The 72,089-nt window shown below is 35.3% G+C and overlaps 5 protein-coding genes, 1 long non-coding RNA gene and 1 pseudogene across 6 annotated transcripts; 4 read left to right on the forward strand and 3 right to left on the reverse strand.

Annotated features, from left to right (window-relative positions):
* Positions 1–6,471: 6,471 nt before the first annotated feature.
* Positions 6,472–9,595, forward strand: LOC111891223 (uncharacterized). Its single transcript, XM_023887288.1, has 4 exons — positions 6,472–6,708; positions 6,803–7,039; positions 7,187–7,544; positions 7,650–9,595. The coding sequence occupies exons 1-4, from the start codon at positions 6,472–6,474 to the stop codon at positions 9,593–9,595; spliced, it is 2,778 nt and encodes a 925-aa protein (XP_023743056.1).
* Positions 9,596–9,651: 56 nt separating this feature from the next.
* On the forward strand, positions 9,652–10,476 carry LOC111891224 (uncharacterized). Its single transcript, XM_023887289.1, has one exon. The coding sequence runs from the start codon at positions 9,652–9,654 to the stop codon at positions 10,474–10,476; it is 825 nt and encodes a 274-aa protein (XP_023743057.1).
* Positions 10,477–14,819: 4,343 nt separating this feature from the next.
* LOC111891253 (uncharacterized) lies at positions 14,820–15,525 on the reverse strand. The gene is made up of 2 exons (XR_002850123.3): positions 15,387–15,525; positions 14,820–15,101 (listed from the first exon to the last, which is right to left on the reverse strand). It is a non-coding gene; the product is annotated as an uncharacterized LOC111891253 (long non-coding RNA).
* A 32-nt stretch (positions 15,526–15,557) lies between these two features.
* Positions 15,558–20,411, forward strand: LOC111891251 (sodium/hydrogen exchanger 8-like; annotated as a pseudogene).
* Positions 20,412–20,563: 152 nt separating this feature from the next.
* LOC111891252 (protein farnesyltransferase/geranylgeranyltransferase type-1 subunit alpha) lies at positions 20,564–23,908 on the forward strand. Its single transcript, XM_023887322.2, has 5 exons — positions 20,564–21,423; positions 21,854–21,963; positions 22,075–22,195; positions 22,287–22,382; positions 23,288–23,908. The coding sequence occupies exons 1-5, from the start codon at positions 21,193–21,195 to the stop codon at positions 23,744–23,746; spliced, it is 1,017 nt and encodes a 338-aa protein (XP_023743090.1). The 5' UTR covers positions 20,564–21,192; the 3' UTR covers positions 23,747–23,908.
* A 3,389-nt stretch (positions 23,909–27,297) lies between these two features.
* Positions 27,298–28,475, reverse strand: LOC111891232 (uncharacterized). The gene is made up of 2 exons (XM_023887301.3): positions 27,918–28,475; positions 27,298–27,728 (listed from the first exon to the last, which is right to left on the reverse strand). Exons 1-2 carry the CDS (start codon positions 28,393–28,395, stop codon positions 27,649–27,651), a joined length of 558 nt encoding a protein of 185 aa, XP_023743069.1. The 5' UTR covers positions 28,396–28,475; the 3' UTR covers positions 27,298–27,648.
* A 22,688-nt stretch (positions 28,476–51,163) lies between these two features.
* LOC111891233 (inositol transporter 1) lies at positions 51,164–56,096 on the reverse strand. The gene is made up of 5 exons (XM_023887302.3): positions 55,508–56,096; positions 55,105–55,175; positions 54,703–55,038; positions 52,287–52,394; positions 51,164–52,219 (listed from the first exon to the last, which is right to left on the reverse strand). The coding sequence occupies exons 1-5, from the start codon at positions 55,647–55,649 to the stop codon at positions 51,377–51,379; spliced, it is 1,500 nt and encodes a 499-aa protein (XP_023743070.1). The 5' UTR covers positions 55,650–56,096; the 3' UTR covers positions 51,164–51,376.
* Between the last annotated feature and the right edge of the window lie 15,993 nt (positions 56,097–72,089).

A 72,089-nucleotide genomic window follows, 5' to 3' on the forward strand; every position in this document is an offset into this window, starting at 1 on the left:
TTTACCCAGCAGGGACGGAAGTCCCCTGAGACACATGGACCGGAGGATGTGTGATGGACCGGAAGGTCGGCGTGGGTAAGGCCGGAAGGTTTACCCAGCAGGGACGGAAGTCCCCTGAGACACATGGACCGGAAGGTCGGGCCTGGAAAGGCGTATGTGCGTAAGTTGTATATTGGGGAACTCACTAAGCATTTATGCTTACAGTTGTTATGTATGTATGTGTTTCAGGTACTAGCGAGGACCGTGGGAAGGCGCCGGCATGATCGATACACACTGAAGAATGTTTCATGATCTTGGGAGTTTGAATAATTGTATTGACCGAATGATTAAACTGTTTATGTCTTGTTTTAATGGAAAATAATTATGTTTTTAAAATGAAAAAAAATTTGGTTGAAAATTTGAGTTGTTACACATTCCCTGGGCAATCTTCGGATTGATTTACCAATACACAATTCAGTTTTCTTTCATTTCTATATTCCATTCATTCTACTACTTGTTTACTGTTTCATTCTATATTAATTTGTATCACCTTCAAATGATTTTAGCAAACCCTAACTCCTTGCTTGAGCATTCTTGACCCTTGTGTGTGTTTTTGGTGCTCTTAAAGGAGAAAGAAGGAAGTAGATACACCTTGGAAACTTGAAGGAGCTTTGGATTTGGGATTTTCACCTATCTAGCAACCTCCAAGAGGTATAAAGCTTTAAACTTGGCTTGTAATTCCTTAGATCTTGCTAAGTTCTTGATTCATGAGAATTTTGGTCCCAAGTCTTGACATTTTTTAGTATGGCATGTCCCAGCCCATTTAATATGTCCTTTCAGACGTTTTGAGAAGTTTAAAAGCATAAAAAATAAGGTCTTGGCTCTTAATTCTTCCTGATGCATGTGCTTGGTGGTCTTAATGGGTTAAGAGATCGGGGTTTCTAGCATTTAGCACTTTTTGGCCATGCAAGACCATAAAGTTGGAAACTTTATGGTCAAGAACGATATTTGGGACATGGATCTACAATTTGGATGTACAAGATGAAGTATTAAGCACTTATTGTGTTAACAAGAGGTTCAACCGCGTACGATGAGCATACCAATGAAAAATCTTGTATGCCCAAAAGTCATTATAAAATGATATTGCTAGATAATATATGATCCTAAAGGGTCACACTAACAACAAATTGATACATTTATATTATTTATAAGAATTTGATTCTTGATAAATAAGTATATAACTCTTGTAATTAATTATAAATTATTTATTTAACAAAAATAAGAATTTTCAATAACAAGTATCAAAATAAAATTATAAGGAATGATTTGTATATTTATGTATAATCTTATTTATATATGAAAGGGTTTTATTATATAAATCAAATGTATAAAGCTTATATATAAAAATAATGTATTTTATAAAGCTTATGAATAAAGGAACGAAGAAAAAGCACTTTATCCTTTTCTTGATAAATATAAAACGTAAACTAGAATTGTGCTAGTTTTACTTTTATACTTTAAACTTATTATAATGGAATGAACATGCTTTGGAAGCATCTTGTCTTCATAACAATCAAGCATGGTCAAGATGGGATAATGCATGGGAAATATAGATGACATGGAAATGTTTTAAAGTATCTTATTCTCTTGCATTTGGAAAGGTTTTAAAGTATCTTACTTTTGTACTTTAAACTTATTATAATGGAAAGAACATGTGATCACCACCCCGCATTAGGAAACGATTTGAAACGGGACGTTACAAATCTCCCCCACTTAAATTAGATTTCGTCCTCGAAATCACTCCTTACCACCCCCTTGAAAACCAACGCTCCGAACAAAACCTTCTAGTGCAGAACAAAACATTGATCCCGTAACTGTTGATCCAACATATTACTGCTATAATTTTGAAGTCCCATAACTTGCCTGGCCTCCACATAGGTGGAACCAATTTAAAATACAATCACAAGAGTTTCCTCCTACCATCAAAACTGAAATCATCCTTTTGACATTGAACATTCCAATTGATGCCCTTAGCATGTAGATTTCCTTAATCCACAACTTGCTGAAACCATGATCTTGCACATATACACTAACAATTCCCAACAAACGAGCCATACCCATGGGTCCCACCCCCATCAAGAGCTACACAAGCCCAACATCACCTCGCCTTAGACCCCAATGGTCCTCTTCTCACGACACATAGAGGCTCTCCTGACCCCATTACAACACTTGTATACTATCTACCAATTTGGTGAGTGCTACGGCCACCCCCAATCTTACAACACGTCTAACCCGCCATGGTTACCACCCATGGTCTTACCACGCTTATACCATCTCAACCCCAATCATCCTAAGTCGAACTCGCACCCGAATGAATTTCAATAAGGTATTTGGGTCATGCCTCGAACCCCAAAGCCTTCATCATACAAGAATAGACAATGAGGCTAACACATCCCTCAACCTAGATCCATCCACATGCCTGCTATCCAACACAAAGAATACGCCAATAAAGTTTCCTAAACTCCTAACTTAAGTAGCTTCAATCCAAATGACCACTTGGGTCGTCTTCCCTCCCAACTAGGATGTGAAACCCACCCTAGTTCCACACAAGATTCAGTTCCTATAAATTTGAATGATTCTCCCCCACTTGGATTCACCACAACTTTCTCGTACCACAAAAATTATGGATTCCCAACCCATATTACCTTCATATAACATAAACCGACGATGACTTGTGCTCACCAATACTAGCGTTCCATTACTAGCCAATATCGATGATCGCCTAACTCTTGAAATCTAGAAGAATACTCCCCAAAATCTTAGCAAGTCCGATAACCCCAATCACTTCACATGATACCGAAAAAAATACTTTAGTCCTTTCTACTGGTGACAAAGACCATAACCCTTGCTCTAAACTGACGAATCTTCACCCCAACTACCCATCCTCCGCAGAATTTCTGGATTCTAACCATATTCAACCCTTATGATTATAAAATTCCCCTAGCACTTCCAATGACCAAACGAACTCATGCGGCTGCCATCTACATCTACTTGCTACCGTTCCTTCCCTAGCAACGGTAGTGATTGGTTCCAAGGTCCTGCCGAAGACGACTGTCAATCCTACCTCAACAATACTATCACGCCCGCACTCCGACTTCATTGAATAACTAATCCTGTTGACTCGACTAAAGATCTCTCAATCAAAACCCTTAAACTGAACCCAACAAAGAACCAGAACAATCTCCCAAACAATTGAATCCCGCTCAGCAAAATATGACCCACTAATGACCCTTGGCATGCAAAATGGCATGAAAATTTTCTTGATGATATAACCCAGGAAAAAACAGAAACCTAATCCGGAGATATTACTTACCCATACTCAAAAAAATATCAAAGCAATATAAATACAGATAATAATCAAGAGAAGAGCAAAAGATAATATACCCGCAATATCATCTGAATAAATACTGACCCCTTATTCCCGCCGAAGTACCTACGATGGAACCTGAGCTGCCCCAACCACTAAGCGGGGGCAATTCGCCTTGATATGACCGGGCTGATGACAAAGATGACACAATTCTACCTCCAGGGTGCACTCTTGGTGGAGATGGTCCTTCCATCCGCACCTACCACACTTAGACTTGTTGTGTACATGCATATGTGCCCCTTCATCCTTTGTGCGAACATCGCCGCCCCTTGGGCCTCTAACACCAGACATGGCGACGTCCAACTGCTCAGATCATTGAGTCAGACCATGAGTCCGCTTCCTATTCCCTATTTGCCTATCCAAACCAATCTCCTGCTCATGGGTTACCCCGACCATCCCATCAACCGTCTGAACAGCCAAGGTCTGACCCTCGAACCTAACGGCCAATCTATCAGTGACATGCCCAATGATGATGGGTATCTCCTTGCTTAAAGCTCGCGAAACCTCAAAGGTAATCCAATCATGGGATTGATCCCCCGATAACATGGTGCATAACCCACCTCCGATCCCATATGACAATAACTAGCAATATGATCCTCCTTCCTGAAGGATTCTAGGGTTCCACCACCTTTGTGCTCTAGATAAGCCCCCAACTGCCCCACTACAAACTTGGTCTGAAAATCCCTGAGACGACCATCCAAGAGCTCCAAAATCTCCTCCTTGACTAAACCAAAGATTACAGGAGTCCATTACAAAATACCGTGGGTAATCTCCAATGAGATGAACTCCCGCAAGCGCTCATCGATCGACCCAACACCTGCACCTAAGCCTGAATCCAAACCTGAACCTCATTCCCGAGTGCTCATCACCATTCTGAAAAACAACCATACAAATGATCAGAAAATATATAAGAATCCTCATACCACATGCTTCCTAGATTCTCCAAGACTCTCCTCGATTCGAGTATGGATCCTGTGTTTTCAGCAGTACAGGCCCAATGCTACCTTCCACACCTATCCATACTTTCCTCAAGAATCATCCCAAATCCTCTAAGTCACCTTCTCAAACTGCTACCACAAATGCTCGCTAAACAACCCAACTTAACCAATTGAAGCACTTCATAGGCTTTCCTAGATTTCCGACTTCACCCTGCCATTAGCTACTGAAGAAATCCCCATAATATCAGTTAACCACCTCATGAATACAATCACATGCAACAAAGTTCAGATAATACTTCGAGTAAAAAGACACATCCCTACAACGGTTAGACTAAAATGAGAGTTGCGCAATAGGGACAAATCCATCACTCTGAGATTATTCAACCTTCATCACATACGAATTAGTTAGTGGTAATTAATGTTTTTCTTAATCTGTGTGTTTTTTGTCGGTGGACAATAATATTGGGATGGATGGAGTATTAAATCCCGTGGCCACCGATGAACAGGAAACTTTTTTACTTTTTCGATTGTGTCATATTTTTCCAGTTTTCTTCTAAATTGTCACTGTAGTTTTTTTTCTTGGGCCACAACCAGGGATGAGCTTTGGAACCGGACCGGTTCAGAACCGGAACCGGTTTTCCTATATTATAAGAATCGGGAACCGGACCGCCGGTTCTAGCGCCGGTTCCGGTTCTGGTCCCGGTTTTTCGGTTATTTTTCAAAATAGAACCGGTTGAAATACTATATAGTATATGCTATCTTCTAGAACTTGTAAATGATTCAATATTTAACCAAATTATGACTTTTTACATTCTAAATTGAAGTACAAACACTAAATTACATGATGAAAAAAGAATCAAGTAATTCCGACTTCATATGAGTGAGTTATGCGCATTTTAAAAGCGGAGACAGATTCCAAAAAAATAAAAAAATGCCGAAATAGAAAAAACGCAACATTGATATGTTGTCTTCTGGGGTCTATAACTGATTCAATATCTAACCAAAATATGTGTTTTTATAGTCTAAAATGAACTACAAACACCAAATTACGTGCTGGAAAAAAAATTAAATAATTCCGACGTCATATGAATGAGTTATACACATTTAAAAAATGGGACATATTAGAAAAAAACAAAAAAATAATGCTGAAATAAAAAAAAAAATGCAACATCGATATGCTTTCTTTCGGGGCATGTGTCTGATTCCATATCTAACAAAAACATATGTTTGTACCGTCAAAAATGAATTACAAACTCCAAATTACATGTTGGAAAAAAATCAAATAATTTCGACTTCATATGAGCGAGTTATACGCATTTTAAAAAAATGAAAAAAAAAGTCAAACCGGTTTCGGTTTTTAGAACCAGGACCGGTTTTCATAAAAATGGAGAACCGGTAACCGGACCTATTACCAATTCCGGTTCCAGTTCCGGTTCCGATTCGGTTCTGGTCCGGTTCCGGTTCCGGCGGTTCTAATGCTCATCCCTAGCCACAACCATTCCAACCTTTTATTAATGCCACTAATTTTCTTTTTTCATATTTATCTTTTTTTGGGATATGTATCCTTTTTTCTTACGCAGCTTTTAACTTTCCACGTGCTGATTTGTAGACTTCCTTCTTAAAAAATTTCCGATCTAGTTTTCACACTTGCTTTCTTCCCATCGGAATCCGGCTAAACGGAGGTAATTTCCCTTCTTCTTTCTCATGTGTCTTTGATTAACGATGTTTCTTTCCAAATTGTGAACATCTACGTCTTCCTGTATGAGTTCTTCACGTAAAAAACGTTCTGCTTCTGAACTGTTTCTTGCCTGCTCTGCTTCTTCGTCGTCCACCGTTCCGAGGCGGAGTAGACTTCGTGCTTTTTCTTCTTCTGATTTGGTACGCCCCCTTCCAACCTATGATGACTCTGGTGACTGTTCACTTATCTGTCAATTTTGTGGTGCTCTTTTTTGGCATGGTGAAAGAGTTCTTCGTAGTTCCACTGTTACTTGACCATGTTATACCCATTGTTGTAAGTCGGGTACTGTTGTTTTGCCTTCCCCTTTGACACCTCCTCATGTCTTAAGAAGCTTGTATGACGTTCCTGCTTTTAGGCAAAACATTAGGGCTTATAATAGTATGTTTGCAATGACGTCTTTTGGAGGTGAGGTTGATGATGATATTAGTAAGGGTCAGGTCTCACATAGGCTTGGTTCTTTTTGTCCTGAAGGGCATAAACGTCCAAGGTTTTTACAGTTGTACATTGTAGACACAGAAAATGAGGTTTCCAACAAGCTGTATGCTTTTAATAAGCCATCAAGACCACCGTTAGATGAGAAAGTTGTTGTATTGTTGATGAACATGTTGAATGTTCATAACGAGTATGTTCGTACATTCAAGACTGCTCGTGACCTTGCTGCTGAGAGAGAGAGAGTTGGACTCATATGATGTCTATCTTTTTAATGATGTTCCCGATCAGCGATATGGCCCGCCCGCACCTGGTACTCTCGGTTGCGTTGTTTTTGGTGATGATTCTGTAACAAACAAGTATGATGTTATTGTATATGCAAACTCTGGAAATCCACAACGAATTAGCAAGCTTCATCCCAGTTACATGGCATTGCAATATCCTTTGCTTTTCCCTTATGGAGAGGGAGGGTGGTCTCCACGCCTGAAATTGGTGGCTGAACCAAGTAATGATGTGAAGAACTTAACGGTAAATATGTACTATAGTTATCAAATCCATGCTCGTGATGGTGTTTACTCCTTTATACTTAATGCATCTAGATTATTTCAGCAATACTTGGTTGATGCATATACTTGTATTGAGTAAGGGCAACTAGACTATATTCAAAACAACCAGCAACAATTGAGATTAGAGTATGTGACTGGAGTCTATGATGTTATTTCTAGGGGAGATGTCGACAGTCGGTCTATTGGGAAGCGTGTATTGTTACCTCCCTCTTTCGTAGGTGGTCCACGTTATATGTACAACCACTATCAAGATGCTTTATCCATTTGTAGAGAGTACGAGACCCCGCAGTACTTTATCACTTTTACGTGTAATGTTAACTGGCCTGAGATCAAACGGTATATGATACGTCATAGCCAAACGGATGCACATAGTAGAGCTGACATCATTTCTCGTGTCTTCCGTATAAAGGTCAGAGCACTTATCAACTTTTTGAAAGAGGATAAGACATTTGGCGTAGTGACAGCCCGTGCGTGACATTTTCTCCCCTCTCCATTTATCATTATATTGCTTTTTTTTTGTTGTATTACGTGTAACAATATTATATGTATACTGATATGTTAATTCTTTTCAGATTTGTACACAGTTGAGTTTCAAAAGAGGGGTCTACCACACTATCACACTCTTTTATGGGTGTGTAACTCAGACAAAATACGAGAAGCTGCTGACATTGACAGATTCATCAATGCTGAAATACCAGACCCAGTCAATGAGCCGCTGTTATACCACACTATTACAACCTCTATGATTCATGGACCATGTGGTTTGTTAAATATAAAATCTCCATGTATGAAAGATGGCAAATGCAGTAAACGGTATCCAAAACCATTTTCTGATTCCACTGTCATTGACAAACAAGGTTATGCGCATTATAGAAGGAACACTTTAGCACGTCATACGTTACAAAATGGTATTGAGATAGATAATGGATATGTTGCCCCATATAATAAATGTCTATGTAATCGTTTTAATGCGCATATCAATGTTGAATATTGTGGTTGGAACATGATGATAAAGTACTTATTCAAGTATGTTTCAAAAGGTATGGAACGGGCAAAGTTTGTTATTAAGAAGGATGTCTATGATAGAACTACTACTTCTTCACAAGAGATTGTGGTTGATGAAATACGAAGTTTTATTGACGGTCGATATATCTGTCCACATGAGGCTGCTTGGGGTATATTGAATTTTTCAATACACGAACGTGATCCGCCAGTGGTGATACTACCAGTTCACTTACCGAACATGCAAACAGTTTATTTTAAAGAAGACAGTCGAATTTCAGATGTTGTACACAATGCGTCTTTTGGAAGTAGTTTGCTTCTTGGATGGTTTGAGAATAACAAATGGGACAAAGGTGGGTTGGATCTAACGTATGGAGCTTACCCTTCAAAGTATGTGTGGAATAAGCGTGCAAAAAGGTGGAAATTAAGAGAGCGGATAACATTACATGCAATAGGTCGAATTGCATTTGTACACCCATCCGATGGAGAGTTGTTTTACCTTCGGATGTTACTTTTCCATCAGAAAGGTTGCAAATCCTATGAAGATGTTCGCACTGTTCATAACAAACTCCATCCTAATTTTCGCAGCGCGTGCGATGCTTTGGGTCTGATTGGAGATGACAAGGAGTGGCTGCTTGCCTTTACACAAGCATCAAACTGGGCAACCTCCGCACAACTACGGTCTCTATTTTGTCACTTGCTCATTCTTTGCGAAGTTAGTGATCCCATCTCCTTATGGGAAACTGGGTGGCGTGCCATGAGTGACGACATACTATATAATTTGAAGAAACACAATCCTAACACAAAATTATGTGTAAGTGATGTCCATATGCAACAGTTGGTCTTATTAGAGGTAGAAAAAGTTCTTCGCTCATGCACACCATCAAAGTCAGTAGCTGATTTCAATCTACCATTGCCATCAGATCACGTTGAAACGTTTTTCCAAAATCGTTTGCTTTTGGAAGAAACAAGTTATGATAGAGAAGAGTTGTCCAGCCAACACAAAATAATGGTGTCTCGCCTAAACAGTGAACAACTTAACATTTACAACTTAGTTGTATCCACACACAATAATGGCAATCAGGTCTTATTCTTTATATACGGGCATGGTGGAACTGGGAAAACATTCCTTTGGACAACGTTGTTATCTTATTTTCGCTCGATTGGAAAAATTGCACTGGCTGTTGCTGTTTCAGGTATTGCATCCTTGCTTTTGCCTTCAGGAAGAACGGCTCATTCCAGGTTTAACATACCAATTGACTTGTCAAATAAATCAGCATGCGACATTAAAAAGAAAACTTTCTTAGCAGCCCTGTTAAAAGAAACATCAATCATCATATGGGATGAGGCCCCTATGAGCGAAAAACGGTGTTTTGAATGTTTAGACCATTCTTTAAGAGATATCCTCGACTGTGACAGTAAGGTTTTTGGTGGGATGTCGGTGCTATGGGTGGTGATTTCCGTCAAACATTACCTGTATCTCCAAAAAGCAGTAGATGGCAGATCGTTGCTTTAACTTTACCAAAGTCGTATTTGTGGTCATGCTTCACGATGTACAAACTAAAGTATAACATGAGGCTGCTCAACGATGAAATTCCCTCTACTTCAGACTTCTCTGTATCCACGTTTGCATCCTGGTTATTGAAAGTTGGAGATGGAGATTTAGGATATCCAGACGTAAGTGACACAATGGATGCAAGATGGATTGACATACCATCTTCACTTATGATTCCTCCTGGACAAGCAACTCTACAAAATCTTATACATTTTGTATATGGGGATGGCATCCTTGCAACACCATCTGCTACTGGCTTATCAGCAAGGGCAATTGTATGTCCAAAAAACAAGACAACTCACCACATAAATGACCTGATTCTCAACATCACCCCCGAAAATATGACAACTTACAAAAGTGTCGAATTGATTGAATCAAATGGCACTCTAACATTAGAATTTGAAAGCTTCTACCCAACTGAGTATCTAAATCATCTTAACTTTCCAAGTATACCTTCACACATCCTGTCACTAAAAGTTAACACTCCAGTTATGCTAACTAGAAACCTAAACCAACGAGAAGGGTTATGCAATGGAACGCATCTAATGGTGTCAAAGTTACTACCATTGCTAATTGAAGCAACTATCATCACTGGAATATCAATTGGTAGACGAGTCTACTTACCGCGTATAAAATTCATTCATAAAAGCATTGATCTGCCATTCACTTTCATTAGAAAACAATATCCGATTAAGATTTGCTACGCCATGACTATTAACAAAAGCCAAGGTCAATCTCTAAACAAAATTGGTATATACTTACCTGAGCCTGTTTTCAGCCATGGCCAACTTTATGTTGCACTATCCGTGCAACATCCCCAGACTCAATCAGAATTGCAATAGACTCAACATCTAACAAAGCGCATAACACAACAAAGAATGTTGTATTTAAAGATTTTTTACACAACATAGATAGCAACGAGGTTGAACTCATTATCAACCTAACTATCTTTGGAAAATGTTATAATGCTCATTTCTTATCTCACGCTTTTATATTGAGTTAGTACATCAAAATTATTTTCATTACTAACAAAAGGTTGTTATGTTCGCTATCCATTCCAAAACATTGGCTATAACAACAAAGAGATGACTGAAGAGTTCACAACAATTGCTGAGCTAGGATACGGAGCACCTGGAACAAAACTTGAGCTTCGTATTGTACGTACATGGACGCCACAAGTCCGTACATATGAAACCTGGTTTCTAGCGGTCGACAAACATGTAAGTATGTCATTCATATTCGTAATGTATATATATTTCACTCTGTAACTCGAATTGTGTTTTGGTAATTTAGGGAGATGCAATACAAATTTTGGGACAAAATAAAGATCAGGGATACATACAATCCGTTTTGAATCTTTCTAAATGTTACACGATTTCCAAATATGCATGTGGAGAACCAGACGCCTTTCAAAAATGGATAGACAACGATGTATACGTCGTTGTTGGGATGGCTTCTTCCATTAGTGCTCTCTCAGACACGAGCACGATTCCTAGAAATTGGTTTCACTTTGTTACGAAAAAACAAATACCGAACTTTATTAATCGCTCCCCAGGTACAAATCCACACCAACAGGCACTACATAACAGCCAAACAACTCGTCTTTTTAAGTACCCGAAAATAAACACTCTCTCATATTTAACTTCTCATCACTTATGCAGACTTCTTAGCAATGTTCGTTAAGTTCAGAGACTGTTTCAAGAAAAACAGTGAACCCTTTACTCTCATCATTCTGAGAAATAATTTGTGAGTAATTTATCTTTTTCAATCTATTACCAACGTTACTAACATCGAAAACTCACATGATTTGTAGTGGTGAGGAAATTGCCATTAGCTTATGGAGAGAATGCACCGATGTAAGTGACAAGTTTGACCGCATTGCCATTCAGAATGAAGCAGGCCCTACGGTGATTGCTGTAACAAACGTTAAAGTTTCCTCTGTTGCTGGTACAAAACCAAAATCCAAAAGAAGGAAAATTTTAAAAATAAAAATAAAAATAATATATGATATTCTAATACATACAAATTACGATATCCAATTATCCAAAAGAAAATAAGCAAAATACTAACACACTTTTAAGTAGCAGGGTCATTAATGCTAGGAAGTACAAGTGCAACTCATGTTTATGTTAACCCACGGATTGCAGAAACAATCCCATTACTTGACAGGTGTAAAAACCATATATTGTGCATACTCATTTCATATACATTTACAGTAACTATCCTAAGAAAATGTCAGCTATGCAATCAATCCAACTTCTTCGATGACAATATCCGTCCCGTTAACATCGTTGTTCGACATAAACAAGAAAAGTCGTGCCGAGCTTCTGGTAAACCACTAATGCGTTACCATGTAAAATTTTTTACAACATCCAATTTTACTTATAACTCCATCTCGGCTCCAACTTATGTTTGTAGGAAAAGACATTTACAGTAAAGGCGTCCATTGCTGATCTGACATTCATAGACACTTGGTACCATGTGCTTTGTCCTAAATGCAAAAAAACAACATGGAAACAAGGAAATAGTTGGTTCTGTACATCCGATGGAGTGACGAACAACCCAATATACGTGTATGTAAGCGTAATTTTATATAAATAAGCACACACAAGTCACATTAACCAAAAAAATGTCACCCACATATATAGGTACAAACTTTCGGCCACCATCACCGATCCAACTGATTCAATGAATGTCATTGTGTCTGATAATGTCATGCAAAAATTAACAAACACAACAACAGACAAGCTCATAGACGACACTGAAACCAACAACATAAGGCGGTTACCATCTGTCATCAATGATAAGAAAGATTTGTCAAAAAAAAGTGGCCATCGAAATGATGAGGACATCAAATACAAACAACATTCGATTCATATTAACCGACATTGAAGCAGTCACTACTCACCAATCAGTTGCACCAGCAACACCAGCTCCACCGACTCCGCTTACCTCGAAGACAAGTGACGTCGACCTTGCAACGTCATCCACCTCGCCTAACTCAAAAGTCAAAAGAAGTCTGAACTATGAGGAAACAGGTAACACATAACACACATTCCAAACATCACACAAAAACTCTTAACATGTTCGTACTAAATGACAGGAAATGAAGAAACACCATCCCCGTCAAAACACGCATGTTATCCCGATTGAGAACGTAATCACAACTGTTATAACAATCATTCCCATCTTTTTGCACGGATGTTTTACATAGACGGATACTTACATGTGTTTAAATAATATAGACAGTTGTAGTGGTATGTAACTTCTGTAACACATCGTCTTTTGATCGTCCTCATGTAAATTTTGTAAGCTCTACATATATAAAATAGTTATTACAATAGCTTAATTACAACATGTTATGATTTCCTTACTCTACATTCTTTCATCTAAAATAAACCTAAATGACTTAGACAACAAAACCACGCATCTTTAAGATTATCATATACTCTTTTTTCCTTTTTACTTACGTTTCCACAAGATGAATTACATTTCAACTGTATTCTCCATGGAAAACTAAAAATCAATATTACAAATGATAATTAAAACCATCATCCTTATCCATACACCACTGACACAATCAATACCTGTAAAAAGCATAACTTATGAATGATGTGAGGTGACTACACGTATCAGCAAAAAATCCCAGTATATAACAACCAGCATCAATAAAAAATATCACACACCCAAATAAACAAACAAAATGGATGCCAGAATCACAGCTTACACCTAAAAAGAACAAGCTAGAAAAAAATGCAGTTTATCATAACAACGATGCTACACCAAGAACAAAGAAGACTCCATAGCCTTAAAACAACTTATATTAATGTTGCTACTGACTTACGCAATAGAATACAAGCGATCAACAACCTGCAAAACGACGTTGACTCAACTTTCAGATCCTTCGTTTTAAGAACTTTGCTCTCTTGCACGTCCTCCGACAACCTCGTGAACAACAACCTACAACAGTACATAACGGATACAGAGAAAACCATAACCATGTTAGAAGAAATGATTTCAATTCTAGAAGGCTAAAACATAGAACCAAAAAGAAGATAAAATGAAGTATTTTGTTACCTGTTGTTCTTGTAAAATCCTTACTTTATTATCTTATTATCATTAAATGTATGCCTGATCAAGTTTCTAATCTTTTGTCTATGTTGTTGCTTCTGACCTTTTTACATATTTTGAATGTAATACAATTAACATCTAAAGCCCATTCGCCCCATGCGGAGCATGGGCTTCTCCTAGTATGTTATTAAAATGTTTAGTCTTTTGTAAAACAATCCGATGATAACGACTATTTTATTTTGTTATCTATTAATTGTTAGTTACAGGGCCGGTCCATATGTTTTTAATGCCCTAGGCGGAAAAACATACGAATGCCCCAATATTTGAATTAAATCCATGGGCAACATAAATTTTGCAAAACAAAAATACAAGCCAAGTTTTTTTGACCAAGTACATATTCATGACTTAAAACATCACCAAAACATTGTCTTCACACATATTTTGAATCAAAAATATAAATTTTTATAACATAGTTAACATTAGCTGTTTCAACAAATTCATTAGAGCTACCAACAACATCAATGGCAAAATCATTCCTTTGTCTTACAAAGTATTTATACCAAGATTCCTATAAGTAATCCTCAATATTTTCTATCTTGAGTGTGGCCAAGGGATCTGGTTTAATGTCTTCGACAATCTACTATAATAAATGAAAGTTTTTTGCCACATGTCCTCTTCTCCTTCATTTGGACACATGACATTTTCTATAATTTTTAAAATTTCTATTTTCCACTTGTCATTTTATTAAATTAAAATTTCACATTTAATATGTAAGGTAATATACATATAAGGTATTTATTAGAAAATGTTTATATATGTAATGTATTCAATACATTAAAGCCTCATTAATTTTAATAATTCAAAAAATTTCTCATTTTTCTTATAAATCCAAAATTTTCAAATTGTTAAAATTTTATATTTAATTTTTTTTAAATACCCCCATGTAATACATGGGTCTCACACCTAGTTAACAAATATGTCATATAATAATACCATGTAAAGAAGAATAAAAACCACAAATATGTTTCTGGTTCAATTTGTTTGGCATGAATATATGCAATTTTCGGAGTACAATGATTTGAAAATGGATAACCATAAAACATCTTAAGTTGCATTGGTAATTAATTTGCAGAAAAATATTATGCCCAACAAAACTGTGACAATTTGTTTTCAAATATCTAGATGTGCACTTTGTTGCCTAGTGTGTAGCTGATATGACATTATGACCTCTGAATGAGGAAAATAAAAAATCAGAATCAAATTGAAAAAAATACATTTACATCTGCTAACAAACACACACTATCTCTAATTTCAATATAACATCAAAATTAGAACACTCAAAATTGAAAAAGTACCCTTGCGAATCCACTGTCACAATTGGGAACAATTCATCCACCTGAAATCAAAAGTAAGTTATAAGTACACCTAGAAGTAGGGCTACTAAATTGGGGCTATAGTCGACCCATCAAAACAGAACTACTACTAATTACTAAACTTACAAAACAACAATAAAGCAACTTATTCACAAAAATCACAAGTCACAAGTGATGTTTATGAGTTTTAGATAGGAGAAAAGACAGATATCACCTTATTCACAGGAAATAAGGATAGTAGAGAGTATCTGGAAGTATTTTCTTGTGTTCTTGACAGAAAACGAAAGATAAAAGTTTAGAGAACTTACGGTTCTTCGAGTGTTTCTTGACAAAAATCGGGAGACGCTATATTATTACGTATCTAAAAAAGAGCGTCCTCCTGAGTCCTAACCAATCGACGATTGGGAAATATAAACTCCTCGTCTTCTACTTCTTTTACATCTTGACTTTTGTTCTTCCTAGGCGACGCAAGATTGGGAATTGAAGAGTCGAAGCGATCGACATAGCCGATTGGAGATGTTGAAATCGTTTTTTGGGCCAAAAATACCTACATGTTTGGGCTAAACTGATGCCCCCTCCACTTTGCTGCCCTATGGATTCCCCAACTCGCCGAGGTATTGGGCCGGCTCTGGTTAGTTACATCACATTAAAAAAAAACATACATATAGGTTTTTATTTACAATTTTTTTGCCCCCCCCCCCCCCCCCCCCCCCCCCCCCCTACACACACACACACACTGGCCAATAGATATCGAACTGAGAAGTGAGAATAGATTGCTTTCCTGAACTTCATTTCACTCAATTTTGTTTTCTTCGATCGCAGTAAGTAAGTTGAAGTGTAACTCTAAAGCACTCTGCTTTCTCACCTTCAATTTCTGGCCTGATCCATAGGTTTTTTCATCCTCACTTAGTCACTTTGCTGCTGTATCTGCCTATCTGTGTATGCGTATGTATAATCTTGTTTTCTTTTCGGTGGTGGTGTAGGAAGGTCTCAATTGGTGTTGGCAATGGTATCCGTGGTTGAAAGCCCTTGGTCAAACGTCATAATTGTGGCGGAGGAGGGTGATTCCGAGTGGTCTTCGAATCCGATAGACGCGGTGTTATTCGCGGGTATTTCATTGGTGTTCGGAATCGCATTGAGGCATCTACTTAAAGGAACTAGAGTTCCTTATACAGCTGCTCTGCTCGTTCTTGGCATCGCCATGGGATCACTAGGTTTGTGCAATTTGTAAGTTACGTGATCCTGTTTTCCATGGTTGTTTGCTTGATTACATAATATGGAAGAAATTAATTGGTGCTTGGTAGTACTCATATGTGATTGGTTTCTCCTTAGCATGATTTGATTTTGTTACCTTTCGATTGATTTAATTTCCTTTTAGTAGTCTAGCATTGTGTTCTTTCCTAAGTCAGAAAATTTATATTTTGCAGAATATGGAACAAACCATGGGTTAGGAAAGGTTGGTGATGGAATCAGGATATGTAAGTTAAATCAACTCCTTTTGAAATATTACACAGACTTGATTCTTACTCTCCTATTCTTGCTTTATAAGTCATATATATGGTTCACATGCAGGGGTAAATATTGATCCTGATCTTTTGCTAGCTGTTTTTCTCCCTGCTCTTCTTTTTGAAAGTTCATTTTTAATGGATGTGCACCTAATAAAGGTTGATTTTAATCTTTTATACTTCATTTCATACTATATAACATAATTTTTATGTCATAAAAAAAAGCTGCTATTTTCATATCCTTGCAGAAATGCATGGCACAAATGGTAATTCTTGCTGGGCCTGGGGTTCTAATGTCAACATTCTTGATTGGGTTAGCTTTGAAGGTTTTCTTATATACATATTTCTTAGGTTTTCTGATGTCATTATCTATTTTCTAAATATTAACCAAAATACATAACATAACTACAGCTGCTATTCCCATATAACTGGAGCTGGAAAATATCATTCCTGCTTGGAGGACTTTTAAGTGCTACTGATCCTGTTGCTGTGCTTGCTTCCTTAAAAGAACTTGGTGCAACCAAAAAACTGAGTACTATTATTGAAGGGGAATCAATAATGAATGATGGGTATCGATTTTCTGTTTATCAATCAAACTTACTACAAATTTTGTCCCACAAAACTTGCTATATTTTCATTTTTTTCCAAAAGGTCTTCAAGATAATCAGTTAGACCATATAAATAATGTTCAGAATGGGAATGGTTGTGTATACACTTTTTTTCCAAATGGTAACTGGATCAAGCTTCAGCTGGGGGAGTGTGATCATGTTCTTAGCAACTGCATCTCTTGGAGCGTAAGTATTATTCTTTAAAGTTTTGATAATGTGGTTATAAGTTATAACTTATAACTATAGTTGATTTTTAAAAAAGTATTTGTTTACTTTGATTCAGTGTAGGAATGGGTATTGCATTTGGTTTGGTGTCTTATTTGTGGCTTGGATTTGTTTTCAAAGATCCAGTGATAGAAATTACAATGACTTTTTCTGTCAGCTATCTTGCTTACTTCATGGTATGTAATATGTTACCTCATAAACTCACAAACCTACATTTACTAATACTTATACTTTTGAATTTTGATGCTGATATTTGTATGTATGTTTTGATAGTCTCAAGAAATTGCTGATATTTCTGGAGTGTTAACAGTGATGGCATTGGGAATGTGAGTTGACTTTCTTCCAACAGTCAAATACCCTTTAAAAAAAATACTAATTTGAATAGGAAGAATATTTGAACAGGTTCTTTGCTGCTGTAGCTAGAACTGCTTTCGATAGTGAAACACATGAAATCTTGCGTAATTTCTGGTATTTTGTTACCTTTTTAAATACTTGCTATAAATATAATACATAGAAATGTAAAAAAGAATTACTTAAAACACTTTTAGCCCTTCCTGATGTTGAACTGTAGGGAAATGGTGGCATATATTGCAAATACACTTATCTTCATCTTGTGGTATGCATTACTATAATAAATAAAACTTCCCATTTTTCATTATTACTTGATTTATTAGTTTTGTTTTTAATTCTTTTATTCTGAAGTGGAGCAATCATAGCTGAAGCTACACTCACAGGTGACAACATCCTCAAACATGAAGGTAATATGATCAAGATCAAATAGAATAAGTATATCTTCATTTCCTCTAGCTATCATACATATATTTACATTTTATTTCCAATTGGCATGATCATGTTTTTATTAATTTTGACACAGAACATTATTGGGGGTATCTCATCCTCCTCTATGTAGTAGTACAGCTGTCACGTGGTATAGTGGTTGGATCATTTTATCCCTTTCTGAGTTATTTAGGTTATGGTTTAGATTGGAAAGAAGCTTTTGTCCTTATGTGGTCTGGTTTAAGAGGCCCTGTAGCATTGTCTCTAGCTTTATCAGTTAAGGCAAGTTATCCTTTACACTTTGATAACAAATCTTGAAAATTATATTTTTATCCTTTACACTTTGATGTTCTTTTCAGCAATCTAGTGACACATCAGCATACATTAATCAAGAAACAGGAACACTGGTACTTTTCTTTGTATATTTTATCTTGACATTGTAAATTATGTAGAATCTAAATTAAAAATTTTACTCTGTTTTGCAGTTTGTGGTGTTCACTGGTGGAATTGTGTTTCTAACACTTATTGTAAACGGATCAACTACTCAGTTTGTTTTACAGATGCTAAAAATGGATAAGATTTCAGCTACTAAGGTATAGATATAAATATTATATATGTATATATTTCTATTGTTAAGTGATTTTTAATGAATGATTGTGGTAGAAACGTATACTGGATTACACCAAACATGAAATGATGAGGAAATCACTGGAGGCATTCAGTGATCTAATGGATGATGAGGAATTAGGATTTGTAGATTGGCATAGTGTCAAGAATTACATCACATGTTTGAATGATGAAAAAGAAGGGGAGCATGACATGTATCTATCTGAATCTGATATACAGATACGTATACGCTTCTTAAATGGTAATTAACAATTTTGATTTTTTTCCTCACCTTAATTCAATTTCTAAATACTAATACTATTTCAATTACATGTTAGGTGTGCAAGATGCGTATTGTGTGATGCTGAAGGAAGGTAGGATTACACAGTTTACATCAAAGATTTTGATGCAATCTGTGTATGAAGCACTTGATGTGGTGTCATCTGATTCTAAACCACTGTGTGATTGGATTGGATTGAAGGATTATGTTCATTTCCCTAATTATTGTAAGTTTCCATGGAAGCTTGTGACATATTTCACAGGTGAAAAGTTGGAATCTGCATGTTACATATCTGCTGCCTTTCTTCGTGCTCATAAGATTGCTAGACAGCAATTACATGACTTTATCGGTAATTAATAATAGCTGAAAAAAATTACAATGGCTTTTTTAGTAATTTACCAAGATTGTAAGTCTTATTGTATTTGTAGGTGATAGTGAAAATGGTTTGGCTTTGAAAGTAATTAATGAGAGTGAGACAGAAGGAGAGGAAGCAAAAAAGTTCCTGGAAGATGTTCGCATCACTTTCCCACAGGTTACTTTATTTTCCAAACTTTTTTTTATATGTATATATTTATCACTTGAGTTGTAAGCAGCAAGTAGTGGAGGGGCGAAATTGGTATTTTACTTTTAGTTTCTGTTACGTATGTACCCTATTAGTAGTGGGATGGATAGAGCAATTTTGTGTCTCATTTTGGGGTTGAAATCAGATTCTGGTATTGTTTTCTCTTGTGTTTTTGTGTTAGAATTTTAATTCATAGAACATAATCATATACATCATAATGATGTTTTTTTTAAAAGGTTTTAGGTGTTTTAAAAACAAGGCAAATGACATATTCAGTGCTAAATCATCTAAATGAATACGTTGAAGATCTTGACAAGTGTGGATTGTTAGAGAAGGAGGATTTGGTTCATCTCCATGATTCCATTCAGGTATTCTTATTCCTCAGAGATATGTAAGTTAATTAGCCTTCTGTGGCTTAAATGAATAAGTCATTTTATTATTCTGGATTTAATGCAGAGTGACTTGAAGAAACTTGCGCGAAATCCTTGTTTATTTAAGATCCCCAAAGCACATGAACATGAATATGATCCGACTAATGCAAATCCTTCTTTTGGGAGCCCTTCCATCCATGTTGTGTGAGCAAATTGTGGGGTCCATGTCTACCAAAGAGATAATGGAACTACATAATCGTGGTGTGTGTAGTTAATTTTGCAATATCGGTTGAGAATATCACCGAGATTTGCAATTATCCATAATTTTGACATTTATGATTCAGCTTCAAGTTTGACATTTATGATTCAGTTTAACTAAACCTTAGAATTCGCATCAAATTATCCCACATAACACTAGCAAACTCAATTTCAACGCAATAATATCAAAACAAAAATTATCCCATACCTTTAGCCTAATAATTTTCAGAAGCGTATAAGTTGATAATTAGGCAAATGAAGCAGCATAAGTTTCAAATATAGACAAGAAATTTGAGAAACAAACACAGAAAATTTTACATCGGTTTCAAATATAGAGAAGAATGGACAACAAAAAAACCTTCAAACATAGATAGCTATGAGGAAATGGAAAATAAAAACCAACGGATTAAGAAAATATTAATTACCATTAACTTTGTTATTATTATTTTTTAAACGACAATTCTAACCTATTCCTAAACTAGACATTAAATTCATCTATGTCCATAGCAGGACTTAACCTTCAATCTCAAGAAAAAAGGAAAACACCAGATACCATTAGGCTATAAGCCATTTTGTTGCATTTAATTTTATTCTTTTGTTGCATTTAATTCCATGATAGATTAATTCCATTCTTTTGTTGCATTTAACTAATAATGAGAAGTATTTTAGTAAAATATGTATTTATTTTTAAAAATTGACTATTATATTGAAAAACAAAAGGACTATTATTACGTGACATTCTATTTTACCCGAGGTACAGCAACGATCTATACAGCATACAGTTTTAACACTGTAAATTGACGGCTGACCAAGGGAGGGGTAAAAAGGGTAGTAGTGAGAAGCTCAAGAGAATAAAGCAAACTTCCAACTTCTGGTAGAGATAGGGGGATCGCCGGATCGGAGCATCATCGTCGTCGACGGAATGGATTCAGATGAAGATGAGAGGATACCACTTAGTCAAAGACCGGAATGGTCCGACATCACTCCCGTACCGCAGGACGATGGTCCTAACCCCGTTGTTCCAATTGCGTACTCTGAAGAGTTCGCCGAGACTATGGATTACTTTCGAGCTGTATATCTCGCCGATGAGCGATCACATCGCGCTCTTCAGCTTACCTCCGAAGCAATTCACTTCAATGCTGGAAATTACACCGTAAGAATTAACAAACTCTCTATCTCTATGCGTGCAAATAATCTTATATTGACCTCAAACTAATTTTGACTATAAATTGTAGTTTTATTACTACTTCGTTTGTGAGTGATCGAATCTGTTTGGATCTCAATCTCTGTATGGCTTTCTATGAATCTGTAATATACGTTTGATTGTATTAAACTAGATAACTTGCACAGAAACAACAATTGAAACCACTTTTTATCTTTCAATATGGTAATTAACCAGTAATTTGGGGGTTTTCAGTAGTTTGGTACATGGTTTTAACAAAACAGAAAGAAACTTTTGATAGCATGATTAGAAGTTAGCAATACATGAAGGAAATTGATGGGAACATAGTTGAAGCAAGAAACGCCAATTCTATCTACTATGAAATCCAACGTGTAACATGTTTTTGTCTTTCACATCACAGGTGTGGCAATTCAGAAGAGTAATACTTGAGGCTCTCAATGCTGATTTGCATGATGAATTAGAATTCGTTGAGCATCTTGCTAGCAAGAACTCAAAAAACTACCAACTATGGTGAGACAATATACTATTTCTTAGATCAAATCACTTAGCATTTTGATTCTACCAAAATAGCTTGTAAGTTGTAACTGATATGATTTGTAATATTCTTAAATCTTAATACAGGCACCATAGGAGGTGGGTTGCTGAGAAATTGGGGAGTGAAGCTGCAGGTAGAGAACTTGAGTTCACCAAGAACATATTCTTAAATGATGCTAAGAATTATCATGCTTGGTCTCATAGACAGGTATCCAATTTAATTATCATGTTGCTTCCAATCTTTATTACAATAGTGTATAAAGGCTTCAGATTTGATTTATTTATTTTTTCATATTCAGTGGGTCCTTCAAAATCTTGGAGGCTGGGAAGATGAACTTGCTTACTGTGATAAACTACTTGAAGATGATATTTTCAACAATTCTGCTTGGAATCAGGTATATAGATTAAGTTTCTTAACATGAGATCTTTATTCTACTACATGCTTTCTGCTGAAATTACTAAGATAGATCATAATGTAATCAGTGGGGCCAAAATGCTCTTTCAGTTCTTGGGGTCTAGAAACTGTTTTCCATGAATATATATCAAGGATTTTGTTTAAATCTACCACCCTAAATTCCTAATTTAACATCTTATTTTGTATTAATTACTTTTTTCTTCATACATAATCTCATTCATCATGCTTAGACCCTGTATCTTTTCCCATTAAGTGCTGAAATGATGTATGCCTGGAGTAAATGTTGTATACACAAATTCTGTTTTTTAACAGAATGAACCGTCTGAATGTGAGTAAATGACTGTTTTACCCTTCTGTTTAAAAGTGTGTTGAATAACGATTGATTGTTAATTCAAGAGTTGTTATGAACTAAAATTGTATAACCGTTTTTTGGGCTGAATAAATTACTATTTTACCCTTTAGTTTAAAAACTGTTACTGATCCTTACCCTATTCCTATGGTATTCTGGATTTTTTTTAGCTGTTTAAAAGTGATTGTGAATGACAAATGAACGTTTATTTACAACTGTTATATATTAAAGTTGTACACAAATGTTTTTGGGCTGAATGTGAGTAAATGACCATTTTACCCATTTGTTCAAAACTAATGTTGAATAACAAATGACTGTTGATTCATTAAATACGGTCATAAATTAAAACCGTAAATAGCCGTTTTTCATACATGATGAGCTGTCTTAATGTGAATAAATGACCATTTTGCCCTTCTATTTAAGAGTGATTCTGAATAAGAATAACCAAACAAATGTTTATTTGAGAGATGTTATACATTAAAGTTGTAAATAACTGTTTATTAGATATATAAATCCATAACTGGATTCTTTTTCAGAGATACTTTGTTATAACAAGACACCCAGGATTAGGAGGCATAGAGGGAATAAGAGATTCCGAGGTTAATTACACCATAAAAGCCATTTTGACAAAACCAGAGAACGAAAGCCCATGGAGATACCTTCGTGGCCTCTACAAAAACAACATGAAGGCATTTGTAACAGATTCCAAGGTCTCAACGCTTTGTCTGAAAGTGTTGACTTCCAAAGTCAACTGTGTGTTTGCTCTTAGCCTTTTGTTGGATCTCCTTGTCCATGGTTTTGAACCTACCCAAGACCTCAAAAATGCTCTGGAATCTCTGATTCCGGAGTCGAACAATTTGGATTCCGATGTGGCGGCTAGGGTTTGTTTGGTTTTGGAAATTATGGATCCGATGAGGGTGAATTATTGGAGGTGGAGAAAGAGTAGTCTTTCTTCTCATGTTGAAGATGGAGTTAAAAACCTCAGTGTTCATTAAGCCAGACTTGTTATTTAGGACAAGACACTGTATTTGACATGCATTGGACTGACACTACTGATGAGACTAATGTCAATTTGATGAAATTTTCAGTTTTTTGTCTTGATATCTTGTTTGTTTGTTTGTAAGCTTTTATTTGAATAATTAACTTATTTTTCACCATTTGAATGGTTTTAAGTTTATGGGGGTAGGTAAACATTTTGTTGTTGGGTAATGTAAAGTATTTTAGTATTTAGAGTGTCCTAAATGATACATCCTTATCTTATAGAAACCAATTAAAGCATGATTTTGAACCGAAGAACATGTTTAGTCCAAGTCAATTTAAGGAAAATTATAACTTCTTGGCGTAAACGACAACTACTAACTTTGTGATGCCTCACGTGTTTTGAGTTTTTAGGATTGATTATGCTTTCTACACTTATCATGGTAGCGTCATTGGGGTATGTTTGGATTTAGATGATTATTTATTTATGTATTTATTTTTATTTTATATGTGAACCTTAAAACGTAAATATAAGAATTATGAATAATGAACTAACAATTGTTTTACGATAGATGTCCCTTTCTACGCAATTCGCCTTATGTTATGCTTATATTAATAAGATCTGTGATTTGACGATAGATATCCATTTCAAACTTTAATATTTTTCTATACTTTTTTTTAAAACTGAATTAATATCATAATAGCTAATCATACCAAAAAAATTTCAAAATATCTAAAATTTTAAAATTGTCAAAAATAGTCGTGATTTTGTAGGTGGCCACCTACGAAATATCATATTTTAGTGGTGACATGCGAAAATCATGATTTTTGCTAACGTCGAATATTCATAACTTTTTCATACGAACTTTGTTTGAGCTGAATTTCTTTTATTGTGATCTTTGTAACAAAGAGTATCTATTGATATATTAATATATTATACTCCAAATTTAGATGTCAGAAAATCATTCTTTTTTTAGCTCCAAAGTAAGTTATTCGGTGAAAAATATGAAAATGATCAAACTTTGATTCTTCGTAGCTTTCACTTATAAACTCTGTTTGATTTTTTTTTCTTTGTAACAAAGTTATTACAAACACTCTCAATTTGGATTTCAGAAAACCATAATTTTTTAATTCAAAAGTAGACTATTTTGTACACTTCATAATTTTCAAATATGAACTTCATAACAATCATAAAATAATATGAGTTTTTCTAATCACAAGGGGTATCTTGTAAGAATCTCAAATAAATAAATAAATAAATTACAGAGCACCTAGACTTTTGCAGATGGCGACCTATTAAAAAAAAATCGCAAGCCTGATTTTCGTAGATGGTGACTTGTGAAAATCTCAAAAAAATAAAAATAAAAAATAAAAACAAAGCAAGACCTACTAGTTCTTAACAGACGGTGACGTGCGAAAATTATGGCTAGTTGAATTTTTTTTTTTTTTCTAATTTTTGGTTAAGGTCATTTTCTTTTGAACTATTTCAAACATTTTATTCTAATTTTCTTTTATAATTTATATTATGTAATATTTGGTATAATCCTGAATATATCATTAATGAATAACTTTTTAAAACTGTCTTTAAATTAATATATATATATATATATATATATATATATATATATATATATATATATATATATATATATATATATATATATATTTGTCTCAATCAAATATATAAGATATTATATATTTTTGGTCTCAAAATCATGTTTTTTATAAAATACGTTTCTTTTTTACTTATTTTATTATATAATATGTTTTTCATACATTATACAAAACATTTTACGGATTTTTGAATCCATGAGAATTTAATATATTATGTCATTTTTATTGAAGATGATACTTCAAATATCATCCGAGCTTGAAACAAATTAAACAGTTGGATTCGTTGTAAATGACCGAGTTCAACTAAAATACATAATACTACAAATTCCTTTTTTTTTTATCCATATAAAATACTAATGATTTTACATAAACTAATAAATTAATGAAAACTCGTAATTTTGTCACTGATCATTATTTTGATAAAATTCCATAATATCTATCAGAAAATATATTGTTATTTTTTTTTATTATTTTTTTAAATACCTAGTTCAAGATGTTTATTCTGATTTTATTCATCATAACTTCATAATGTTTTATTGTGATGCACGATATAAATCCATAAAAATCTAATTTTATATATATTGTTATAAAACACGTTTATTCTTTATATTTTTTAAAAATATATTTTTCGTACGCCATACTCCTGAAATATGAAGTTTTACAATCGTTCAAATCCACAAGAATATAATAAACCATAGTCATTCGACACTGAACCTGATATTATATATATCGTCTAATTTCAAAACTAATTACATGCTCTAGTTGTCATAAATCAATGAATAGAAGATAAGTTCTTAATTTATCTAATAGAGTTCTTAATCAATGAATAGAAGATAAGTTCTTAATTTATTTAATACAAAATACTACCAAATTATAAAATTTGATCAATTTTTTTATTTATTCATATAAAATAGTAAAGCTTTATATAAACTAATAAAATAATCTCATATCCAAAATTCTCGATCTAATCAATACTTTAATCAAATTTCATGAGATCGATCTAAAAATACATTTTTATTTTTTTCATATAATCCATTTATAGGTTTACAATAAATCAAGTAAGGGTACAACCCATTTTTATACTATTATATAATAAAATACTTTCATAAACACTTATGCTTATGGTCTCCCTACAATGAGAGATTGGTGATTGAGATGTGAAATTCAATACAGGAGGTTTATGGTTCAAACCTTGACACGTTAAAAACATCGCTAGCGTTCCGTGATTGATCTCCCGCTTAGAGATTGGAACAGAGTCAGTGTGCAGATTGGAACAGAGTCAGTGTGTTGTCCAGATGGTACGGTTTATTATTTTTATGATCCCTTTGCTTGTATTATACGTTTGTAGGGGATTATCACATCAATATATTACTATACGCAATGGAAAGTTAATCATAAATCATCAAACTCAAACTGAATCACAGGACCGAAATTGGTTAAACACAAATCAAATCAACTCATATGATATTTGAAAGTTATATATCAACAACGGCCGACCAATCACCCATCTAGTTGAAATTTCCATTATTGCATGGACCACATTGTAGTGATCGTGACTATTTTAAATCGTAGCCATTACGATGTTTTTTTGGGCACATGGTTCTTATATCATTTGCATTTCTATGTTATATCGTTACACTTTTATTTCTTTCTGTTGTGACATTATATTTTTACTTTTAAACTTCTAAAAAGAATATACCAACTTATAGCATTATATTTTGAAAATCTATACAATAAACCATGAACATTGTTTCATTTTTATGACATTGTTAGCTATATAAAAAATCACCAAAAATATATTGTTATTTCTTGGGTTGATACTACTAAATTATGAGAATCCAGCAACCCGTAAACTGCTAACATGGGTTATATTTTAAATGTCAAGAACATTCGGTTATTTCACAAAAAAAAAAAAAAAAAAAAAAAAAAAAAAAAAGTAATTAAACCCAACAAAGAGAAGAACACGAGAACTCTTATTTCATGAATTTATTCCTCGAACTACAAATTAAATCATATCATACAACTATCAATTTTGTCCAATCAAAACTCATTACAATCAAAACACCATCACAAAATTAGAGTTCTCCTTCTCCACTTCATCAAAACCTGTCATTGATGGAAATCAAGCCAATTATCCATCTCCAGATCAAGAATTCGAAACCAACAACCTTACAATCTTCTTCTTCTCCTCCTCCTACCACCACCACCACCACCTCCCGCAGGCGGCAACCACCGTCGTGTCTCCATGACTGATGATCAAGATCCAAAATTTTGCTTCAAATCGGTGCATAAATCAACACATTTACTAGTTGCATAATCTAACTGTACACGCCACTGCTTGTGCCCAATACTTGAGCCTTGCTTTCACATCCTCGGGATGATCGCCTACAAAAGTTTTTAATCCAATTAGACTTCGACCCACATTATAATCGGCGTAATTTATAGAACAAAGATCTGATATCAATTTAGGGGTTTTGATGTGGGTTTTCAAAGTAATTATTATGATGATTGCGGTTTCAGATCGCATTGAAATTATAAGATCGGAAGAATAAATTCAGAAAAAAAAACACTCACCAGGACTTGAGATCTTCCAATTAGCAATCGGAGCAGGAGGCGGTGAAACGGTTTCAGGCTCCGCCGCGAGAGGCGGCGACACCTCCGGTGACTTTTGTTGCTCGTCTAGAAACTTCTGACTCATGGAATAACATAATTCGAGAGCTGGCAAAGTGTTGCAGAGCTCCGGAATTTCATCGTAACTAAACCCAAACCCTAAATCGAAACACCCTTTCAGTTCATCGAGATCTTCATCGGTTAAACTCTTGGCCCTAACAAGATCATCTTCATCGGATGTTTCAACATACCCTTCAAGGAACACTTGGTTTTTCTTCTTCCTGATGCTGTTTTTAGACCATAAATCCTCTTTCTTGAAAAACCCAGATCGGTTTTCGTGTTCAATCGATGTTTCGTTGGAAAATTCAAGCTCTGGGTATTGTTCTTCACGGAAGATCCTTTCGGAGATCGATGACATCGATTCATATGAACAGCTCCCCATTGTTTTTTTTTTGTTTTCTAACCCTTTTTCTTTCTTTCTAAGATTCTATTGTTTTGGGGTTTGTGAAAGTGGTTATGTGAGTGGAAAGAGTCGGCTTTTTAAAGAGTTTTGAGAGCGTGTCATCTTATGTATGTGTCATTCATTGCCATGTAACATGTATACATGTGTCATGTATGTGTGATGTGTCTTTACTCTCAAAACATTTATAAAACACACCCTATACTTTTAGAACTCGCTAGAAAATTTAGTTTGCAATAAATTTTATCATCATTTCTCCAAATTTAGACATGGACTTAATATCATTTACAAATAAGTTTCTATTTGGCAAACTAACTTTTTAGATGAAAAACTAGCTAGTAATTAATAACCTAATTGATAGATGATAAATTAGTTGATGAATTAATATAAGAGATCTTTTAATATAATGTTTGATAAAAAACTAATTTATTTATAGATTACAATGTAAAATGACAAGAAGATATTTTATAAGCTAGTTTATTTATAACGCCAAGATTTATAGATGTTTTTAAAAAATTAGTTTTTTCATCTAAAAATGGGTTACAGTAGTTGTACGTTTACCCGTTACGTCTGTGTAAAACTTTCTTTTTTTATTTAATATATTGTCATTAATATTAAAAAAAATTAATCAGATGATTAAATTTATATAGTATTGGTTAATTTACTATTTATTTTACTTACAATAACATTCTATATGCTTCTTTAAATCCCATTATTTTACCCCAACTAATTAGAAAACCACACGTATAATCAAATTTTGAAAAACAATTGAAATTGATGATAGCTTATTTTATTCGTGATTAGCATGATTAAAACATGAATGGTGTTAGAAAAATAACCAAAATGTGAACATAACTTGAGCTTGTACAAAATTTTAATAAGTTAATAAATTCTTTGACGTTTTTAGAAATGTGAACGTAATTAATGAATAGGCACGATTAAAAGATGGGCGTTGATCAAGTAAAATGTCAATGACAGCGAAGCAATTTTGATCAAAGGTCCATACCTACTCATCTAATTTGGTACACCAAATTATTATAATTGTTATGATATTCATATTTATTATTTGATTAACTAACTTCGTTTTTTTAATCTTTTTGGTTATTTACTTATTTACGTTTATATTAACCAAAAAAAAAAAAAAAAAAAAAAAAAAAACAAACAAAAAACAAAAAATAGCAAGGTATAATGCCCCAAGTTTGAAACAGTCCACCACTCCAATAATATTAACAAACTAATAATTTATAATAGGCAACTATTCATATGAACTTTCTTGAACTTACCAAGGGCATACTAATAAGTTCAATAACCTGGTGTCCACGTAAATCCGTTCTAAAGCTTGTGCAGAGAGTTAACTAACAATATTTTGAATGTGTCATATTTTGAACATTATGTTTCGGTATAAAATTTTACTTATCAACCACTAGATTCTATTTATAAGTCATTATGTTATAAAGCATTGTTGGTGATTTTATATCACTAATATTATTTGAGTGTAATGAGGTTAATTTGCTAATCAATTTCATTTTGACAATTATTGGACAAATTAGTATGATACGGAGTGCATATTTATTTAATTTTGTTTTTGATGAAAGTATACTTCTATTTAGGGGGGTCCGGGGGCAGTGCCCATGGGAGCGGGGTCCAAGGGGTGGTAGTCAATGGTTGGGTCTAAGGGGTAGAGCCTCTGGCTGGGGTCGAGTGTACCCTCAAAATCCGTATTTTCTGTAAATACATACGGTTTTGTGATCCATATTTTAGACCCGGTTTTAAATTAGTTTATGACCGTTTTGGATAAGTTTTGGGACATAAAACTGTCATTTGGCAGTTTTAAGACAGGAGGTTGTTTCCTGTTATATGATCAATTTTCGAAATCATTTTGGGTACAGATCTTCATAACATCTTCTTCATCCTCCATTCTAGAAAACAGTGAGTTTTATCCAATTAGAGATTTTTGAGTTTACCTTCGAAATGCTTTAATCTGAAAGTGTTTGACAATTCTCATTGATCCAAACAATTCTATACCCCAAGCAATTATATACCCTGATTTTCTAACAACCAATAACTTATACAATTCTATATGTTTCAATATATAGTTTTTTAGTGTAACAAGTTTAGGTTCCTTTATGTATTGTTATCAGAACGATCGCTCGTTAATAAGATCATTAACTCTAATTTCTTTGTTAAATAAGTGGAAATATGTAACTGTAAAACAAAACTCTTTTTTTAGTATATGAAATCTCCAATATAAAATATACATATAAAATATGATTGGTTTATTAATTTATTCTATCTTCTATATACATTATGATGGTGGAATCTTTTGATCCAAAATCCAAGGGAAATAATATTGCATTGCAAGCATCTGTGGTTTAAGTAATATCAAAATCAATTTACAAATTATAATAGCTCCCTTTGGTTTTAAGTTTTAACATATTATGCGCTTAAGTATAAAATACATAATACATAATAATGGATTCAAAAGATCTAAGGCCAATTGCCATGCCATGCCAACCATACTCCTGCTGTCTTTCCTCCTCCACTTGCTCAAATTTTCATCAATAAAATCATAAATTTTGATTTATTTTTATTAAAGTAATTTCAATTTGATTTCCACACATTATTCTCTCTATATAAAACGTTTCTTGTTGAAATTCTAAATAATAATTAATATCCTATAAATTAATCAAATCCAAGGGTGTTTCATATCTTAATAACCTTTTAACTATTAATCAAGTCTCTATTTCTTTAATAAATCATTAAAAGCTGTTAAAAAGTAAAAAAGTTGATCTATGTTAATTAAACATAAGAAAGACAAAAAAAAACTTAATCTATATTATTATAAATGAAACTTTTTGCATCAGTTCAAGTTTATGTTGATAAATATATAATTTTGATGATTATACGAGATATTAAACAAATTTGATGCCTTTTTTTAAATTCATTTTAAATTTTAATAAAGAAAACTTATCATATGATATGACACTCTTCAGCAGCAGAAACAGATATTAAGTTCAACTAAAAAAATATGGACAACAATGTTTGGATTATTAAGCCACAAAGTGAACAATACACCATGGCATAAAAAGAATATTCTTTTTGATTTTTCTTAATAAAAAAACACATCAACCCGCAAATATCGGGCTTTTCATACCTGAAAGTTGATTCAATAAAGATAAATTATAATATAATTTACTATTAATAGTATTATAGGTTGTATGGTAGATTATTTAGAGAAAACTACATAATGATCCTTGTGGTTTGTCCCAGCGTGCAAGTATAGTCCAAGTTTTAGAAAACCGATGTCAAAAATCCACATGGTTTCAAAATCAGATACATTTTGTCTCTGTCTCAGTTAACGTCACATGAGCTCCGTTAGAAAGCCCTCACATGCGCTACACATAAGGCAAATATGTCTTTCCACATATCCTTTTGCAAGCTAATTCTTGACGCCAAATGTCTCAATAAATATGCATATGACATTCATATTACGTTTGTAACATGTCGTTACCATTTTCCCCCAAGAGAACACTTTCCTAGTCTACATTCTTAGCATCGACCTCAAATCATACCACAATGGTTGAAATAAAGTAACTTGTTAGAAAATGGCACCATTTTTAAACCAATAACCCGGACCATCCAAGTAAGCATGTTCGTTTGGATGGATTGGTTTGATCCGATCCAATCAAGGGAATCCGAATATATTTCGATTTTCAAAACATCGATCCGAATAGTCCAAACTAAATTTAAATCTGATCCGATTCAAACAAATTACAATTCGGTTGGATCGGTTTTTAGAATTCGGTTTTCAAAAGGCAAGGCATTTTGAAAAATATATAACTTGAATATTAGCAAAATCTACAAAGAAACTATTTTTTTTTTGTAAATTATAATTTATGAACAAATACTAAGAAAATATATTATAGGTAATATTTCATTACAAAAAACTTTTGATAGTAATTTAAGGTAGTATATTCGATGAAAATTTCTAATAACTAAAAATAATAATTTAGTAAATTTATAAATAGTTAAAGATACATATGAAAAATAGATAATAAGTTGTTATTCGGTTTTTTTGGACTATTCGGTCCTTAGTTTATAAACCAAAATCAATCTGAAATCCAAAATAATAATTCGGTTTTGCTGAAAACCAATTCAAAAATCCAAATATCCGAACCAAATAGTCCGATCCAAATTGTCCAATTGGACAATTCGGTTTTATCCAGATAATGAACAACCCTACATCCAAGAACCAACCAGTGAACTTGATTTGAAGTAGTACAATAAGTTGTACTTGGTTATTACATTTGCTGTTGAAACCCATTTCATATCAGAAAGTTTAACGATTATGTTTGTGTTTTTACGGGGATGTTACAAAATATAGGGAACCAACCACTGAACTTGATTCAAAGGAGTACAATAAGTTGTACTCCGTTATTCATTTGTTGTCGAAACCCATTTCATATCAGAAAGCTTAACAATTTTGTTTGTGTGTTTTACAAGGATGTTACGAAATATAGTTACAATGCAGGTTATTCATGGAGGTGTTTTCACAAAATCACCTAAAAATTTGTAAAATCATGGGAAGGTGACATTCGTGGACTATGCCGAAGTAGAGGACTTCTCTGTTCACAAGGTTGACATGATGATGAAATAGATGGCTATAGAAAAAGGAACCCGTATATGACCATATTTGCATGCTCGAAACAAAGTTGAATTTCATACTATTACCTCTTGGTAATGATTAAGATGTCCTAATTGTTAAGGTATGCAATACATCATCTCTAGTCATAGTTATTATTGAGAAAATAAATGATGATCCATCAACTAAAATGAAACAATGTAAGAAAAAGATTAAAAAACAATGGATCTTGTAGCAAAAAACTCGAATTTGACCTAAATGTTTCATGTGGCGGTTCCTAGAGTAAATATATTTACCATGTTGATTTCTTAAGGATTTTAGTCCCTTTTAGTAACCATCATCATCCTTTAATGGGGATTTTTGACTTAGAAGAATAACATTCCATGACAGAGACTAAGGTGTTGTTTGTTTTTTTAAAGCCAAAATGTCTGCAGTCTGCGGACCACATCTGCAAGCCTCTGCGGCAGAAGAGGTGGACCAAATGTCTGCAGTCTGCAATAAGAAGACTGTTTGTTTTTAACGTCTGCAGTTGTTGAAATAAATTAATTTTTCAAACTTAATTCCATATCATAAACATTAAAAATGTATTTTCAGCAAAAAGAGAAAGAAAAAAAAACAGGTGGTCTTTTTTTTTTTTTTTTTTTTAAGGTTAAAATGAGGTCTGAAGACCTTTGAAGACAGTGGCCCATGTCTGCACCAGGAAGACCTCGCGCAGACGTTTTTTGGTCTGCGCACTTCCAAAAAACAAACACTCTGCGAGGGCATATGTCTGCGCGGCGCAGACAAAAGTGGTTGCGCAGCTCTTCACAAAAAAAACAAACATCCCCTAAAAGAATGTCCCAATGGTATATGTTGGTGTACCACTCTTATATGTAAATGTCCAAATGGTAGATATTTGATGTTTGAGCCCATGTTAAACAAGAAAATGAATTTTTTATCCATTATTTGAGCCATGAGGTCATGATATACCGTACAATGGAAATTTAGAGAAAGATTACGATTTCAATATTGAAACTAAATATGGTTGTGAAGTGTCAGGTTGATTACCAAACAATGTATAAAGTATACAAAATTGGTAGTGACAATATGACATAGTTTCACATTGGTGTGTAACCTTTAATGGAAGTACTTAGTGCAAGTGATGCAAAGCTTAGTGACACAAGTATGGAAATTAAAGAAATAGAAGTGATTAATACAAAAAGATTTATGTTATTATGGTATGAAGGGGATATCACATAGAGGATGTAGTTAAACTTGAGCAAACTAACAAGATCTTTAACAAGGGTAGTATATGAGGCGAAGTTTTCCCTTGTTGAAATCTACAATGACAAGAAACTACTAAAGGAAGTGATACATAATCTTTATATATATATATATATATATATATATATATATATATATATATATATATATATATATATATATATATATATATATATATATATAGAGAGAGAGAGAGAGAGAGAGAGAGGAGCGTTGGAACCACCGGAACCAGTCATGATTTCATATAACGGTTCGGTTACCGGTACTTTAGTTTTAGCAAAACCGGTTCTGGTCCACAAAAACCGGTTAAAAAACCGGAACCAGTCCGGAAGTTTAAAGACAAAAACCATGCAATTTTTTTATAAATATTTTGTAGTCATATGAATGTGTAGTTATAAGTTACATTACAAAGACTAGAAAACGATACAAAAATGCAATAGCTTGCATTTTTTTTGTACTAAATAGCCAGCGAACAAATAAAGTTAAAATGCATGCTTTTAAAATGACGTAAATTTTATGCATTTAGAGTTTAAAAGTATGTTTAATACGTAGTATAATCTTAAGAAAACATCATATCTTTATACACTTGGTTGGAATATGCATACAGAAGATGATCATTAATCTAATTATAATTCTTATAATATAAAAAAAACTAATCAGTAATTAGTAATGATCGATATTATGAATTGCATCGTCATTAGTTTCATCTTATTTATAACCGGTTTTTGTTTGAAAAAATTACTAGAAAATCGGGACCGAAACCGACTTTGGAACCGGCGGTCCGGTTACCAGTTCTTATAATATCGCAATACCGGTTCTGGTTCGGTTCCAATGCTCATCCCTAGACATCATTATCCAAATGTTTGCCAACTCCATAATCGCCTACCTAGGTTGAGGTTTGTCTATGATGTGACCATGATTGTTAGGCTTCCACATTGACAAAGTGAGAACACTATGTTACTCTAAGGGTAATCGAATAATCATGCGTTAATATTTATACTAGAATTTACTTGCTACACATATACAAAGTTTACATCACAGATGATTTTGACGAATTCTTAATTTGTGATTTAAACATAGACGTTAGAGGTATATGTGGAATGACCAAGGTTTTGAAAACCGGACCGAAGACCGAACCAGTCGTCTTACTGGTTCGATGGTTCAGGTGGTCGAACCGGTCTCAAAAACCGGAAAAACCGGATAATGTCATAATTATATTTAATTATATAAAAAATACAAAAAATAATAAAAATAAATATTTTTTAAAATTTCCGGTTTTGACCGGTTCAACCGGGAACCGGTCCCGGATCCGGTTCTTAAAGGCCAAAAAACCGGTAATCGTTTGAACCGGTGAAAACAGGTTTTCACCGGTTCAAACGATTACCGGTTTTTTGGCCTTTAAGAACCGGATCCGGGACCAGGTTTTCACCGGTTCAAACGATTACCGGTTTTTTGGCCTTTAAGAACCGGATCCGGGACCGGTTCCCGGTTGAACCGGTCGAACCGGCCGGTCCGGTTCAGTTTTCAAAACATGGGGAATGACAGATAATTGTGTGTGATGCATATGAGGCTTCTCTACTAGAGCTTAGACGAAAATAACTAAAGCAGGCCGGGACCAAATGTGCTTGATTTTGAAACCATGGATAATATTTGTTTTCCGAGTATCAATAACATAATATGTTATGTTAAACTTATATGATGAAATTACACACTATTACTATAAAAAATACTGTTTTTTTTATTGTGAAAAGGTTATACAGTATTTTATAAATTTAATGAGAACAAAAATAAAATACAACAGCCATTAAGTTATTTCTTAAAGTTTTGCATTAAAATATATGAGTGGGGCACAGAGGTTACCTGTCGGCGTAGGTGATACGTGTCCTCATTCGCTTTTACAAACGGCTCGGATCGGCTCCTTTTCAAGTGGTCCACTACGACAGCTCATCAAAAAATGAATGGGTATTGACTATTTACCAAGTATGATGTATACATGCATAAACATTACCAATTCCATATAATTTTTTTTTTTTTTTTTTTTTTTTTACGGCAGCCAATATGTTGGTATTATGGTATAAACTTTCAATAATCTTAATCTAAAAGGTACATGTTAAAAAACGACAAGATCCATAGTTTAAAATTATATTTTTACAAATAATTATGTAGGTCTAAATGTATTTTAAATATTGATCTCATATTGATATATTTTTAGTTTAACTTTAAATGTAGTAGAAGTTTGAAAAAAATTTACAAAAAATTTAATGTTTATTTATTTATTTATTAACTTATTTAATTTATCAAAAACTACTCAAAATTTTAAAATACCCAAATTAACCATATTTTGGTAGTGCTCTATAAATAGTGGTTGCCCATTTTCAAAATGGTGGTTGATGTTGGAAATTTTAGTATAACATATAGGGTTTGTCTCCCAACACTAGGCCTGGCAATCGTGTCGTGTTCGGGTTGGCGTGTCGCGGGTTGGCGGGTTGGCGTGTCAAAATATGTCAACCCAAACACGACCCATTTAAATATACAGGTCACGGGTTGGCGGGTCACGGGTTGGCGGGTTTGGAACGTAAACCCATATATGACCCGTCAACCCATTTATTTATACGGGTTTACAGGTTGGCGGGTTCGTGGGTCATATTTGGGTTCGTGGGTCCGAATTTTAGACATTTAGGTCTTAAACATTCAAATGAAAATTAAAAACATTCATAGAAATATGTTACAGACTTAGCCTTATAGGTCACGACTTACGACCTTAGACCATTCACCACGAGTCAAAATGTCAAAACAGTCGAATGGTCTATGAATCAATGGTATATATTATATAATATTTATTAAATATTAATACTTGATACATAAATACATTTAAAAATAAAATAAATTTTTTATTAAGAATATAAACGGGTTGGCGGGTCAACCCGTTTATTTTTTGAGAAACCCATATATGACCCATTTAATAAACGGGTTGGTGGGTTGGCGTGTTAGCGGGTTAGCGGGTTGAAAAACTCAACCCAAACCCATTTATTTCGTGTCGTGTCGCGGGTCGTGTCGCGTGTCGTGTCGAGAATTGCCAGCCCTACCCAACACCCCTCGATATATATGCAACAACGAAAAACTCGTTCGATGAACACATATTCGTGAGAAGAAAACTTATTACTCCAAAATGCCTTTAACAACGTTGCTCACTTGTTTGATTTTTGAAGTGGTGAAGACCAAGGTTGTCAAGATCGGGATCCTACCTAGGATCGATTTTGGGTTTGCAAGATCGGGATCGTAAGATCAGGATCGAGATCCTAAGATCCCACAAAATAGAATATAATTTTAATTTATAATATTTAATCATGAAAACTATTTCAAACATTTAGTTTTTCATTCAAAAGTTATAAAAACTTCAAAATATTAGTCATAAGTCTCAATAAAAAATGATAAATGGTAGATTGGTAAAGGATAAAAGGCATAAAGTGGTTAAAAAATTTTCATTTGAAAAAAAAAAAAAAAAAATCAAAGGAAGGTAGGATCGGATCGGATCTCGATCCTACGATCTTACGATCTTACCTGCGATCCTACCCCAAATACGATCCTTTTACGATCTGGATCGCTTTTCATACCTAGGATCGTACGATCCTACGATCCTACGATCAGGATCGCGATTTTGACAACTATGGTGAAGACAGAGAAAACAACGGTTTGATTATCTATATTAGTTTATAACCTGTGGAAACCACGGTTATAAAATTAATTAAATATTCATAGTAAAAAGTTCAAAATTATTAATCAATTATTTTATATAAAAGTTTAAATACATTATTAATTAAGAGATTTTTTTATTAGTTATGTAAAATTATAATTATTGATTCAAATAAATATGTAGAATTAATTTATCATATATATTAGACTCTTTTTATTTGTGAACTAATGAAAACAATAATATAAAATTTAAAATTTAAAATAAATAATAAATAGATTGACAAATAACATCACATTAATTAGGAGGTTTAATGAATTTAAAAAGGAGAATTAATAGAATGACAAGTGACATCATATTAATTAGGAGTTCTAATATTATGACACTTGGTAAAAGGACTACTCTTTTATTAGTATATATTTTTTTTTGGTTATTTAATATGATCACTAATCACTAAATGTCAGGTGGTGCCCTCCCTCTTTGAGGTTGAGGGTTCAAGTCTCGTCGTGGACATAGATGGAATAGATGTTGTTAGCTTAAGAGTAGATTAGATTTGCCGGTTCAAAAAAAAATATAATCTTTTTTATCTAACATTTTACAAGATTTTTAATAATATATCGTTCTAAAAAAATATTTTATTTGTTTATTATGATATTATATTTCTATTTTTTATTATAATATTGAAATTTCAAATCTATTTTTATTTTATTCTTTAAATTTATTATCCAATAATAGATTTAACTTTCATTTTATTTTTTTGTATTATTGCATTTGATAAACCTATATCTAATATAGTTAAAATTGATGTGTATTTGAATGATGTTATTGTATTTTATAGATTTTTTAAAATAAGATATTTTAATAAAAAGAAAAAAACATAAATACTATAGAACAATTCAATAAAAATATGAGAAATTAAATATCCTCCTACTTTTCTTCCTATATATCTTCCTATCATCCTATCAATTTAAAATGATGACAAGTGTATTAAATTAATGATAATATTATCCACATATGACACATGTCACAATTTTACATAGGTAGGAAGATAAGTAGGAATAAAATGTAGGAGAATATTTAATTTCTCTAAAAATATATTAAGGATAAGCCGAGGAGAAATGTCAAACTTCTTTCTTTTACTTGGTTAAAGTCTAGAATTTCTATTGTTGTTTTAAATGTTAATAATTGGTTTTTCTATCTTTTTTTCTATAACGTCTCATAAATTACTAGTCCTGGGTAGTTTTCTATTGATTATGACTTTTTTTTACCCACTAAACACATACTATTTAAAGAGACATAGTGTCCAACGATTTCAAACTTCTCTTCCCGGCCAGATCAAACATCGGTCAACCAGTTGCTGCTTACATCTGCTCCTTCTTTTGTTTCACCTTTTCTGGATCGTCTCTTTGCTGGAAGGATTCGTAGGATCAAGTTCTTATTCAATTCATTGGATTGATCAGATGGTAGGGAAGGAGGAATGGGACAATAAGAATTCAAAGAATGATGCATGAAATGTTGATAAGGTATTTGTTTCATTTTTTCTTTACGAATTTTCCAACTAATCTTGATTCAAAGAAGTTATGGACAACCTGTGAAAATATGAGAATGTTTCTGATGTATATATAGCTCGAAAATTATCCAAGTTAGGGAAACATTTTGTATTTGTGAGGTTCATTAAAGTTAGCGTACTTAACAGAATGACATCTAACGGTTAATAGGATAAGGACTAAATGTGTAGACCAAAACATTTAATAGGGACCATTTTGACAAAATCAAAAAACTAATACTAAACTGCAAAATTATGCCAGCCATAAGGACCATTTATGTAATTCCCTCTAGTAAAACTAAAGATAAATAAATAGAAACAATAATATGTAAAAATTTGATTTTAAAAACATAATTGATTTAAAATAATAATAATAATAAATTGGTTACTTGATCTATATTAAACACATAAAATAAAATAAAAAACTAATCATTATAAGGTTTATGGGAAAGAATTGATATGTGCAAGTTTTGATATAAATATAGTTGCCTTTGATTTGATTATAGGTATGAATTTATTCTTTCTTTTATGCAGACAAAAATCAGGTAGGTGCTTTGAAAGGTAAATATTCTAGTTTTGGCGAGTTTTGTTGGATATAGTTCCTACTTATTTTAATTTGTCGAGTAGATGTATAGATGTCCAGCTTGTATTTATGTCTGATTTATGAGTTACATGTTAAGCAACTTGATCATCTTTTTGTCAAGTGTGAAATGGCGGTTAAAACATAGGATGAACATTTTGCTGGTTGGAATTGGATCGGTTGGAGTTTGATTCTATTCAAGATTTGTTTTCTATGATGGATAACTTATCTATCAACTCTAGAAAAAAAGATGTAGTTGATGCAATTTTTTGTTTCGTTGTTTCGTACATTTGAAAATTCAGGAATAGCCTAGTGTTTCAAGTAGGGAAAATTAGAAAAAGTGATATAGTTGACTCCATTAAAGATATTTCTTTTTTATGGTTTACTAATATGAATTGTAAATGTTCTTTCATTTGGATTAATTGGTTAAACAATCCTTTGAACTCTTTATAATTGTTTTTCTAGCACTTTGCTAGTTCTTCTTATATATTTGGTTGCTTTCTAAAAATAGTGTTTATGACATGTTTATTTAGCAACACCCATAAATTAAATATAAAACATTATTGTAACACCCGGAATCCGGAAGACCATGAAAGGAAAGGAAAACCCTTAGTCAAAGGGGTCAACTCGTCGAGTCAATGGGAGAACTCGACGAGTCGGAGCGGGTTCCGTGTTGAGATTTAAGTGACCAACTCGTTGAGTCAAAGGGACTGACTCGACGAGTCAGGTCTGGGTTGGGAAACCCTAATTTCCGGACTTGGTACCCTATTTAAGCATCATTTCAGGCCTCCACCCCAGCCTTCATAACTCCCCTCACCTACTCACGAAACTCTAAGCAGCCATTGAGTGTCCTTAAGCTTCTCTTGCCATTTTGAGTGATTTAAAGCTAGAAGGAAGAAGGAAAACCTTAGGGGATTCAAGAAGAGACAGTAGATCTAAAGTTTAGGTAGCATTTCAGATCAATTAAAGGTATGAAGCTCATACCTTGACTGATAGTCATCTAGATCCCCTTCTTAACCTAGATTTTGTCATTTTTGGGCCATTTCCAAGGTCAATCCGAGTATTGAGCCTTTGTGGGCGAAGAGGACTTTAGATCTGAGCATTTATGAGCCTTAGGAGCTCTGAGTGAGAAGCTTTACTCAGCCATACCCTCATTTATTGGTTTGGGCCTTCATTTTAGCTTAGATTTGGTGTTCAAGCTTCATAGCTCTTTGCATGCACGTAAAGTTGGCAACTTTACGCGTAATGCTAACCCTAGGAGTCCAGATCTTCAAGTGGGAAGCATTGGGATGGATTGTAATCGTATGAATGGAGGTGACACAATTGGACTTGGCGAGTATGTTCTTGGACTCGGCGAGTCGAGTCGCAAACCCTAACCCCTTGTGGATGCTAGTTGAACCAGTGAGTTGAGGCGGTGACTCAGTGGGTTGGTCAGGACCAGGACTAGGACTAGAAGATTGAGGACTCGGCGAGTTGTGGGGTGAATCGGCGAGTCGAGTCGCGGATTGTTAGGATTTCCGAGCTTATGAACTCGACGAGTCAATAGGCTGACTCGGTGAGTAGGGTTGACCTGGAAGGTTGACTTTGACCAGGACTTTGATTTTTCCTGGAGTTGACTTAGTTTGACTTTTGGAGGTCAGTTTGGGGCTAAGTGTAATATTGTTTTTGGTAGCTCGGGGAGCTAGAGGAACAGCGGTTTGGGAGTTGTCAGTCAGCAGTCAGAAGCTTGTCGGCAAGAGCTTCAACAGGGCAAGGTGAGTTTCCCTTTGTGTGGATGGGTCTACGGCCATAATGCCGACCCATGTAGTTATGAGTAGGAAGACCCGGGGGTTAGCCCTAGGCACAATATGCTAGTATAGTATTCAGGACCAAGGTCCAATGATAGCGGGCGGGTGCCTAAGGAATGGTTTATATGATAGTTTATATTTGTTGTGTGTGTGATACATGTATGTGCCTGGTAGGGAGGTGAGTGTGGGCAAGGTCCCGTATCTCACCAATAACAGAGTATGGACGATGTTCCATATCTCATTAGCAGCAGAGCAAGGGCGAGGCCCAAGTTAGGAAGGGAGTGAGTGTGGGCTGGGCCCGTATATCACTATCAGAAGGAGTGTGGTCGGGGTTCCATGACTCATCAGTAGAAGGACAAGGGTGAGGCCCAAGATAGGCGAGGCCTTAGAACAAGATTTGGTAGTATATGTTTAGTTTATGTGTTGTGGTATGTTTATGTGTTAGTATATGTTAGCGAGCAGGGCCCAAAGATAGGCGGGACCTAAGAGAAACATATATGTACACCGAGCGGGGCTCGAAGCCAGGCGGGGCCTGTTGTAGCGGGCGAGGCCCGATATTTGCAGTATGCAGTTTTGTGTGGTATGTGGTAGGTTGGGGGAACTCACTAAGCTTCGTGCTTACGGTTTTCAGTTTTGGTTTCAGGTACTTCCGGTAGCGAAGGGAAAAGCTCGGGGTGATCGCATGACACACACCATTGATTAGTCAGTCTGTGATGTTTTACTCTGATAATGAAAATATGTTTTGGAATTAACACTCTGATTTATGCTATGAGTTTATTTATGGTTTGACAATTATGTTTTAAGTAATGCTTTAAAAAGAAATTTTTGTCATGATTTTGGGGTCGTTACAATTATATTCCCTCTATCCCAATCTAATAATTCATGTTTCCTTTTTGGTTTGTCCCAAAATAATAGTCTATTTCTAAAAATAAATACATCTTGTACGAAAATATATCTCATTATTAGTTAACATACCATGGAATTAAATACAACAAAATGATGAAATTGAATGTAACAAAAGGGTATGATTATTATTTCATTTAATAAAGTTAATGATAATTAATGTTTTTTTTAATCTGTATATTTTTTTGTCTGTAGACAATAATTTTCAGACGGAGGAAGTACATAATAATGCGATTAACGAAAAAGATTTAAAAAAATGCATGATTAGTTAAAAATCAACTAATCAAGCATCCATGTCTATGAGGTTGAAGGGGTATCTACTCTCTAATACGTTGAGGGGGTGAGATTGACATATGTTAGGTGGAATCTTATTTGGAGCTCGGCAAAGAAGGAGAACATCCCAAGGTTTTGTGTTGAGTTTGACACTCTCTTGTTGTTTATTTCTTATAAGCAAATAATGAGATGTTGCTTCTTTTTATTAGTCTAGTTTATCATGTACTCGTTCTTTTAGTTGACAAAAAGTCAGAGTATAGTCTTATGAAATACTAAAGGTAAATGTTATCGTTTGAGATATAGATCAACACCCGAGTCTTAACTAAATCGGATCGATATAAATATTAAATAATTTATGGACCCTAAGTTTGTTAACGTTACCTACTATTACATCCAAAAGTATTAATTAAATATTCATATAATTTTCTTTTGAATTGATAAGGGCAAATGAATATGTGATTTTTGTGGTTGTGACTTGCAGAAAAAATTGTTAACTTGATTGGTGATGACTGGTGTTTGATAATGACCCTCCACGTGGTATGTTGGATCTTCTATTGTCTCTTCTTCTTCCTAGTCCCCACACATTTTCTATGGTCTCTCCTTCACTCAATCCTACACCCCCACGTCTCCTCTTCCATATCGAACAAAACATGCAATACTTATGTTCCTTGTATACAAAGAATTGATTGGACGTAGAGCATTTTTCTTAGGATGTCTAAATCTTATGTTTTTTTTTAACGGCAGGCATATATTAAAAACTTTTGTGATCATGAAATATTGACAATGCTTTCATAGTGGTTCGTATACTTGTCATTTAATATCGTTTATCGAACGAATATTTATTATTTTATGATAAACATAGATAATTTGAAGAAATTGTATATTTGTACAACTTTATTATATATCTTAAACAGTTCGGATCCATTTTTTAAGAAATATTAACGAATAAAATTGTGATATTAGTATTTTTCATTCTAAAATGATTTACATGTTTGAATATTATATACATTTTTTTTTATAAAAACGGATTTCTATATATTTATATACTTAATAAATACTTATTTTTATAACTAAATATTTCATATACAAAAAATTTTTTGAAGAAAGTTTTTATATATAAAATATAAGATTTTTATGTGAAAATACGTTTTTTTTTTGTATAAATATGATGTTATAAAGAAAAAACATATTTCAAACAATTCTTTGAGAAAAAAAGTTGTAAAAAAACTAAAGTTATGATGAATTCATAACAAAATTATAAAATTTAGGGAAAAAGGGTAAAACGTGGACCAAATTTGTAACAAAATTTAAAATTTGGGCCAAAAGTGTAAATTTTGGATCAAATTTGTAATAAATTTTAAAATCTGAGCCAAAAATATAATTTTTGAAAGTTAGATGACCTGTTGACCGGGTCAAAGGGTTAAATTGAATACGATTACCGGTATTTGGGACTTAATTGAATAAAAAAAATATATAGGGACTAAATCGATTATGAGGCCAATATGTAGGGACTTTATTGCAGTTTTACCTTATTCAAAAAGAAGAATTAATAATAATAATAAGTAATATGTATGTAATTTTTTATGAATGACAACAAGAAAACCGCTATCTAGGAGCTAACAAAAATAAAAAATTAAGACGACATTGATTTATGCATACATGCAGTCCAATTAATACTAGCATTAGCGTTCCTAAAGGAAAACCAACAGAAAAAATGTTTAACAATATTGCCAAAAATAATTTGTTTCTTATACTTAAATAGGTGGAAAAAAACCGCATTTCTATAAGGTCAAATCACCCAAATGACCGTCATACACATAAAGTCTACAATCGTCTGTATCATTCTAGCCACCAGTCAACAATATCTACAATATCTGAAGGCACCAAAAAGGTAGGAATCGGCACATCAAGCCACAACTCGACCCGTCTCCAAATTTCTTGAGCTAAGACACATTGAAAGAACAAATGCGACAAGTCTTTTGGATCAATCTGACAAATAAATAGGACATAACACTGAATCCAACTCCACACCTCTATCCATCAAAATCGATCTAAGAGGAAGCCTCTACAACAAAAAATGCCACAAAAGACATTTAACTTTATAGGTACGAATTTGTTCCATCTCGTAACAACGCTTCCCACCAGAAGTCTAATAGAATAGATTTGTCTCCTAGCCAACTTGACAGAAAAACTATCACTAGGATCAAAGTCCCAACTCCAGGGATAAAAGTGGTATATGTGGGCCATTCGATGATTTAGTGATGACACCCTAAGTGCTTGGCCAAGCCTGGATTCAGTTGATGTGTTTAATAGTAGTCTGTTGTCAGTCGTCATAAATCGAAAATCGGGAAACAATACATAGACTGAGAAAATGATTAAATCCATGTCTCATGTCTATACAATATCTAGAATGAAGGAATATATGATCCCTTATCTAAAGAACGCGTTATTGATAAGATTAGAGTTAACAGCGACTTTTGAAAGCTACAATTGCTAGTCGGATTATGAAGTCGTATTTGGAAAATAGTTATTAGACTTATCCAAGTGGGAGACTGTTAGATTAGGTGTCTAAGCCCATAACTATTTTGGTATGTACTTGACCCGATTATGAGCATGGTCCTTTTGGGTTGCCTTCACCATAGCAACTAATATGATGAATTAAGGAGAAAGAGGATTAATTATGATTTATTAATATATTATAAGAATAATATATTAAAGGACAAATCATATTGTTTAATTAATATTAGTCAAGAATTAATTAAGAATTAATTTTGTGGCTAAAAGAGATTCATTAAATAAAGGGTACTGATACTGTAATTATAAGATAATTACAAAGTTGGGCTTAGGATCCATAAAGGAAGCATGGACGAATATAGTCCATATAGAAATCGTCTAAGGGCCTTCTGGAAGGGTCTTTGGGCTGCTTAAGGATTAAGCAGTTGGATTAGGGTTTCCTAGTTGGTAACCCTAGAAGCCTAAGTATAAAAGTAACCCTTGGGTAAGCCAAAAACGTCCCTAACCTTCTAAGAGAAACCCTAGGACGTTTTTGGTGCCTCTTCCCTCTCTCCTTGTTCATCTTGTTACTTATGGTGTTTGTGACTCTATTAGAGGTGAAACATTTGAGGCACTAAGCTTTTAGAAGTCAAGATCAAGAAGTTTTGTGATTGTTATTGCTACATAAGAATCAAGGTAAGATCTAAACCTTAATCATATGTTAATTTCGATTATAGTATGTTAGATCTAGGGTTTTATGAGCTTTGGATGATTATTGCATGTACAACTAGATAAACTACATCCAAAGCCTTAGGATTTGCATGTGCACCATAGGATTGATGTAATGCTCAAAACCCATCAATAATCACATAATGTCAAGCATATCTGGGTGCTGGCCTCCCTTTTGGTCTCTTTCAACTGGTAACATGTCAAGCATATCTGAGTGCTGGTCTCCCCTTTGATCTCTTTCAACCGGTAACCGGGGACTATTTCACCCTTACAACTACCACATAATAATCTAACATAACATAACAATCATATACTGCCTAGCATATATGGGTGTTGGCCTCCCTTTCGGTCTCTTTCAACCGGTAACCGTGGACTATTTCACCCCTACCACTACCACATAATAACATAGCATACTAGCACATAAACATAATAGATAGTGACATACCAGAAAATTATCACAAAGACAATCATCTCCTCTATAGTCACCTACTAGTGGGCTGACATTGGTGCCTTAGACCCACTTCTACTGAAAGGTAACTCACCTTACTGCCTTGTAGTATCTGAACCGTCCTCGGTGCTAGAATCGACTCCTCTCAAGCTCCTACACATAACCATCTTCCTTAATTACCTTTTTTATACTCATAATCCTTTCAAGGGTCAACTCAGGTCAAAGTCAATGTGAAGGTCAACACCTTATTCAAAGTCAACATCTAGTTGACTCAACTCGCTGTGTTGGTCCACCAACTCGTCGAGTTCCCTAATCCACATACTAAAAATTCGATCCTACTCGTCGAGTCTTTCAAGAACGCGTCGAGTTCTTCTTCATACATAATCGGGACCCTTTGCTCTTGACTCGCCGTGCTCGCCCATGAACTCGTCGAGTCCTTTTTCATACAAGTTAGGACATTGCCTTGAACTCACTGAGTTCATCTTTAAACTCGTAGAGTTATTTGATCTTCAAGTCCATATTCACGCCCATCTTGCTGAGTCCTCTTCCAGACTCAACCAGATTGCTCCGAAACAGCAAAGGTTGGGGAACCATAACCTGACTCGCCGAGTCCCATGAACGACTCGTCGAGTCCCCCAAATTCCAAGTCCATGTAGTCGATTTCAATCGGGCTTAACGCATTCAAAATGTAGATCTGACCTCCTAGGGTCGGTATTACACATAAAGTTATGAACTTTACGTGCATGCAAGGTGTTATGAGCCAAAAACACCATTTCCAAGTCTAAAATGAAGTCTAGGTCAAAAGGAAGGGCTAAAGCATGGCAATTTCGTAAACTTTATTGCTATAGGGGCTGAAAGGGACTTGGATCTGAAGTTACAACTTCATATCACACTCCATACTCTAAAAAGGTTCATAAAATTGCCAAAAGATGGCCCTAAACTCAAACATGGAGAGATCTATGAATAAGCAAGGTACATGCTTTATACCTCAAATGAGCTGGGAACATGACAAAAATCTTTGGATCTACTTGTTTCCTATTGATCTCCCAAGCTTCCTCCTTCTTCTCAAGCTTCAAAAACACACAAAATGGCATAAAGTAGCTCAAGAACACTCACAACTGATTAGGGTTTCGAGAATAGGGTCTGAGGGTGATGGAGGCTGGAGTTGAGGCCAAATAAGTTGTTTAAATAGGGTGAAAACACTAAAATTTAGGGTTTCATCCCGACAAGTCTACTCGTCGGGTCAGGGCTTCCGACTCGGTGAGTAGACTCCTCCAACAGCGTCCAACATTCGCATCTGCTCGACGAGTTGGGCCTCCAACTCGTCGAGTCCATGAGTGAAAATGCAAGAGTCAATTATAATAAAATACGTACCGGGAACCGGGTGTTACATATATTCCAACTTTATGGTCTTGCATGGCTATTAAGTGCTCATTACCAAACAACCTAACTGCCTAACTCATTAAGACATCCTAACTCATGCATGGAAGGAAACTAAGGTCTAAGGTTACATTTTTATGGTTACTAATAACTCCATAACGGATAAAGTTTCAACTTTATCCATTAAAATGGTCCAAACAACCAAGATCTAGTCTTTAAGTCTCCAAGGGACTAAAATTGCATCCTTTTCAACCTAATCCATTAAGTCTAAGTCTCCAACCTTCATATCTGAATCAATATAATGTTTAGATGGATAAAGTTTCAAACTTTATCCATAATAAGGTCACAAACTTTCAAGATCTAAATTTTATGCATTAAAGTGACCAAAAGCTCATAACACCCAAAACTAGCTAGATCTAACAAATACATCATCAAGATTCAAGCTTTATACCTCTAGAAGAAAGATCAAGGTGAATAAAGTCTAGATCTACAAGCTCCAATGCAACTAACACTTCTCCAATGAGCTCCTTCTTCTCCAAGATGCACCAAGAACACTCCAAAGCGCTTAAAAACACATTCTGTTTTCTTACAAGGCTCAAACTAGTGTTAGGGTTTCAAGGGAGGGTGTTAGAGAGGTGGAGGCTGAGAATGGAGTGGGTTGGGGAATGTAAGGAGCTTAAATAGGGCTAAAACTATGAAAACAGGTTTTGGGCACTAATCGCGTACGTCCAACATACTCCTGGTATTCCCAACGTACTTAGGGATACCCTAGTACGCCCATCGTACTTCCCTATACGCCCAACGTATGCGGCTTAACCCAAAACCGTCCCAACTTCAAACGATAATAACTTCTTAACTTTGACTCCAATTTCGACGATCTTTATATCCATAGAAAGGTATTAAGAAGCTCTACAACCCTATCTAATTACTTTCAACTTAAAACACATCGAATGAAAAATCCTTAATTTATAAAAGAAGTCTGAAACACCACTTTTCCCATTATACCCTTGGGCTCCAAAGCACAAACCAAACTCTTAGATCACATAATGTATATTACCCACATCCAAATGGGTCTAAACCTCTCTTTCCCCAAGGCTTGAAGCCTTATGATAATTGATCTTCGGGTTACGACCCCGTACTATGGAACGAATCTAAACAGGGTGTTACAACTAATAACAAAGTTTAATAGACATCTTTGATCCCATCCATGCCACATATCTCTATTTCTTAAGTATCCTTTGTCACAAAAAATTTTCAATCAAATCATCTAGTTTGAACTACATGTAGGGTCAATACATAACCAGCGGTTAGGTATTCTTTATCCCACTAGAAAGTCTGAAACTACCTCAAGCATCAAAAACATTATGCAGTTAAGTATCCTTTATCCAACTAGCGTATCTACAGACGTGCAAGTGTTTTCAAAAGGGATTGCACATATTTGAGGTTTATCGACTCCTCTTAAGCTCCTACACATAACCATATGTGATTAAATACAAGAACAACTATTGAATCGAGAATGTGAAAATGAAACTAGTCTGCAGAAATCATATGTGATTAAATACAAGAACAACTATTGAATCGAGAATCTGAGAATGAAGTCACAAAATAGGAACGAACGAGAGAGACAAAAGCTAGAGAGAGAAACTCAATTCGCTAGTTTTTCCTGTTTGGTGGTGTCCGAAGGTGGTCCGGTGGTTCTTGGCGGCGATCCATGGAGGTCTAAACGACTTTACGAGGAGAGAGAATGACATATCAGGGTGGATTATTTTTATTTGTATAATAAATAAATATTTTTCTTTAATTTTCAAAAAAATTTAGTTAACAATTCATTTGTTCTTAATGTTCTCAAAGTTTATAATGTTCTCATTTGAACATACCTATCTCACTTTCTCTCTCTCTCTCTCTCTCTATATATATATATATATATATATATATATATATATATATATATATATATATATATATATATATATATATATATATATATATATATATATTGCTGTGACTTAAACTTGTTTTCCAAGTCTACAAAAATCTGAACTTCATTCCATCATCAGATCAAGCACCACTCAATATATATATATATATATATATATATATATATATATATATATATATATATATATATATATATATATATATATATATATATATATATATATATATATATATATATTTTGCTTTCTTCATTATCAAGCTATTAACATTTTAAATGACTTAAACTTGTTTTCCAAGTCTACAAAAATTTGAACTTCATTCCAACATCAAATCGAGCACCACTAAAAAAAAGAATCCACTAGTATGGATACGTGAAAAACATACAAGAAATCGGTGTGATTCTAAGATCACATCTGAAAAAATCAAATCAAGCAAATCAAACATTAGGATGATAAGTTTAGAAACCTAAAAATCGAATATGAAAATCCACGGATTCTTGGCGTTAGTGTTCTTCGAACAACCTCAAAAACTCTAAATTGAAAATCGAACAGATAAAATTAAACCTTACCCTTATTGTCGAACGATTCCAGAAACACTAGGTTCGTGTTCATGGAATGAAGCTGAAATTGAATCCTAGGTTTGTGTTCTTATTCTTGGGTCAATTTCAGAACCCTAGAAATAAAAAATGGAAGCTCATGAACAACTTGAATTTGAATTTGGCCTAGAAATTGAAAGTCGAAGCTAACGAACAAGTTGAACTCGAAGCTGATGAACAACCTAATGTGCAACAAACTCGTTGTTGAATATGATCGGAGTGTGATCAGATATGTGAAAGTCGCCGAAAACTTATAACTTGTCATAATACTATTTTTTTGAACATTAAATACAAGTTCAATAGTAAATCACGTACAAACAAAAGGCAATTAAACATAAACAAATACGAAAAATTGTTAGCCTCTTAAATAATTTTCTCTTTAAACAAAAACTAATAAACCTTGGAGAATAAGGTATAAGGCCACCAAACAAACTATCATGTACGTCTCATATAATATTCTTTGGACAAGAGGATGCCAATCCTGAAGAATAACGTAAATTTATTGCAGAAAATAAACATATGTACAAACCTCTTATTATGAAATTTCACATTAAACTAAAAAAAAACATCGTATAATCTTATATTCGATCATACACCACAACTGTACAATCTATCACTAAACACCCAAGTAGTAGCCACAAAAACCCGCTACACAAAACTCTCGCAAACCTCAAGAGTCTGGGTGCCACCACATTTCACGATTCCTCCCCTGTTTCCAAAAGCGATTCCGATTCCGACCCATTCCCATTCCCATTCCCCCACGCTCTCTCCTTCCATATCTTCTCCACCTCATCAAAAGTCAACCCTTTGGTCTCCGGCACAAAAGCCACAACAAAACCAAACGCCGCCACAGAAATCCCGGCGAGAATCATGAAAGTCCACCCGGTCCCGACAGCATCAGCCACCGAGAGAAAGCTCTGAGCCACTATCAAATTCGATATCCAGTTCACAGTCGCCGACATTCCTCCACAAATTCCCCTATACGCTTCCGGATATATTTCAGAGTTTACAGTCCATGGAACCGGGCCCATACCCGGAGCAAAAAACGCGATGTAAAGTGCTAACCCTAGAACCGCAATCCATCCCACATTCGCAAAACCAGACGATTCAAGGAAAAACGCAACCGAGAGGAGAATTAAAGAGAAAAATACGCCGGATAAACTGCTTAAGGCTAACTTCCGGCGACCGAAATGGTCGATGAGGTTGATTCCGACGACTGTTCCAGCGGCATTCATTAGCGCCACCACTAGTGATAAAAGAAGGGCTAATTGGTTTGAACTGAAACCCGCCATTTGAACTATGGTTGGACTGTAGTACATGACTGTGTTGATTCCGGTGAACTGTTGGAACGCCTGAAGTCCAGCTCCGGTGAAGAACGCGAGTCTGATTTCCTTGATTCTAAAAACATCCATGTAACTAACAGCGTTTTTCCGTTGGTTTTCTTCCTCTAAAGCAGAAGAAAGTTGGTCGAGTTCTTCCTCTAATCGATATGGGTCGTATATTTTTGAAAGGACAACAATGGCCTCGGATTTGCTCTTCTGTGTAATGTAAGAGATAATGTTAAGCTGAAGGGTATAAACGGAAATTTGGATGTAAATGTTTTACCTTCATGTAGAGCCATCTTGGAGACTCGGGTAAGAATAACATTAAGAAAAATTGAACAATAGCAGGGACAGCAGCTACTCCAAGCATCCATCTCCATGTCCCAGGAACCTGTTCACCACCATTTGTTCAATATATTATTATAACTTTGAACACAAATTCTAAAAATGTTGCAACATTTGCAAAAGGGCAGATTCGATTATTGATATATGATAAAAATGGATGAAAGTAAAGTGTAGATTGTTGATTAGGGTTATCATATTGGTGCTCGAAAGAAGATTGTCACTAGAAAAAAAAAGAGAGTATATATAAAATTATATAAAGACTAAAAGTTTTTATTGTCAAGGGAAACTTTTTTGTTTGGAGATTTTTCTGAAAAGCTAAAAGCTCTAAAAAATTTCATGTCAAACACGTCCATAAGGAAAACTCATGTTATAAGTTAAGGAAATCTTTGGTGAACTTTGATAGTTTGATTGGTAAAAGAAGACTCCCCTAGTCTCAAAATAAATGCAACATTTTATTTCTTTAGAAAAGTTTCAATCTTGTTGTAACCATTGGGATACAATTAATGGCATTGATGTGTAATTTAGAAATTTGATTAAACGTTGGTCTATTTTGAGAATGAGGGAGTAGATGTTTGAGTTAAATTAATGACATAGGTAAGTAAGGTAAGGATGCAACTGAGAAAATTATGAGGTAAAAAAAAAAAAAGAGTGATTTTTACGGCTATTATGCAAGCCCCAACTCAGCCTTGTAGCTGCCTCCTTGTAAGTTGAAACTGCACAACCAAAACCTTTCATGCAAACGATGCAAAGTGATAAACATGAGAGAAATAACCTCCTTTCCTTTTTGTATTGTTAAATCAATTAATATGCATCCCAAATAAAATCATGATGATATAATATTTCTTACCTTCAAGGTTTATAAATACAATCAAAGTGCATGTTGTGCACACAAACTTTTTCATATGGTAATAGAAAATATCACGTTAACTTTGCATCATACCGGCGGATTGTAACTTTTAAAAGTTAGAGGATTTTTTTTTAAACGACAAATCTAAAACGTTGTTCATCGGTTAAATGGAATTAAAATGGACACATACTTTTTTTATTAAATAAAAAATATACCTATATCAAATTTATATTTTTGATATATACAAAAAAATAAAAATAAAATTTGAATCAATAATAATAGGAATATAGGATTAGTTCCATCTTTTATTTAAGAAAAAAACTTAATTTTGTTTTCTGTATTACTTTTATTTTATTGTATAATATAATATAATATAATCTTGTAAATAATTCTTTTGTTTTATTATGTATTATTTTTTGGGAAAATGTCAAAAGAAAAAATACACAACCTATTATAGGTCAATAACCGGAAAAACAACTAGATTAATTTTGGACATATTTAAACCCAACCATAATTTAAATCCGTCCGAATAAACCTTTCCAATTATTGAACAACCCTTATATTAATTCATTACGACATTACGATTACGATTTAAAACCTCCCATTATTTCAATTCATAAAAAAAAACCCTTTCATCAATTTTCTAATATCAAAAAAACACAACCTATTACTAAATAAACATCGTATCGAACAAGCACAACCTATTATAGACTTGTCATTGAAATAATCCCTATATTAAATGTTTCAATAATGGGAGGGCTTTTATCGACACAAAATTAGTATACGTTTTTGTTTTTCGGATTACACACATATAACAAACTAGTTGCGATACCCGTATATTATACGGTTCAATTAAAACAAAATGTTAAATACAAATGATTAAACAACAAGTTTATTTGAATTTAAAATTTAAAATAAGTATAAATTTAAAAAAATGAAAAAATTAAATTAAAATTATATGTTTAATTGTCGGACCCGTATATTAAATGTGTTAATTATAACAAAATTTTAAATACGAAGGTTTCAATTGTAAATTTATTTAAAATTGAAATTGAAGTTTGAAATTTGAAATTGAAAATTTGAAATTAATATAATTATTATGGTATGTTTTAACATCTAGAAACTAAATTAATGGTATATATTTAATATCAATAATCAATAATCAATAATGATAAATAAAATAAATGACAAGTGGAAAATAAATGACATATGACATAATGCATGATAATGTGACAAATGACAATTTTTTTTTTTTCATTTATTAGAGAGGAAAAGAATGTGCTTTTATGACATTTGCCTTATTTTTATTTAAACCTCAATTATTCTTTTTATGTTGATGTGACAATAATTAAACTTGAAACCTTGATATCTATATATAAGGGATCCAAATCCAAATTTCTATTATGAAGTTTTATTTAGGTCATTTTCAGTAATTTCAGCATAGTATGAAAATAGCCATAGAAGCAAGAAAAGAATATGAAGACAAAATAAAGAAAGAGAATCTGACCTCTGTGAAAGCAAGATTAACAAGGTAAGAAAGAAACTGTCCACCAGTGATCATAAGCACATTAGTGCTAACAAGACCACCCCTTATTTCCGATGGAGCTGCTTCAGCAATATACATAGGTGCAGTAACAGACGCCACCCCCACCCCCAACCCCACCAATAACCGACCCATTATAAGCACATATGGATCCGGAGCACCCGCCATAACCAAGGATCCGAAAGCAAAAATCACATCAGCAAGAAGAGTCGCTCTTTTTCTCCCATATGCATCGTTTATCCACCCACCAGCTGCAGCTCCTATCATTGCACCCACTAAAGCCATACTCACAATCGTCTCCTGTATAAATTTTTTAATTTCATTTCAATTTTCAACAAAAGTTTTGATTTCATACAACTGGTATACCTGTAAGAAACTACTTTCATCAACGGCTTTGAAATCATCACGGATGTACAAAAGGGCTCCAGATATGACACCTGAAACAAATCCTTTGTTTTTATGTCTTGTAAATTAACGACATATATATATGCCTTATCCTTTTAACACATGGAGTTATCAAGTGATTCAAAGACAATAAATGCAATCGCATCCTAATTGACGTAGACGTAATTCGTGATTTGTTTACGTTTTTTGTCCGATTGAATTGACATGAAAAGAATTTGAAATATACACGACACTATCTATTAATTGGTTGAACAAAGAATTAAAAACCCAATCAGATTGCACGATTCGATCCACCATGAACAGAATAGACAAGTATAGATGTCTATATGTGTATGAGATTCATGAAAAGAGGAAAGTAATTTACCTGTATCATAGCCGAAAAGAAGACCACCAATTCCAGCAACTACAGTCAAACCCAATACGTATGTGTTGCTGAAATACGTTATTTTCTTATCAACGCCTGCATCTATGTACCCTGAACTCCCTGGAAACGATTCGATCGTCATCTATGTTAAACAAAGAGGTAACTCCAGAACTACAAAACCTTGTTATGGAGTCGTGACTAAGATTCTGACTCTTAATTCACACAATCAATCCAAAAACACCGATTATGACTCTCACTCACGCAATTAATCAAACACTTGGAGTGCAGAGATAAAACGTAAGAAAAAAGTTTACGCGTTTTCACGTTCTTGATTAATTTTGTTTCCAATTCACGAAATGCCTATTCTGTATCAAATAAACAATAACCAATCGAGAAATTGGTAAAATCGGTAAGAAGTTGAGTGATTATATCAAGAAACGATGAAAGTTTTCTTGAGGTTTAATTTGGTAATGAAACAGCTTTTCAGAGATTCCGCAAATTGGGTAAACGGAGAAAATTTAGCGGATTATTCTTCTCAGACAACAATTCTCAGAAAATTTGGTGAGCATGTGAGAATTGACGACTACCTGTGAAACGCAGATAACGATTTTATAAAGTTCTTGGTGGAGAGAAGTAATCTAAAGTGACAGGCAGGTGAGTCACCTTTCATTTTCTTCTCCGTTGATTGAATTTCCCAAAAACACTCAAAATACCAAAATCGCCCATACCTTGCCAATTTTTTTAGGCACCTAATTGGACAAATATCTATTAAAAGTGAAAATAAAAAGGGACATGTTAGGTAGTTCAAGTGAACTTTATGGTATTTAATTTTTTCCCCCAAAACCTTAAAAATGATCAAGTTCAAGAATGTTATCTCGTGTATGTAACTATCATTTTCTGTCAAATGCATATGTTACTTAACATATTGCATTACATGCAAACTTTCGTATATGAACACAAATAATTCTAAGTTTTTATGTTCAAGTTTGATTATTTTGATTAGTTTTTGTTGTGATCAGTCAATTCCACATAAAAGAAATATTTGTTATATTCAATTAATTTGACATCCCACATTAAAGAAATGTTTCGTGTGAGTAAAATAAGGGGCAAAATTGGAGAGTTGTATTTGAGATAGTTGGTATTATAATCCTTTTAATATTTTATAACTCTTCTTTTTCTTGCAGCCTTGCATCTTATTAGGCTGTTTTTTTAAAAAAAAAATTTAAATTTTTATTTTTATTTTTAAATTTGGCTGGTTCTAAATGAGACATAAAAGAAAGTTTTGTTCTATTCAAATTAGGTGGATCTCGATGTAGTTGGAAAATTTCGATACCATTGTGAACAAAAAAAATCTTCTCCGTTTATGAGAAATAATTAGTTAATATATTATTTATTAATATCCTTTGTTTATCTTCAATCTAGAAAATATATAAAATAAAGAGGAAATAGAAAAACTTTCATATTTCCAAGACAACAATTATGACTTTTGACTTAATAACTTTTCAGAAAATAAAAATCATATATTTGTTAAACAATTAACATCATAATAAACAAATTGTAACCGCTCTAATTTTACAAAATTAATTATATTCTACTTTTTTTCTGTTTAATCATTTTTTTTTTCTATTTTAACTATTGAAATTGGTTTTTTTCTTCAAAAAAAGTAGTACATAAAGTTTTATACATTAGTAACCGGCGTTTATTTGTTAGTATCTTATTTTATTTGATTTTAAAACGTATTTATAAGTAATTACAAATTACAATTTGATTTTTTGGATTTTTTTTAAATACACATTTTTTTCTCTGATCTATTAAAAGATAAATATATTCCGTAACAAGCATGTAACAATATCAAAAGCTATCAACTACCATTAATGTCTGAATATCTTTTCTCCAACATGACCAAACACGTGTAATGCGGACAAAGAAGGCAATAATAACGACGTTAGGTCACGCGCTACCACTTATGGGTTTGAAAGCTACTCGCCTGCTTCCACCGTTACGTTTTGTTTGGTTTATAGCTATTTGTCTATCCTCAACCCTTCAACTCCTACACGCGCCTTTGCAAGTAGGTTGTCTCACTCGCTGCTGACGTGACAAAAGTTATGTCCACGATATGTTTCGATTTCAACTCTAGTTTTATCTTGTACGTCCCAGTCCATTTGCATACAGGTGGATGGACGTCAAACGTTTTCCATTTGTTAAAACAACTAGATTTTAGTTTTATTTGGCATTCTTTATTTAGTAATGAATTTGATCTCTATAGTTTTTTATGTAATTTATCGAGAATTAAATAGTTTCATCGGATTTATAATTTTTTAGGAAGCGTTTGACAGGGACATAACATAACAAAATTGCATGGCATGCAGCCTATAGGGATAAATAAGATTCGGTTTTACTCAATCCAAGAAGATGAAACAAATATAAATAAGATCCTTTTGACAAAAATAAAAAAAGAACAACTTAAATTGATTGTCACAACCTTATCTACGACAAACTATCGTCTACCCGATATGTTGTATGTATCTTTTTTTTTTTTTTTATTGTCATCATCATCAAAAATGAAGACTAAAATGCTAAGCTATGTGACAATTACAACTCAATTTTATTTAGGTTTTCGAGTTCATATTTACAACACCTCAAGAAGATTTCAATGGAATCAACAGAAATCAAGGTACACAACATGTTGATCAATTAATTCCAGGTGATTTCTACAAATGATCGAAGAACTTAAGCCTTATGACAACTGATGGTTGGGCCGCAACCGAGAGCAACGAAACAAATATAAAACTGAGTGTTACAACTCTCCTTCATTTAAATTAGATTTCGTCATCGAAATCGTTCCTTACTAACACCCATATTAAAACAAACAATCTGAGGAACGCAACCAAAGATTCTGCACATAAGTCAGCCTTCCCAATACAACCGAAACCCAAACCAAAACTTCCACCCTGAAGAAAACAAACCTTAAGCTCCCGCAAAACCACTTCTACCTTTCCGAGATCTGAAATCTATAATGGTCTGAGTCCCCGACAGACTGCTTATGCTGAAATATTACCATGCCAAAACCTCATCGAATGACTAACCAAACATAATACTTCCAACCCTGATTATCTTGATCTAACCTACAAAAACAAAGCCACTGACCATAACTAGCTGCAGAACTCTTATACTTGACAAAAGGCTCAGATAATCCTTCGAGTAGAAGATTCATCCCTGTAATGGTTAGACTCAAACGAAAGTTGCACAATAGGGTCAAATCAATTACTCTGAGATTATTTAATCCAACTGTAAGTGACTTAACACTTTCGATCAACAAGCTATTCCACACACATGAATCCTCATATCACTACTTCGACCCGAAGCATCACAATGCCTCCCACCTGCTTTCCAAACGTAACCGCGACCTCCCTGGTCCCAACTTATCCGCCAACTATCTAGAATACCGGATTCCTACCCAGTTGCAAAGCCAAGGAACACCCTCACAATTTCCCCACACGACTTCTGACAGAAATCTTCGACCGACAAGTATTACCCGAACCATCACGACACTAACTTGATGCTAAACTGAACGGTACGGGACCAGTTATAGTCTTATCCCATACCCAGTCTCCCACAACCTACCAAATCTGAATTCCAAACATGTCGTGGCCCTCCTACAGCCTTGCGAACAGACCCACCTTGGTGTAAACTATCTGAAGAAATCCGTGAGCAAATCACTGATTTGCCACAATCTCATCGCTGAATAGGGAACGGTGAATGCTACGGGCCTCCGCGTAGTCATACAACACTTCCACACTAACTACTAACTAGTGAATGTTGCGGGCCACCTTGCAGTCTTACAACACTTCCACACTAACTGATAACTAGTGAATTTTGTGGGCCACCCTACAGTCTTACAACACTTCCACCTAACTGCTAACTAGTGAATGTTATGGGTCACCACGTAGTGTTACGACACTTCCACCTTGCTGCAACTGCTACCCAATTCCTTACCGCTAATCTATCAATTCGAACACATCCAGAGTCGAGCATGCACTCGACCCAACACTCGAGCTGAACTTGAGTCATGACTGGAACCCCCAACGCCTGATATCCAACACTAAGAGATGCGAACCCAATGTTAGGGAGTTTCCCAAACTCCCAACTCACATAATCCTCAATCTAAACAACCACTTGGGCCGCCTTCCTCCCCGATGGGGATGCGAAACTCATCTTAGTTTCATATCTGCTTCTGACCTGAATACCTGAGCGATTCTCCCCCACTTTGACTCGACTAAGTCCTCACAACACACGAGAATTGAAGGATTCCCAATCCTTCTTACCCTCCAGTGGTCGAACTATTGACAACCTACGCTTACCAAACTAGTGATCCATTACCAGCCAGACCCTATGATCGCCCAACCTATGAAATCCTGAAGATTACTCTTGAAATCTTAACCAGTTCGATACTCCAATTCACCTTCCATGATACTATACCAAATCCTTGAGTTCCCATGTTGGCGAGTAGGAGCCATAACCCTTACCCTGATTGACGAATCTTCACCCTAACTTCCACTCTCACAGAACCACTGAACTCTAACCGAACACGACCCATGCAAAAATACAATCCCCTAGAAACATCCAATGACCAAACAACTCATGCAACAGACACTGCTATCTTCCTGCTACCACTCCTCTCCTAGCAACGATAGTGCTTAAACCCAATAGTCCTCCCATAGGCAACCGCCGATCATACCAGAACAGATGATGAAACCACTATACCCCAACGATACTGGAGAACTAACCCGATGGAGCTGACCATAGACCTTCCACGTAATACCCCTGAAACGATCTCGACTGAGAACCAGAATAACAACTGAACACCTCGCTTCACAAGATACGACCCCCTTACCGACCCACTACATAAACTGAGAATTAAACCAGAGATAACGTTTACCCAAACTGATGCAAGATTCCAAAAAACATAAATACCGATAAGGACCAAAAACGAAGCAAAAGGTAACATACCCGCAATTTCACCTGAAGAAACCCTGACTCCCTCTTTATGCTGAAGTACCCACGATGGAACCTGCGTTGCTCTAATCACCAACTGGGGTCAATTCGCCCGAATATGACCAGGCTGATGACAACGATGGCACAACTCTACCTCCAATGTGCATTCTTGGTGGAGGTGACCCTTCCGCCCACACCTGCCGTACTTAGACCTGTTGCGCACTTCCTCCTGTGCCTCTTCATCCTTCGTGTAACCATCATGACCCCTCGGGTCTCTAACACCAGCTATGGTAGTGTCCAACTGCTCCGATCATCGAGCCCGACCAGAAGTCCGCTTCCTCTTTCCCAGCTGCCAATCTGAACCAATCTCCTGGGTTACCTCGAACACCTCATCAACCGCCTGAATAACTGACGTCCTCCCCTGGAACCTGGCGACCACCCTATCAATGACACGCCCAATGATGTCGGCTAACTCCTCGCGTATAGCTCGCGAAACCTCCGTGTCAATCCAATCATGTTGTTGACCCTCCTGAAGACATGGTGCACTACTCACCTCCGATCCCAAATGATAAATACTAACAGTAGGACCCTCCTTCCTGAAGGTTCCTAAGGGTCCACAAGCTTTGGGCTCCAGATGAGCACCCAACTGCCCCACTACAATCTCGATTCGAAAGGTCCCGATATGACTATCCAATAGCTCCAAAATCCCATCCTTGACTAAACCAAAGATCACAGGAATCTGGTCCAAAATACCACGAGTAATCTCTGACGTTATGTACTCCCACATCTGCTTGCTAATCGGCTCAATACCTGCACCTGAGCCGGAACCCGAACCAAAACCAGAACCACCCCCTTGAGTGTTCATCTCCAAACTGAAATACATCATGCCAAAGATTAAAACATGCCCAATAATCCTCCTCCCATAAGCTTCTTAGATTCTCCAAGACTCTCCCTGATTCAAGTATGAATCATGTGCTTTCAGTAGTACGGGCTCAATACTACCTTTCACACATATCCATACTTTCCTCTGCGATCATCCCAAATCCTTTAAGTCACCTTTTCAACTCAATGCATCAACACCCATTAAACTGCACCACTAAACCCACTGAAGTATATCCTAGGCTCTCCTAGGTTACCGACTTCACCATGCCCTCAGCTGCTGAAGGATTCCCATTAATGTAAACTAGCTACCTCATGAATATAGTTACATGCAACAGAGATCAGATAATCCTTCAAGTAAATGACTCAATCCTAGAACGGTTGGACTCAAACGATAGTTGCATAATAGGGCCAAGTCCATCACTCTGACATTATCCAGCCTGTGCCACATGCGACTTATCATATTGTAACGACCCAATTTTTCATGACCAAAAATTTCGTTTTAAAAACATTACTTTATAAAATATTAAAAGCTAAAAACATTGTCTGATCAAATCATAACACAAGTGAACCATGTCTAAAAGCCAGTTCATACATTCAATCAAAATATCAGAGTACAAATCCCAGTGAAGCTCGTAAATGCAGAAACCGGAGAGTGTGTGTGTGTGACATGCTGCTACCGCGCCGGCTCCTTTCCCCTAGCTGAGGAGGTACCTGAAACCAAAACTGAAGACTGTAAGCACAAAGCTTAGTGAGTTCCCCCGTCGTACCACATACCATACAAACACGTAACATACATACTGCCAGGCTATTCTGGGGTGCCTGACTACCCGGTACGGCCGTTCTGGGGTGCCGTCCTACCCGTGTCAAGCCATTCTGGGGTGCTGACTACCCATGTCAAGCCATTCTGGGGTGCTGACTACCCGTCCGTCCTAACAACCGACCACATGGACTGGTCCCCTCATACTACCTCTATCGCATATAACATAACAAGCCAGCATGCAAACATATCATCATATACTGTCAGACGTATCTGGGGGGGTCTGACTACCCTTCGGTCCTAACAACCGAACTCGACTACTATCACATACAACGTATCATGCTAGCATATAACATATCAGGTAGTAGTAAACCTAGATGATATCACAAAGACAATCATCTACCATACGTCTCCTACTGGTGGGTCGGCGTTGTGGCCTTAGACCTACCGCTATTGGAAGGTAACTCACCTCGAAGTAGCTGTTGATCTGATCGGGAACTGACTGCCTACTGCTGCTGCTGCTCCGGAAATCCTCCGGCTGCAATTCCCACAATATATCCAATCAAACACTGCGCACTGACCTTTGGGTAAAAAGACCATTTTACCCCTGACCATGCCCTAAGTCAAAGTCAGAGTCAACTTTTAGTTGACCCGACTCGCCGAGTTGGCTTTCCAACTCGCCGAGTCCCTATCCAAACGACTGCCCTGAATCCCGATCCTACCCGTCGAGTTAGGCGACGACTCGACGGGTTTACCTTCTTAACCAATATTCAAGTCCTTCATCCTACTCGCCGAGTTGTATGAACAACTCGTCGAGTTCATCTTCATCCGATGAAAACTGATGCTAAGACTCGCCGAGTTGTATGAACAACTCGTCGAGTCCATCTTCATCCGAAGAACACTTATGCTGAGACTCGCCGAGTTGTATGAACAACTCGCCGAGTCTGTTCTTGATCTAAGGAGATTGCCTTGAACTCGCCGAGTCAGGGCATTGACTCGCCGAGTACCTCCATAGATGAGTTAAGCTTCCGACTCACTGAGTCACACCCCGTGACTCACTGCTCACTCGACACTACGAAAAGGGGACAAACTCGGAGACTCGCGAACAGACTCGCCGAGTCATATGAACGACTCGCCGAGTCGTTGCCATGCATCCACTAAATACACAGATTTGCTCGATTCCAGTCCATGCCATTCACAGATTTGGACTTCTAGGACACGAATCACACGTAAAGTTTCCAACTTTACGTGTGGATATTCACCAATATGGATTTTAGGGCTCAAAATGTCTCAAAAGGGTAGATCTAGGGCTAACAAGCAACATGGGGCCATAAAGCTAACAGATCTGAGCTCCTGGAGCTCAATCTTGCCTAGATCCAAAGGCCAAACATCTTATTACGACATACAATGCACATACAAGCTTGGGGATTTGACCAAGAAGGACCCAAATGAAGTTTTAAGCATAGAATCAAGGGGAAAACGGGTTATACCTCAAAGGAACTGCTGGAAGAACACAAATAATGCCTGGATGGCTTCCCTTCTTCTGGATCTACTTCCTTCCTCCTTCCAAACCTTCAAAAACACACACACTAACCTCAAACTCTCAAAGAATATCTTAGAACAAGAGATACAGGGCTTTAAGGGTCAATGGGGGCCGGCTTGGGGCTGATAAGTCCTTTAAATAGGGTGCAAACCCCTGAAACTTAGGGTTTCATCCAACAGCTATGACTCGCCGAGTCGCCAACTTAAACGTGTCCCGGGTCCCGCATCCACTCGGCGAGTCGGACCCATGACTCGCCGAGTCCAAGGCTAAAAGAAAGGAAATACTCAAATAACATTTACGTACCAGGAACCGGGTGCTACACATATTCACTTAGCAGTCAATTTACATCACTAAGAGTCCCACAAAGCACTAAGCAAGCAACAGTCAGACAACGAAAAAATCTAACAAAATTATTCTATCCACTCATCTGGAGTCCATACTAGCATGCAATTCTAAAGCTCATACAATCAAGCATATAAAGACATCTCTCCTATCATATAATACTGAGCAGATCCTTAGCCCTAGTCTAGCATGTAATTCACATAATTAGATCATATAACATAATAAACATGTATTGGTATTTTGGGAACCACTTACTTGAGCTTGGCTAATTGCACACATCACACCCCTTTCTTTGGTTAGAAATTCCTTTTTAATTAGATGTTCATTTTATAAAAAATTTCACCAAACCCTCAGTTTGAGTTCAGGCACACTCGATAGTATGCCCAAATCCCTCAAACCAAGGCTCTGATACCAACTTGTAACATCCCAAAAATCAAGGATAAAAATTCCAGTTTTATTATAATCAAAAAATAGATGTAACTTGATCCAAACATTCAAAAACATTTCTAAGTAACACAATTATCAGATTTGAATCCCAAAATCACCTATTGTAGAAAACACAAGTGTATCTGTTGCGATCAAGCCAGGCCCTTCGCTTCCGAATTGGAAGTACCTGAAACCAAACCGTAAACTGTAAGCACGAAGCTTAGTGAGTTCCCCAAATACCACATATAACACAAACATACTGTCAGACATATCTGTGTGCCCGACCTACCTTGTCGAGCATATCTGGGTGATCGTCCTACCCTTATCAGGCATATCTGGGTGCCCGACCTACCCTTGTTAGGCATATCTGGGTTCACGACCTACACTGCCAGGCATATATGGGTGCCCGACCTACCCTTGTCAGGCATATTTGGGTGCCTGACCTACACTGCCAGGCATATCTAGGTGCCCGACCTACCCTCCAGTTTATTTCAACCAGTTACGGGGTCTATTTCGGCTCCTACCACCACCACATAAATCACATAATCATAAAGCAATACATAAACGATGATAATTATCACACATAAAACCATCATATCATGTAATAAATAAGGGGCCGACCTTGGTGCCTTCGACCCGTAACTTTCACGAAGGTAGACTCACCTCGAATGCAGAAGCTCACTAAAAGAAATCCCTAGCTACTACTCTGACGACTTTCCGGGCTATCAATACTAAAATAACACCCAATTAACAACTGGGTTCCTAAACCAATATCCATAATCCATATTTGGTCTAAAATGACCATTTTACCCTTGACCAAAACTGAAGCCCAAGCCAAAAACCAAAAAGGCCCAAAAATAAAATTCATAAAAGCCCACTAATGGCCCAATTTTCCAAATTGGACCAAACCCCCATATGGGCCTTATCCAAAATCCCAACAATTCCTTGGTCAATAAAAAATTTCAGAAAGCCTAAAGACACCATGAGGCTCAAGCCCATTGGTCCCACAAAGGCCCAAATCCATTGGGCCTACAAGACCCAACAAAGAAATCCCATAACCTAGTCCAAGAAGGTGTCCAAATCCAAAAACAATTCCTTAGTCCAGAAGTCTAACTTTTAAGGCCCAAGACCCAAATCCAAGGCCCAAAGATGGCAAACAAGCCTAAAATGGCACTGGGCCATGTAAGTTGGGCGTACACACTGGTATGCTGACCGTATTCCCAAAGTCTACAATACGCGGGGCGTACTTACGTTTACGTGGGGTGTACCTGCTATTTCTCCAAAACTTACTTCATGACTTAATCTGTTAAGTCCTTCTATAAAAACCTCAGAATACCTTCCAACTAAGCTCTTAATGCATAAAGTCGGCACCTTTATGCATTTACATGACTCAATGGGACCCAATAACCATTTTAATCCATTAGAACCCAATAAGAACATGCATGGACCATATATAAGCATCAAGCAAGCATTTTTATGAACTTATAACCTCAAAACTACTAAGAGTGGCAACTTAAAGCTCCTGGAGTGGTGTCCAACCACTAGATCTTGCTCGTGAGGTCAAAATGGGACCAAAACCCACATAATCTTAGATCTCAACTTCTAATGAGCAAGCTAAGAACTTTTTACCTTTAAAGAGTTGGAAATGGAGCAAAGCGTTGAGATCTAGAAGCCTTCCTTTGAACCACCACCTTACACTAAGCTTCCACTTCTTGAATAATCATGAAAACCCACCAAAGATGCACAAAAAGAGCTCACATTACTCTTGGATGAGGCTAGGGTTCAATATTTGGGTTGGAGGGCAATGGAGGATGAAAGAGGGGCTAACACCTTGGACTTAAGGTGTTTAAATAGTGAGCCAACCCTAAAATTTAGGGTTTTGGGATCCTGCACACTACGTTGGGCGTAGTTCTAGTACGTTGGGCGTACAATTCAAACACCCGCGTCCACTTTCCAATATTACATTGGGCGTACCCCAGCTTATTCTAGGCATACACATCTAAACACACGCATGCCACCTTTGCATGCATGGGACTGAAATGCAAGCTTTTTCCATCAAGGGCCAAATTTGCGAATAACTTCAAAATACCATAACTCCCTCATCCTAGGTCCGTTTCCAACGAACCTTATATGCATGAAAAGGTGGCGAGAAGCCTTATGCTCCTAATAACACACTCAAACCTTAAAACCTCCCAAACAAAACCCAAAATCCATAAAAGATCAAGATATCTAATTACGATTATACTTGGCCTCCGAACACACAATCGAACAGCTAGATCACTTATACTATGACACCCACATCCGAATTGGGCCAAATCCTTCCTTTCCCAAGGCTCTAAACGAGAAGGCGACAAAATACCACTGGAGTGGCCTCCTGCCACCTCCGTCACCATTCCTGTTGCAGCTCCAAGCTACCGCCATCACTACCATTTGGAGCAGCTACTCCACCCTGTAAGCTTCTCCACCCCTTGATTCGATTTCTAAGTCTTCATGCATTACCGATAGTCACAGAACCATTTACATATTTTTTTTCTTTCTTTCTTTCGATCTGGAGCGAAGAACACAGGAGGTATACCCTCCTGTGTACGTAAATGTGCAAAGCCTATTGTTCAAACTCCTTTTCCAAATAAACACAATGTATCTAGTTTTTAAAATGTTTACAAATGTAGTCCAAAGCCATTAAAACTTCAATTAAAATTGGCAGAATCTACCCTATGGTGGAAAAAAACCCTTTCAAATAGATCCAAAACTTAAAAACAAAATTAAAAAATTTATTTGTAAATAATATTGAGAAATTTTACTAAATGAATTTTAGAATAATTTTTTTAGAAGTTATTACTTTGATTTCAACTTAAATAAAATTTCGATTTATTTAAATATTTTGGAAGATAATAAATTTATTTTTAAATTTTTAAATAATATTTATTTAAATTGGTTGTTTAAATAAATTTTGGAATAATAAAAACTTGGAAAATTAATAAATCATTATACTTAGTCAAAATTCCAAGTCACTTCCAAATATTAATTTATAACAAATTTTTCTAGGAAATCGGATTAACCCCAAAAATTACGACCTCTCAACAACACATCCCGATTTTCAGAATGACTCGATAACCGCTCGTTAAGGTGAGTGTTACGACCCCTCTTTTGTATTTACTTATTTTGAGGGAGAGTATATGTACTAAGTATTATAAATTATATAAAATGTTATTATAATACCTTTTAACTACTCACGGTATGAGGAATTTGGTTTGAAGGGCCGCATAAGGTTGTTGGATTTCAGAACAGCTTAAAAGCCAAAATGGTCATGCCCTCCGGTGTTTCATGTTTGGCCCATGTCTGTACATAATAGTTGAAAAGTATTGTTTAAGACTTATATTATAGAAGTAAAACAATGTTGCTCATAGACTTCAAGTATGTTATGTGGTTTAAAAATACAGCTATTGAAATAACATATGCCTTTCATTATGAAATTTATACAAAGAATATACTTAGTTAAGTACCTTATATTGTACATGCTTAAATTCTATACAAATTCATATTGCCTAATAGTTTTAGGCTGAGAGATTTTTCAACTACCTTAGTTAAGGGCTTTTTAGTGAGACACTATTCATTAGCTAAGTTTAATCACTTAGCATACCCACACTACTATAATTGTTAATCTTCGGAGCGAGATACATATGTATAGATCTATACGGGTTGACATCCCCACCCACGGTTGCTAGCTACAACTTCGACCGATCAATCGAAGCAGTTGATAAGTGTCTACAATCGTTACTGCAATGTCCATTGAAGTGTTGTAGGGGGTACCCTCAGTCATATAGCTCGGTTGTAGGACTCACAATAAACATTAAATAAAAACTTTCACTTTTCATAGACCATGTGTAACATCCCAAAAATCTCAACAAATTTAAACTTTTCAAAACAACTCATTTATTAACAAAAGTATTTACAAAACATTGTTTCATGAACATGATTTTAAAATCAGAGTCTCCCAAGATCCATTCTGTTGTAAAACCAAGGATGAATATGGTCACGCCTTCGCCTTGCCACAAATCATGTGAAAACCTGAAACCATAAACAAAACTGTAAGCATAGTGAGTTCCCCCAAACTACCAACACGATAAATAAATAACACATAAACAACAACAACATGTACTGGGTCCATAACAAAATGTCTGGATTACTCCTGAGCCCACAGTATAAGTCTGTCTTACCTAACGGTCCCATAACTCGTGTATGGCTTGGTATAGAGCCCAGAATATAAGTCTAGCTTTCCCTCGGGAACCACAACTTATGTCTGGCTTGCTCTCAACCCAGTCAGTTATCAGACTGAAATACCAATGTTCAGCCCTTAGTACGAGTCTGACATACCAACCAGTCCTCAACTCATATCTAGAATGCTACTGAGCCCTCAGTATAAGTCTGGCATCCCCTACCCAACCCTCAGCTCATATTTGGATTGCACCGATACCCTTAAGCCCTCAGTACGACTCGGACATACCACCAGGACCTCAGCTCGTATCTGGAATGGTACTGAGCCCTCAGTATGAGTCTGGCATGTCCTACCCGGCCCTTAGCTCATATCTAGAATGCTCCAGGGTTTGTTGGCTATAGCACAAAGCAGTACAGCCTCATCCTAACACAATATGCCAATAGATAACAAACATATACATATAATCATGCAGAAAGAATCATAGGTAGTCCTACAAATCTACCATACTAACATATCGGCAACTCGCATATCATGCATATCTATTCCATACTCAACATATCAGTGAATAGCAGGATATCAAACTAGCGGGCCGACCTTGGTTCCTTCGACCCGTAAATACAATGTGGAAAACTCACCTTGTACTGCCGAATCATATAGACGATCCTTGGCTGCTGGCTGATAGATTCCCAAACCGTCAATATCAAAACAATACCCCATCAAAAGCTTATCCCATGAATAATCTCTAACTGCAGAACGCTAAAATCCACGCGATATTAAATAGCACAATGACAACCCCTCAACATCAAGCCCTGAATCACACTATGAGTCTAAATTAGGGTAAAAGACCTTTTTACCCTTCTCAAGCTTGGCCCAAAGTCAATGCCCAAACTAGATGACAAAAAGGCCTAAAATCCAAAATAAACATCTAGGGCCCAAATATGGCCTAATTTTCCAAATTGGGCCAAATTCCTTTCATGGGTCTTTACCTAAGAAAGTCCAACAAGTCACAACAAACCAGTTAAAAAAATTCAGATGGCCCAACACAACCAAGCCCAAACTAAAGTCCAAAACGCAAAAGCCCAAGTCTGTCGAGTACACGATGCGTACTCAGCTTGTACGCTCAACGTACAACATAGGAGGTTTGTACATGTAGTGTACATACTTGTACGCCCAACGTACTCACCAACCATGACCATCTTTCCAAATTTATCACTTAACCATTCAGACTTGGATCCAAGCTCAAATCTGATTTCTCCAAGGTGGTTAATCACATAAACTTGACAACTTTATGTGCATACATGGATAAATAGGACTCTAGAGCTGAAAAGAGCTTAATACTCGACTTAATACATGCATGGAACCAAAACTACCTTAAAATTTGCAGCTTTATGCCCAAGGGACCCATGATATATCTAGATCTACAATTTCAAGCTTCAAAAATGACTTTAACTCTCACTCATCAACCAAAAGAAGTGAAAATGACCAAAAATGCACCAAGAAGAAGATCCATGAAATGAAAAGGCAAGGTTTGAACTTTATACCTGCCAAGCTACCAAAAAGAGATGCGAATGTTGGATCTCAAAGCTTTCCTTCAAACAACAAGTCTTCAAGTTTCTCCTTCTTCTTTTAGATCCACAAAACCCTCCATAAATCTCACAAGAGCTTCAAGATCACCAAACATGGGCTAGGGGGTCGAATTCTGGTTTTCTAACTTACCCTCGTACGCCCAATGTACAAGACTTCATACCCACGCACCACCCTTCACAGTACGCCCATCGTACACCACTTTCCGCCAAGCATACTAACCTCCGTAGCAGTACGCCTCGCGTACTCCCTTGGTACGCCCTGCGTACTAGGGTTCCCTCTAAAACCCTAAATATCCCTAAGGCCATAATTTCCTCGATCTAAGTCCGTTTCCGACGAACTTTATATCCACGGAAAGGTGACAAGAAGCCTCACGCTTCTAACAACTCACCATTACCTTAAATCTTCCCGAACAAGAACCCAAAATTCATAAAGGCCCGAACTAACAAATTACGATTATACCCTTGGGCTCCTAAACGCCATCGAACACTCAAATCACTTAAACTATAGCGCCCACACACAAAAAGGGCCAAATCCTTTCTTCCCCAAGGCCCTAAGCCTTATGATAATTGATGATCAGGTCGTAGTCCCGAATAATGAAGCAATTTGAAACCGGGTGTTACACCATGGACTTGGTTATTTTCAAACTATTTTTAAGTATGGTTATACTTATGAAGACAAATACTTTTTGAACTTTTTAAAAGTATTATACCGCGATTAATCAGAAAATATGTGACTCTCACCAACCTAAAGTTGACTTTCAAATTTCATGTATTCTTACGGAACCAGGGAATTTCAAGCATATTTAGACATTGGAAAACATGGATTGCAGGCACTTTAAATAGTTATTTTTGTTCTGTTAAGCCTAACTGTTATGGCAATTCATATTATTATTATTATTATTATTATTATTATTATTATTATTATTATTATTATTATTATTATTATTATTATTATCTATAGGAACCCTATATTCAAACATAATGATGGAATAAAAAACTTGTTTTGCTTATTGTTGTACTTGCACTATATATTTAGTTTATCTATGATCCATGAACTTAGTCACACAACCCAACATATTCTGCCGCCTCGGTCGGGAGTGTGACAAATTGGTATCAGAGCTAAATTGGCGATAGAGAACTTGTGTCCTTGAAAGAGGAAAACAACTATAGAAACTAGATTTTAATAAATGTATTATTAATAATAACACTACTCCTCGATTACTTTCGGTACACAGAATCTGATTTGAAGTGCCGCATAGGGTTGTTGGATTTTAGAACAGCTTAATTGCCAAAATGATCCTGCCCTCCGGTGCTTCTTGTCTAGCCCTCGTCTGTGTTCGGTAGTCAGGAAGTACAAAAAAAAAATTAATAATACTACAAACCCCACCAACCATAATATATAATAATTCGTATATACTCTGACTCGTGATGAGAACACTTAATAAAAATTCTAAACATCCCTTCAACTAAAACTACCAACTCAATGCTTTAGGTCAAATGCCTCAATTAAAGGTTAGTACCATACATAAATCATACCACAAATAAACCTGGAACACATGCCTATGTTATTTGTGGTCGGGTGGGTGCACGACCAACCTTGAGCAAGGAGTTTAACAAACTACAACGATTGAAAGTTTTAGAGATTGAAGAATGTTCTCAAGATTCACTGCAGATACCTAGTACCTTAGAAACCTTATATCAACCCGAAAACAGTTTATACATTCTAAATCATAAAAATACTTAAAAATCTGGGATAACGTTTAGATTTTGCTAATTTGCCTAAATCCGAAGAACCGATAGCTATGCTACCTTCGTAGTAGAGAAACCCATAATTC

The sequence above is a fragment of the Lactuca sativa genome, chromosome 6 (assembly GCF_002870075.4).
Source record: "Lactuca sativa cultivar Salinas chromosome 6, Lsat_Salinas_v11, whole genome shotgun sequence".
In the NCBI taxonomy this organism is placed as follows: domain Eukaryota; kingdom Viridiplantae; phylum Streptophyta; class Magnoliopsida; order Asterales; family Asteraceae; genus Lactuca; species Lactuca sativa.

Bases quoted from the DNA above. Each gene is read 5' to 3' on its own strand.
- LOC111891252 (XM_023887322.2), top strand. From the start codon at position 21,193: ATGGATTCAGATGAAGATGAGAGGATACCACTTAGTCAAAGACCGGAA. The intron at 21,424-21,853 runs GTAAGAATTAAC...TTCACATCACAG, and splicing joins TCAATGCTGGAAATTACACC to GTGTGGCAATTCAGAAGAGT. The intron at 21,964-22,074 runs GTGAGACAATAT...ATCTTAATACAG, and splicing joins TCAAAAAACTACCAACTATG to GCACCATAGGAGGTGGGTTG.
- LOC111891233 (XM_023887302.3), bottom strand. From the start codon at position 55,649: ATGACGATCGAATCGTTTCCAGGGAGTTCAGGGTACATAGATGCAGGC. The intron at 55,176-55,507 runs GTAAATTACTTT...GATTTGTTTCAG, and splicing joins TCTTTTCGGCTATGATACAG to GTGTCATATCTGGAGCCCTT. The intron at 52,220-52,286 runs GTAAAACATTTA...TACATTACACAG, and splicing joins CAAGATGGCTCTACATGAAG to AAGAGCAAATCCGAGGCCAT.
- LOC111891232 (XM_023887301.3), bottom strand. From the start codon at position 28,395: ATGGGGAGCTGTTCATATGAATCGATGTCATCGATCTCCGAAAGGATC. The intron at 27,729-27,917 runs GTGAGTGTTTTT...AAACTTTTGTAG, and splicing joins TTGGAAGATCTCAAGTCCTG to GCGATCATCCCGAGGATGTG.
- LOC111891223 (XM_023887288.1), top strand. From the start codon at position 6,472: ATGACGTCTTTTGGAGGTGAGGTTGATGATGATATTAGTAAGGGTCAG. The intron at 6,709-6,802 runs GTTCGTACATTC...GTTCCCGATCAG, and splicing joins TGAATGTTCATAACGAGTAT to CGATATGGCCCGCCCGCACC. The intron at 7,545-7,649 runs GTGCGTGACATT...AATTCTTTTCAG, and splicing joins ATTTGGCGTAGTGACAGCCC to ATTTGTACACAGTTGAGTTT.
- LOC111891224 (XM_023887289.1), top strand. From the start codon at position 9,652: ATGAGGCTGCTCAACGATGAAATTCCCTCTACTTCAGACTTCTCTGTA.